Consider the following 72,089-nt stretch of genomic DNA (forward strand, 5'->3'; position numbering starts at 1 on the left):
CTCTCTTGTCGTGGATCCGGCTCTTTTCGGACCGACTGTTAGGGTTTTATTTTGGTGGAGGAGGTCCTTGCACCGCGCTGAGTCCGGGACTCAGGAGCGGGGGCTTGGAGTCCCAGTTTGGACGGGGACCTGGACACCCAGGACAGGAGAGTGATGGGTCAGTCCTGCTTGTGCTTGGGGTACAAGCGGGGCGTGTGTTTTTGGGGTACCCAGCTGGGAGTATTGATTCGCGAATCGCCGGGAAATCCGGTACGGCTTGTCTACGGTTTAGTATCGTAGTAAGAACTGGAAGATGAAAGATGGAAGATGGACAAAGGAAATCTGATTGCTTACCACCTGCTTGAAAGTAGCACAGGTGCTTACATAGAATGGTTAGTTAATGAACCAATGCGGCTATTAATAAAAATCGAACATAAGGACGCACGCTTAGTAATGCTTCCTGCAAATGCAATAAACCCACAAGCCAGATGGCCTTGCATATTCTTGGAGTCTTTTCTTTTCTCCTGCCGGGTAAGTCTTGCTGAGTACAATTGAGTACTCAGGGTTTTATTCCCTCCTGTTGCAGGTGACAGGTGGACGCTTGAGCTGACCTTTGTGTGTGGATTCCTCCTGGTGGGCTCAGAGAGGATTTCCTTTACGCTGCGATCGTAGTTTTTTTTATTTATAACTCTCACCAAATGCTTTTATAAATGGAAGTTTAATAATATGTTGTCGTAGTCTATATGTCAATACTTCCTCATGTCATGTTTAGATATTTATTTCCGCTGTAACTCTAGTCACATATTTCTATTCCGCTGCTCAAGTAAATTGTTTATAACTCTGATAATATGATTTCATTCCGCTGTCATATTAATAAATATTATACTCTGATATTGTATTAAAAGTGATGTAAGAAATGGTTACGAATGATGTAAGCTTTATTCTCTCATTTGTGATCCTGATGGCAAAAATGTGGATTTTCGGGTTCTCCCCTGGGGTGTGCCCGACGGAATCGAGTAATTTAGTGTTCTCCCTCGAGTGCTTAGTGTCTAATGGAAGACAAGCGCTCCTGTGAGGCATTAGATTAGGCGGTTCTGCCACAGGTCTACCTCGATCTACGGGTTACACAGAGAGGTACACACATCATCGATCCTAACAATGGTACCAGAGCAGGTGAAAGGTCCTAATATGGCTAGAGGGAGGGTGAATAGCCTATTTAAAAATCTATAAATCAACTAGAGCAATTTGATTAGTATGACAAATAGCATAATGCAAACTTGCTCTAGCTCTACAAGGGCTGCAAGCCACCTATCCGACAATTCTAGTTGCAATGATTACTTAGGCATCTAAACTTGCTATGTAACTACTCACTAAGAGCTCTCAATCTTGCTACTCTAAAGAGCTCAATTAGATGAATGACAATAATAAAGCAAGCTCTCAATTCTAATTACACTAAAGAGCTTGTATCAACTAGTTTGCAAGAATGTAAATAGGTGAGTAGGGTGATTATACCACCGTGTAGGGGATGAACCAATCACAAGATGAATATATAGCCAATCACCGGGAGAATGCCAAAGACAAGAGACAATCGATTTTTTCCTGAGGTTTACGTGCTTGCCAACACGCTACGTCCCCGTTGTGTCGACCAACACTTGGTGGTTCAGCGGCTAAGAGGTGTTTCACAAACCTTGTCCACACAATAGGACACCGCAAGAACCGACCCACAAGTGAGGTAACTCAATGACACGAGCAATTTACTAGAGTTACCTTTTGGCACTTCGCCGGGGAAGGTACAACTCCCCTTACAATCACCGGAGATGGCCACGAACAATCACCAACTCGTGCCAATCCTCCATCGCTGCACCAAGCCGTCTAGGTGGTGGCAACCACCAAGAGAAACAAGCGAAATCTGTAGCGCAACACGAATACCAAGTGCCTCTAGATGCAATCACTCAAGCAATGCACTTGGATTCTCTCCCAATCTCATAAAGATGATGAATCAATGATGAAGATGAGTGGGAGGGCTTTGGCTAAGCTCACAAGGTTGCTATGTCAATGAAAATATGCAAGAGAGCTCCCTTGAGCTAGCCATGGGGCTATAAATAGAGCCCCAATCAAATAGAGCCGTTATACCCCTTCACTGGGCAAAACGCGCTCTGATCGGACGCTCCGGTCATACTGACCGGACCCTGGACTCAGCGTCCGGTCCACTGATTCATGCCACGTGTCACTAGCTTCAAACGCTGTTCGACAGATTTCAACGGCTACGAAGCTGACCGGATGCTCCGGTAAAACTGACCGAACGCTGAAGCCCCAGCGTCCGGTCGTTTCCAGTAAGCTCCCCGAGGCGTATTTCTTCGACCGGACGCGTCCGGTCCACCTTGACCGGACACAGACCAGCATCCGGTGCAATACCCTCGGTACAATGCAGACCCGTTAGTTTGACCGGACGCACGCTGCCAGGGTCCGGTGCTTTCAGACCCAGCGTCCGATCAATTGACCGACGCCAGTGTCTTCGTGATCAACTCGTTTTCACTTCTAACTTCTTCACCCTTGCTCCAATGTGCCAACCACAAGAATTTGCATCCGGTGCAATAGAAAATAGGCATTCCATTTTCCCGAAAGCGCCGAATCTCAACCCAAACCCATCTCAACCCTACAAACACCACCTCCTTTGTAGATGTGCCAACGCCACCAAGTGTATCACCTTGTGCACAAGTGTTAGCATATTTTCAAAAACATTTTCAAGGGTGTTAGCACTCCACTAGATCCTAAATGCATATGCAATGAGTTAGAGCATCTAGTGGCACTTTGATAACCGCATTTTGATACGAGTTTCACCCCTCTTAATAGTACGGCTATCAATCCTAAATGTGATCACACTCTCTAAGTGTCTTGATCACCAAAACAAAATAGCTCCTATGGTTTATACCTTTGCCTTGAGCTTTTTGTTTTTCTCTTTCTTCTTTCCAAGTCCAAGCACTTGATCATCATCATGGTATCATCATCATCATGCTATGATCTTCATTTGCTTCATCACTTGGAATGTGCTACCTATCTCATGATCACTTGATAAACTAGGTTAGCACTTAGGGTTTCATCAATTCACCAAAACCAAACTAGAGCTTTCAGCAGGTTACCAGTGTGTAACCCTAACCGGGTAAAAGCAAAGAAAAGAGTGACCCAGGTGGTGGACATCACTGTCTACCGGTCATCACCACCACCGTGCGTGGGGGAAAGAAGCCGCACCGTTCGACAGCGCACGGCAAAAGTAAAGAAACGAACAGATCCAGTTCGGATCTAAGGAAAGAAGAAGAGTGGGTTCGGATTTGGTCGAACCCTAAGAACCGAACCCTAACCCTAGATCCCCTTTTTGGGTAAACAAGGGGAAAGAAAAGAAAGGAAATTCAAACGAAAAGAAAAGAACAAAGAAAAGGGGTTGGCACACGAACCCTAACCCCAATCGATCAAACAAAGAAAAGCAAACAAGATCTAGATCCGATTGGGGAAGAAGAGAAAAAGAAGGGTCGGAACCCTAACCCTAACTCTAGTTTCCCATTCTGATGAACTCGAAAAGAAAAGGAAGAACAATACATATCCGAAGGGGGAAGGAGTGGATCTACCTCGCCGTGCGTCAGGATGTCCCTTTGCCGGCGTGGGAGAAGAAGAGCCGAGCGGGGGCAGTTGCTCGCCGGGCTTGGCCAAGGGGGCGCCGTGGCCAGGCCGCTCGACGGTGGCATGCTCACCCGTTGGGGAGCACGCGCGCTGGCGAGGGGGCCGGCGACGACGCCATGGTCGCTCCACCACACGCTCGCTCGCCGTCGTCGCTCTCGCTTCGCTCGCTCTAGGTTGCTGTTGCGCTGAGAAGAGATGAGGTAGAGAGAGGAGAGAGCGGCGAAGAAGAGAGAGAGCAAAGGAAGGAAATGAGCTAGGGTTTTCAGGCACCCGCGCGGCGTCAGGGTTTTTATTTGAGCGAAATGCGCGCTCGACCGTCGGATCTGGACGGATGGCCAAGATCGAACGGGCCAGCGTCGCGGCCTAGGCGGGCGTGCGGGGGCACAGCACTTTGCCGGCCCAGGCCCAGGTTGCGGCCTGGGTGTGGCCTGCGCGTGCGCGGAAAGCTGGGCCGAGCCGGCGAGCCAGTTTTGGGCCGGCCTGAGAGTAAAGTTAGGCCGAACTGTTGCCGGGGTTTTGAGCCCAAAACGAAGGAGTCTTTTTCATTTTTATTTCTCAGAAAAGTTTTTACTTCCTGGCAAATTGAAAATGCAAATTGGCTCAAAAGAAAAATAGAAAAAGGTATTTTACCTATTGGTAAAATTCAAGAAATTGAGTTAGAGTTTTTCCGCTGCTAAAGAAAAAGTATATTCTCCAGTGATTTTGAACCGACGTGATATTTAACTGGAGAAAAGAAAAGTTTTTCCCGTAAATGTTTATTTCCTGGAAATTGATTAATTGATTAAAGAAAATAGAAAAAACAATTTTCCCTGTGGGTAAAATTCAAGGAAAAGAGAATTTTTCCACAGCCAAAGAAATTATTTATTCTCCAGTTAATTTGTACCAATGTAATATTTAATTGGAGCAAAAGAAAGTTTTTCCGCTGCTAAAGAAATTGTTGATTCTCTAGTTATTTTGAATCAATGTGGTATTTAATTGGAGAAAAAGAGTTTAGATATGATTATGATGTTGTTGTTTTCTGACCAACGTTGTTAATAACAATATCGTAATATTAATAATTTATGCATTAATTTTACTTCTGCCCAATGGTGATGTAGAATTAGTGTATAAGAACAGATGTTAATTTTAATGATTTATACATTAATTCTACTTCTGCCCAATGGTGATGTAGAATTAGTGTGTAAGAACAGTTGTAAAAGTTAAAGATTTATGCATTAATTCTATTTCTGCCCAACGGTGATGTAGAATTAATGTATAAGAATAATTGTATGTTTTGATTTTGACCAACGTTGGAATCAAAGCATGCAAATAGTGTTATTTTTATATTAAGAAAAGTTTTGACCTGGTTTTTATCTTGTCTAAGGTGGACTGGGTAGTCACCTTACCGTGTTCCACTGAGATTGTGGCACCAGTGAGGGAGACAAAAAGAGAATAATGCCACTTGGGCAACTAAAGAAAGGGATTTTGAATCCCAAAAGATATCCTATGGATTTTGAGCATAGGAAGTGGGTCACTACAAATAAGAAATGTTTGACTGTGATAAAGAACATGATTGAACCTGCAATTATGGGCTCAATCCCAGAATGTGACACGGTCACCGAGTACCTCGATAGAATAAAGAGTCAGTTCACTGGCTCTTCAAAGACATATGCTACCCAGCTGATAAAGCAGCTGGTGACAGAGTGTTACTCTGGCAATGGTGGCATAAGAGAGCTCACGATGCGTTGTCGAAATTATGGCACTATCGTTCAGGCCATATTTCGAGGGGAAGAATAGAAAGACTAGTTAAGAATGATATTCTTTCTCCATTAGAGCTCTCAGACTTAGAACAATGCAGAGAATGCATAAAATGAAAGTATGTAAAGAAGATTAAGAAAGATGACAAACGAAGCGCAGAAATTTTATGGATTATTCACACATACATCTATGGTCATTTTCCTGTAAAGAGTGTGGATGGTTATGATTCGTTCATAACATTCACAAATGATTACTCCCATTATGGCTATATTTATTCAATCAAAGAAAGAACAGAAGCATTGGATAAATTTAAGATATTAAAGATTAAGATAGTCAAGTCTGACCGTGGGGGAGTACTACGGTCGGCATATCCTAAAAGAATGGCATAGTAGCCTAGTATTCTACACCGGGCGAACCTCAGCAGAATAGAGTAGCTAAAAGAATCAATAGTACCATGATGGATATGGTGGGCAGTATGATAAGTTACTCCACCTTACAGTTGAGCCTATGGATGGAGGTGATAAAACCGCCATTCATATTCTCAATAGAGTATCAAGAAAGTCGGTGCTCAAAACATCGTATGAGTTGTGGACAGAAAGAGTACCCTCACTTAACCACTTGTGTGTGTGTGGGGAGCCCTGCTGAGGCTAAAGTATTTAACCCAAACATTGGGAAGTTATATCCCAAAATAGTAAGTTGCCATTTGTTTGGCTACATAGAAAAGTCAAAAGGTTTTCATTTCTACTGTCTAGAGAGACACACAAAGTTTGTGGAAACGAGACATGTTGTTTTCCTAGAGGATGAAAAGATGAGGGGGAGCAACAACAGCCTCAAATAGAAGATGTGCCAAATGTGAAGGCCCCTAGTAAGTCTCAAAGAGTTAGAAAATCAGCTATTTCTGCTGATTATGAAGTGTATAACACTAAGGAATTTCAAATGGATGATGATCCCACCTCATTTGAAGAAGCCATGAGAAGTGATCATTCATCAAAGTGGCTTGAGGCCATGGAAGATGAAATGAAATCGATGAATGCCAATAAAGTTTAGGATTTGGAAATAATTCCTAAAGGAGCCAAAATAGTAGGCTATAAATGGGTCTACAGAACAAAACTTGACTCTCAAGGGAATATAGAGAGATATAAAGCGAGACTTGTGGCAAAAGGCTTTATGCAAAGAGAAAGAATTGATTACAATGAGACATTTTCTTCAGTCTCATGTATAGTTTCCTTCAGAATCATAATGGCATTAGTGGCACATTACGATTGAGAATTACATCAGATGGATGTAAAGACGACATTTCTCAACAGAGACTTGGAGAAAAATGTTTACATGGCACAACCAAAAGGTTTTGTCATGGAAGGAAAAGAACGAATGGGATGCCGCCTAAAGAAATCCATTTATGGATTAAAGCAAGCTTCAAGACAGTGGTACTTGAAGTTTGATCAGTCAATAAAGAATTTTGGGTTTTAAAAGAGAATGTAGAGGATAATTGTGTCTATGCAAAGTTTAAGAATGAGAAGTTTATCTTCCTTGTCCTGTATGTAGATGATATCTTACTTGCTAGTAGTGATGTCAGTCTACTACAGGAGACAAAGAAGTTTTATCCTCAAAACTTGATATGAAAGATCTTGACGAAGCCTCATTCGTTCTAGGGATCGAGATTCACCGAGATAGAAGAAAAAGGGTATAATGACTGTCACAAAAGGCATACATGGAAAAGATTTTAAAGAAATTCAGTATGCACAAATGTAGTCCCTCACCTGCTCCTATAGTCAAGGGCGACAGATATGGGGATTTTAAATGCCCCAGGAACCAATATGAGCTCAATCGATAAAGTGAAAGTGGTTCCATATGCTTCAGCTGTCGGAAGCTTGCAACATGCTCAAGTATGTATGCGCCCTGACTTGGCATTTGTTACCGGGTTTTACTTGGCAGATTTCAGAGCAATTCTGGAATAGAACACTGAAATTAGTAAAGAAAGTCTTGCATTATTTGCAAGGAACGAAAGGCCTCATGATGACATATAGAAGATCTGATTCACTCCACATGGTGGGATATTCAGATTCTGATTATGCGAGAGTGAATGCATATCTAGACGTGGATTTTCTATCATCTCACAAAGGGGAGCTATTTCATGGAAAAGCTCAAAACAAACTGTCACTACATCGTCCATAATGTATGACAGTTTGTAGCGTGTTATGAGGCAATGGGCAGGTGAACTGACTAAAGAAGTTCATATCCGGTTTGAAGGTGGTTGACGATATCTATAGACCACTAAAGTTATACTGCGATTATAATCTGGCAGTAAAGGATGCTCACAACATAAGTCAAGTGGTGCTGCCAAACACATTGACATAGAGTATTATGTTGTGAAAGATAAAGTCCGGGATCAAGTCATAAGTCTTGAGCATATAAGTACAGAAAAGATGCTCGCGGATCCGCTTACAAAAGGTTTACCACCCAACATGTTCAGAGAACATGGTGTTCAGAGAACATGTAGCTAGCATGGGTTTAAGGGAAAGCCTAAAATTCCTGGACAAAAGAAGTCCTAAAGATAAGTATCTATTTCAGAACAGAGTAGTGAGTTGTAGCTGTTAAGTCTATTGGCAATGGACCGTGACGATGAGACATGCTCTATGAGCTAATATGTAATGGAATGAACAAAAGTAAATGATATAAAAGTGAAAGATGGAATGAGATCAAGGGGGAGAATGTTAGTTAATCTCCACCAATAGGCCCAACGGTCTATTGGGCCCTTGCCTCTGCTCCCTGATCGGGGGAGCCCAACCCTAACTGGTTGGTGGGCCCCTGTCGCACAGCACATACAAATAGAGAAGGTGGGGATCGGGGCTCATTTCACGAGGTTCACTAGAGCCGCCATCCCATATACAGAAAACCCTAATCCGATCAAAGGTCGTGCTGCCAGCGATGGGATGTGCCCCGCCACCGCGTCGCTCCCTCTGCAGGGTCTCCATAGCGCCACTGGTGATTGTCTCCACCGCGCTGCACGCCTTCTACACCGCGGCACCGGCGTCTCCTACGTTGCTGTGGTGCTACTGAGCCAGGGCGAGTAGAGAAGCCCTAAAGGAGAGGTCTACCCCGATCTACGGGTTACACAGAGAGGTACACACATCATCGATCCTAACAGACAGTCCTCCGCCTAGCGACGATGAGTATGCTCTTTGGGGCGATGGCGACGACGGCAAGCCCGACGACGACGACGGTAAAACTGACGACGACGACGACAGCGACGACGGCAAGCCTGCTCGCAAGCGGGCAAAGCGATGTTATCAGCCTCGCATTAATAAATAGTTTATAGTTAGAATAAGTAGTTTAGAAGTAGTTTTAATTGTTTTGGATCGGATGTAAGATGACGAGCAGAATCATAGATGCTGGTCGAAATTATAAATTGTGTTTGTAGCAGTAATATATTAATCATTGATGGTTATTTTCATTGTTTCGGTTCGATCTGAAAATAAAGCATTGTCTTCGCTGTTATTTTTCAAACGTTCATCTGCGCTGTTGTTCGATCGAAAAGTAGTCATGTTCTCCAAATTGTGTCGGTTATTCTGCTCAAGTTTATGATAATAGTAATCTTTCATGTGTGTAAGTATAGTTAATGTGACGGTTCTCCAAATTGTGACAATCATAGAACTAATGTGCGCTATAGTTAGTATAAGTACAATCATGAACTATCTCAAGGTTGAGAGCATTAGAAGATTTTTGTTTTTCAGTTCATTATTTGTTACTGTATATAAAGAAAACTGAAAGAGAAGTGGTAAGCACTGGAATCCTAGCACAGCGGTTTGATCAATGCTATGTTGACCCATAGACCCAGGTTCGAATCCCACGGGCTAAATTTTTCTTATTTCTGTTTTATTTATTTTTTTACATTGCGTTGGTTGCTTATCATCTTCAGTTGTCGAAATCATGAAACTTGAATCCACATTTTTGAAATTCAAAATTTGGATTGCTCAATCTTTGTCAAATGAAAGTATGACAAAATAAAGGCTGTAGATCTTCATTAGTTCTACAACTTTGGTATTTATGGCATTTTTATTTGATGGCCGTAAGTTTGACAACGCCGGCAAATATTTTATTACCATTTTTTTAATTAACTCCGGTCAAGGACCATCCGGCCATGAAAAAAACGCACAGGCCGGACATAATTTACCAGGTACGAGGTAATATTAACAATGAGTCATCTTGATCGATCGCCCACACTGCAACGACACTTTAGTTGGTAGTTTGCAAGTTTAGATTTCCATGTTCCTAACCTCTACTATCAACTCGAAAATATCAAGATTGGTCAACTGTTTATGTTTCCAAAGGGATTTGTTGAATGCACTCTACTTCCAAGGCAGTCAATTCAACTTCCAAGGCCCCAAGATGAAACCATTACTTCTGCCGCCTGGTGGAAGCCAAAGAGAAGTAGCCACTGCCCATATATACCTCATGCCAGGTGCCCTATGAAACCACCCCTCTTCTCCATCGACTCAATTCATCTGTGCCTTGTTCACCAGCAACAATGTCGAACAGCCCCATCAGGTTCCCAACCCCTCCGACGTCCGATGACGAAGACGTGCTCGAGAGGGATGCGTACCACTCGTATATAACACCCCAAAATTTCTATTTTGGGTTGTTATTAGAAAACACAAAGTAAAATAAAGGATTAAAATTTTTTTTACAAAAATATTCCAAGATTTCCTTAATTGTTGTCATTGCAAATGAGAAAAATGTGGGTTTATAATTTTTTTACAAAGTTAACATGAGTGTGTTTGTGTGCTCTTGTGCCTTGACTTTGTCTTTTGTAGTGTGAGAAAATGAATTTCTAAATTTCAATCCAACCGCGAATGGGTCTTTTTCGTTTTTGAAAACAAAGCTCCAAAAGGCTCTATTTGAAAACTAGTTCAAATTTGAGTTTGCAAAAATACTTTAAAATGTGTTTAAAAGAAAAGATGTTTTACATTTCAAAAGTAGTTTAAAAACAGTCCCAAAAATACCCTCAAATTAATGAGTCAAATTTTGGTTGGAAAATGTTTTGGAAATCGGGTTTTATCAAAAATAAAAGCCCTTTTTCTTTTATCCCCTTCCTCTCTATGCTTTTGGCCTACTCCTGCTTGAGGCCCAGCCCGTAGCCGGCTCTCCACCCCTTCTCCCGCGCAGCGGGCCAAGCCCACCCGACTAGCTAGCCCAGCGCTGCGGCCCACAGCGGCCTGCCCTAGCACCCCGCGCTCGCCCCTCCCTCTTGGGCCGAAGCCCAGCTGTGGCCACCGAGGTAGCCCAGCAGCACGCAAAGCCGCAGCCCGCTCCGTGTCCCCGCCCTGTGCCGCTGCCAGCGCGGTCCCACTCATTAGCGAGACAAGGCCGTCGTCCCCAACCTCCTTACGAGCCGGATGCCATCACCGCCGTTCATCTTCCCGAGCCCGCACGTAGTCCGAGGTTCGCCGACCTATAAAGAGGCCATGCCCCGTGCGCCGCGCTCCCCTTCGAGCCCTAGTAGAGCCACCGCCGCTTCGAACCCTAACCCTAGGCTTGCGCTGCAACAGCCGTCGCCGAGCTTGGAGCCACCGTCGTCGATCTCCTCCCTCGCCGCATCTCCGTCAATGAGTCTTTTCGAGAACTAGAAAGGAACCGATGCTCCGAAGTAAGCAAGTAGGAGTAAAGTTTACCTATCCTTAGACCCAACAGCCATAAGAATCCATCTCTACCCTTTCCAACTCTACTCCTTGTGTTGTCCTTGGTCGAACTAGCTAGAAGAAAGTACTTCCGTTCCTTGTGGAAAATACGATACCCTGAATACTTCTGGGTGAAAGCTACAACGGTAATTCCATACGCTTGCGGATTCTTCCGTATTCGTTAAGAAATACCAACACCGATACGGTTGCGCCTTCACTCATAGCGTGTGTACGTGCGTCTATTTAGTTGCGAATGGGTTTAGGGTTGGTGTGAAGCCACTTGGCCGTTGGACCAGCTTCACCTCTATCTTAGGTTTAGGAGCAGCTAATTTGTTTGATTGCTGGCAGAGCTAGCAGATTTATTCAGGTTCGTTGGCGCCCGCCGGCCTTTTAGACCAGGTGCCCTCAGATTTGAGTAGGTTTGTGTAGGCTTGCTGAAGCCACCGGCCTTTTAGACCAGCTTCAGTAGGAATGTGAGCTCTCTCGGTGGTTAATCTAGAACACGCACATATTCTACCATTCGTTCGTATCGACTAAACTCAATCGGCTAATGAACTGTTGCTTTACATGCCTATCTGAATAGCTGTTTTAGTTTACTCTTTACATATTACCTGTGCTCTCATGCTAAGGCGTCGACTCCCTAGTCGAATGCCTTCATCCCCGGCTCCTAGAGCCATACATTGGAACTGTTTGGTTACAAGACCGACACGTTCCGCCTTGTGTTACTGACTCGTTTGTCTCCTTGTCAATTGCAGGGTCAAATTAACTGGCACGCCAGCAACCCCGATCTGCCCAAGGCGACCTGAGGTCTAGGGATCTACCAGCCCCGGTGCTCCCCGCAGATCCCGACGAGGCCTCCGTAGACGTGTTGCATGGTTTTCGTGCCGACATGTCTTTTTGGCACGTCTGGTGGGACCACAATCGTCGACATGGATAATGACGAGATCTTCAACGTCACCAAGGATGAATTGCCTGAAGAGATGAAAGCTGACATGGAGAAGGCGATTCGTGAGTATGAGCTAAAGCTATTGCTGTCATACGGGCGTACTCGTGACAAGAAAATCTACCAGAAGACCAAGTTCCCAAGAACTCTTATGGAAGGACAACGAGATCCAGATGCTGCAGATGCACAATGTCAGATGTCTAAAACGATTGGCAGAGCTATGTCAGAGACTCTTAACGATCATAATATGACTTTCATTAATTCGTTAATGAATGCAATGAAAGAAGTCATACATGGATGGCCGATCGATCAGAGAGGACCATCATATACTAATCAGCTTACGAGGAAGACAACATCAGTCCACGCAGCACCTAATGATCAAGCTAGAAGTGTTGAGCAAGGAGGAGGCAGCAGTGTCCACCCTAAGCTACACCACCTTCAGCGTAGCCCTCCACAGCGCAACAGCTAAACGCCGAAGGAATTATTTTAATGCCTCCATCGGCTGCAAGACCTGCAGGAACCTCAGTGCCATATCAGGGGTATGATCAGGAGCAAAATATTGTTAATGGTTCACCCAATTTTGGATACCAGGATGGCCAAGGAATTCCAAACAGGCCCGATGCATTATATGAAGCTCAGGTGAATCGGTTTTTAGGGCAAATCTCTAATATGATGCAGTGTCAATTCGGCCTTAAGCCAAAGAATGTGGGAACATACTACAAGAAGCCATATCCAGAATCATTTGATCAAGTACCGCTTCCACATCGTTACAAGATTCTAGATTTCACCAAGTTCACTAGGACAGATTCGATCTCAACTAGAGAGCATATTAGCCGATACACTGTTCAGTTGGGAGATGCTGCTTCAGTTCCAGAATTGAAAGTGCGGTTGTTCCCTTTGTCTCTATCCAGATCTGCATTCTCATGGTTTTCATCACTGCCATATGGTTCCATTAGGAGTTGGGAGGAATTGGAAGGAAAGTTTCATCAATACTTTTATTCCAGCTTCATAGAAAAGAACATTGGTGATCTGGTGGACCTGCGACAAAGGAACAGTGAGTCAGGGGTACAATACCTTCAAAGGTTCAGAGAAGTTAGAAATCAATGCTATACCCCGGCTTTGACTGAAGATGAGCTGATTTGCATTGCAATTCATGGCTTACAACCGACACTCAAGGAAAAGGTGACTGGGATAGAGTTCCAAAACCTAGGAATGTTGGCTAATCGGATAGCCAGTATTGAATCCCAGAGCAGATATTCAACCCCACGCAGTAGTAGATTTCAGAAGAGTGAGAATGTTGCAATCTATGATGAATATAGCTCATCTGACGACGAAGAAGAAATAGCTGCAGTTGAATGGACTTGGAAACGTGCAGAGTTCCTACCGTGGTTGAAGGCTAATGGTGATGATGTCAACAATAAATATGCCTTCGATATCACCAAGGCTGACAGGATCTTTGATTTACTACTTGAAAAAGGTCATATCAAATTAACAGCAGGTCATAAGATACCATCGGTCGAAGAGCTTAAAAGAAGAAGGTACTGCAAGTATCATGATACTAGTACCCATCATACTAACGAGTGCAAGGTCTTTTGAGGTTGCATTCAGAGAGCCATCGAGCAGGGAAAGATCGGTCTAGACAAGAACAAGAAGAAGATGGATATTGAAGACCATCCTTTTCCTCAGAATATGATTTCAGCTATGTTGTTAGCACAAAAAGTCAAGGTGCTCACTTCAGAGAAGGCTAAGAAGTCTGGGGCAGTGGATCCAGAATCACAGATGACTGCTGAAGAGTACCGGGAAGTCTAGAGAAGGCGGTATCGGCAAAATAGCCGATTTGATGAAGGTGAAACTTCAAGAGCTGGCGCTATGCGAAGGCGACCGACTTCTCAAATTTTATTGAACAAATGGTAGTGTCAGAAGGAGAAAGATTATCAAAGATGGCTGAAAGATGACAAACTCCAGCGAGATGAAGGGAGAAACAAGAGAAAGCAAGACGAATCATATTGGGGCTATCCTTTCTTCAGATATTGCTGGAATGAAGGGTTGAAATTGCCTACCCAGAATGATTGTCCCGAATGTAGTGTTGGCATTTCTTAGCGTCGCTACTAAGAATAGGCTTAGGACACATCCCTAGCAATGGCGCTAGAAATGCCTTGCTGGCATTCCCTAGCAAAGATACTAAGGAACGCCAGCCGATAGGTCTATACAATTACAGACAATGTCCGCAAGCGCACGGAACTATCGTTGTAGCATTTCACCCAGAAGTATTTAGGGTATCATTATTTATATTCTGCTAAAGAAGGCGGTGATAACAAACGGTCTGACACGTATATGAACAAAGCAATTATGCATGCATAATATCAAGATGATCATAATAGGGGTAAGCATATCATGATTCAAGATAGTGGACACACACAGGTACACCTACACCTAGTCTAGTCAAGTGCTCCCAACTCTCAAGAATAAAAATAAAAGAATGTCCTAATGAGTAGTAGAGGGTTCTAATATAGTTAGTATGCTATGAGCTAAGTTAACATACATGATCACAAGGTAGTGCTAAGTATGTGTGTATTGGATCGGGAGACTACCGAGTACTAATCTGCCAACAACCCCGAATAGCATATTTATGAACTCCTACACCCTAGTCGAACGTGGGGGGATACAAGGGATGGATAGGGCTGTCACCACCTGCCCACCTACCCCTCGACCGTGGACTAGGCATGCGAACACCCGCCACTATATACCCGGGCACCACGCCCGCATATATACTAACCACCCTAGTCCCCCCAGGTCCCCGACCCTACGGATCGATAGGTAAGAGACTAGGGTGTACCCGAAAGCATGATGAACCACCTCCCCACACACAAGTAGCTCTACTCATGACACATATGTGAGTGTAGCACCTAGGTTAGCTTAGCATATGAATGATATGTAAACTATAGACTAATCTACACATCACAAATATACTAAGCAAACCATTCATAACCATATATGAAATATTCATAACACATGGACTATAGACTAGTTCACATGTCATGAACATATCAACATGACTATACTCTAGTTCATAGCAACAATTATATGAATATAAGTGCAAGGCTAGAAGGTAGAACATGATGAACATAAGAGAGAAGAAATCCATCTTATTCTCATCAAATCCTTCCAATGAGCCAAGCCCTCCTTGATAGCTTCTCTACTCTCTTCTACTTTCCTAATCTAACCTAAGCTAAAGAAGAGAGAGGTAGAGGGAGAGAGGGAGCTCCTTGAGCTAGAGGGAGGAAGAGTGAAGAGTGGAGTGAGGTGTGAAATGTGTTGAGTGTGTAGTGTGTGAGGGGGGTGTGCCTCTCCTTTTATAGCAGCAGTGGCCGGCCTCCTGGTGTCCAGATTCAACGAATGCACCCCCGCACCTCTCCTATTTGGGTGACTACATAGCAAAATCTGCTTGATGCCTGGCCTAGAGGCCTTGTTGGTGTATTCTTCCTTAGTTTTGTCAAGCTCAACCTTATGGTATGTAGTCCCTTTAGTATGTACTTCTACGAGAACCGAGGATACCCAGTTCTCGCAAGTTACTATGTACTTGATACTACACGTTGTGGGATGTGTACTTGATACGGCACGTTGTGGGATCACAGAATTTAGGGTTTAGGGTTCATCTAGTCGTTCGATCAAAATAGATCGAAGAAGCTCGCGTCACGCTGCCGACGCACTTGCGATGAGAGTGAAGCGATCGAGGCGGCGACGCTACCGGCAATTCCATAGGTCGCGCCCGTGCGGATGACGTCCTTGAGAGGGAGAATTTAGGGGAAGTGAAGTGGTCGAGGCGGCGACTGAACAACAAATGCTTTCTGAGGAGGCGGGCGGCGGCGTATGAACGCTGGGTCGCGCGAAGAGTGACGATCGGGAGGGAGGCTCGATCTGGAGTATCGTGAGGGAAGTAGATGGACAGTTCAGTGAGATGGAATTTTTTTTGCTAGCTAAAGCCCAATTAATTTGGCTCAACATTGAGAGAGAACAAAAATCAGCTGTAGACCTAAAGCCTAGACGTATGGGGTCCATATATGAAGAGCACTTGATGGATTAAATACTAACGTAAAATCTCCTCATAAAAAAATAGAAGTATCGAAAACCTAACGAAGGAGGATTGCATAGACTACCTAATTAAGAACTGTTCCAAAAAAGACTAACTAATTAAAAACTAAATATTAGAACAAATGAGGTAAGTTATATGTTTTATTGCAACGGGCAAGATAGAGGAGGCATCAACCAAACTGAAATTATAAGGACCTGTTGCTGGGAGGCTAACGGTGGAGCAATCAATTGATCTGCACGTGATCCATCTCCACCAAGTGCAGCCATCACTAGAGCCACATCCACATGGGCGTCGTGCCACCCTATCGCGTTGTTGTGCAGTGCTAGCCATGCGTTCTTGTGGCTAGCGCACCACCGTCTTAGATCGCTTGGTCGTGCCCGGTGACACTAGGCGTGCATGCAGTCATGGACACTGTGCCCAAGCACAGCTTCACCATGTAGCCGCGCTCGTGCCAGCGACACTGCGATAAATCATGCTCCTGTTGCAACGCACGTGCATCATTGCTAGTAATAATAATAACAACAACAACAATAATAATAATAATAAATAATAATAATAGTAGTAATAATAGTAGTAGTAATAATAATAGTAGTAACAATAATAGTAACAGTAATAATAACAAAGAGATTTGGGCTTTGGCTAGATCTGGGCATAGCCCATTTGCATCAGATAGCGCTCAGGGTAGTTCTGGGCCACAATATATCCCTTCCTTCCCTTTCCATTATCTTCTAATCTTCTCTTCTTCCTTGTCCAAGCCGCCGCCGCATCCTCGCTATCCAGATCTAGAGGGCTGTTTCGAGAGGGAGAAATCAGGGCTCGATCGCGGGCGATGGAGGCCGGTGACCATGGCCTCAAGAGTGGGGAGCTGGGCATGTCGGAGGGGGTTGACATCCTGAAGAACCCCACGGCGGAGGAGCCCCAGCCAGCCGGGACCGGGAAGAAGGGGAAGGAGGCGAGCGCGCCGGAGGGAGGTGACCTTGGACTCAAGCTGAAGGAAGCGAGCACGTTGGGCGGTGAGATCCTGAAGAAGAGGAAGGAGGCGATGGCGGCGTTGGATCTCTTGTTGCCGACGGCGAAGAAGGCGCAGCCGGCCGGGGTCGGGAAGAAGAGGAAGAAGGTGGTCAAGAAGGAGGTGCCGCAGGATGTCATCGACTCAATTATAGCAAAGCCGTTTAATATTGTCCAGGAGCTCTCCGACAAAGACCTTGCCGACAAACCCCAGGAATTCCGCGAAGCCTATAACAGAGTAAGGTTACTCAATGACAAGGTCCGCAGCTACGAGCAGGCCCTCATCCAGCAGCACAGAGTCATGGGCTACGCGGAGGATGAAATTGAGGTCACCGATGACGAGGACGAGGGGACGGGAGAAAAGGTGGTGAGCGAACAAGGTCACCGGTGACTAGGAGGAGACGGTGGAGAACAAGACAGGAGGCAAAGGGGTTTGATAACAAGAAGTAGCCTGTGGTTGTCCAAGATCCAGCTTGGTTGGAGTAGTATTGTGTCTGTGATCCAGCTACCCTAAGTTGTAGTAGCGTTTGTGTTCTCCAGATACCCTAAGTTGTAGTAGCGTTTGTGTTCTCCAGATACCCTAAGTTGGAGTAGTACCATGTCTGCGTGATCCTATGAAGTGCTCATTATTATGTTGTCAATCCTTTTGTATCAACTTGTGATTCCTATACCAATGTTAGTTATTATCACATCTTGCTGCTGGTGATTCTATGCTATCAATTAAACTAACAGTGTTGCAATTGTATTCGATTTGATTGGTGCGTTTTATGCTACTGAAGCACCGCTTCACATGTTGCTGATTGGAACTGTAAGTCTTAGTTGAGGTTGCCGATCTAGATGATTTTGCATGTGCCTAACCATAATGAGTACATTTGCCATAAACTGTTATTTTTCTGTATGTTTAGTTTCTCATGCTGCTGTCAACTGTAGTATATTGGAATCTGCCCATTCTCAGTTCAGTCCATGTTAATTGCAGTATATTTGAATCTGTTAATTCTCAATTCAGTCTATGTTAATCAATTTGGTTTTAAAGTCTAACATAGCGGCAGACGGGTGAGTTAGCCATTGTTTCATCACCAAACATGCATTTCTAGTGTTTTGTGCATAAATCTTTTATTAATTTTGCTGACTCTGCTATTAAGGATTAATCTGATATTACCTATGAATTTTGATGAAGTAATGAACAAGTTGAAATTTTATTGTCTTGTCTGACAGACCATCAGAATGTTTGGTTCCATTACTACATATTTTGCTGGAAAAATTTTTATTTGTGCCTTGTTCTCTTGCAAAACCTTTTGTTTGCATGGTGACATCAGGAATTAAAATGCTGGTCTGCAGATACTGATGGAAAGAATGATGGACCTCTTCTCTATACTGAAATTTGCCAATCCAGTCTTACAGGATTTGCATTCATGTCTGTCTCCGCAGTAAGCCAGCAACAATTGCGCTGGTGTCCTGCTCCACCAGGCATATAGCAGTTCCACAGTTTAGCGCCACCGCCCACTGGCTTCATGGTTCTAGTTGCACTTTGTTCAACTGTTGCGACCAAGCTTCTGTATGAATTCCATCTTGCGGGGGTTCGATTGGAGCTTGTGGATTTGTAGCTTCAATTGTTCAGGTAATTAGGTTGGTTATACGTATATAGCTCTTCTACATGGTAATTATTCTCCCCAGCTCCCTTTGAGCCATTGCCTTTTGCTATTGATGCATTTCAGGAACAGCAGTTGAAGAGAACCGTAGATGCAGTTAAAGAGAGAAGAGAAGGGAACTGATAAAAAGAGGTCCTTATCTGTGAGCCCTTTCGGATGATTTCAGAATAAAGACGTGGGTTAATTTCCTCTTAGCTGTCTGGTGAATTTAGCAAGCTCCAAATCATCATTTAGTACTCAAAAGCAAAAACATAGATGACAGCAATTGCATGGAAGCTTTGTAAAACATGTAGATGTTGACCACAACAAAACGTCAAATTATTTAGGCTGCCACACCAATTTAATCTAACATACCTGCTACAGATTCTTGTATATGCTGAAACCTTGTTCCTGTCCTGAGTAGATCTTGTGCAGCCTGTAGAACTTTCACTTTTGAAAGAACTTCTACTAAAAGGAGGTGCTGTGTAGCGGGGGTACAGATATTCAATAAATCTGGGAGGGAAGCTTCTGATCAAAATGAGCTCCATCCCTGTACCAACGTGAAATTGCAATCAAATTCCTACATTTTGAAGCTACAAATAAATAGACAGCAATAGAAAGAAAAGGCACACATAGATGTGCATCATGGTCATTAATCTCTACCCTGCAATCTCCTCATGGTCATTTAGTATCCAATGATTGTTTTATTAACTTATGCATTGTTGTCTCCAGGTTTAGTTCAAGTCTAATTTCTGCACAATAGTAGCATGGTTATTTGTGATGTTTAACTGAAAATTATCTTTTAATTTGCATGAAAATGTGCGAATTTTCTCAGTAGAGACCCCCATGTGAGCGAACTGCAAAGTGGTGCTTACACTAATATCAACACATGTATAGCAATCATGTTAAGTTGCAAGGATACATTTGTAGGACACATACATTTGGAGATTCTAACTACTATAAAAAAGGGCTTTACAACTATGAGAAGTGGTGATGCCAAGATGTATGCATTTTACATACAATCAATGTGTTCCTCAACCTATGAACCTTCAGAGTTCAGATGCACACACTCGATCCAAACTTGCTTGATCATACCAGTTTAGTCAAAACTATTGACTCAGCAACGCCAATCAATGAGAGTTGAGGAAGAAAGGAAGTAGCACATGCAAGTTAACCAATTCTTACCACTGGATGGTTTGGGTTTGTCCCAAACTGCAGACACTGCCATTTAACACTCTAGGTGATATTGTTTGAAATCTATGGTGTTGATGAATGTGCAACTTAAAAAATGACGTTTCAGATCCTGGATTTTATATTCTGACTGTTAATTAAGGCTTTAAAGCATTCTCATTCATTTTACTTTGACGGATGAGATTTAGCACAGTTGCAGTCATGCATGTTCTGAGATTCATTCTTAGAGCAGCTCAAGTGCTGTTAAGCATATTGGAGCAGTCTGGTAGTGGTTTTAGGGCTGAAAACCAAACTTTAAAGTTTAAACTTAGTTCGAATACAATTTGGTAAAAGAATCATTTCTGGTAGCCTTGATTCATTTTGCTGAGAGAGAAGCGCAGATCTCCTGGGCCATTGTGTAAGGTCGCTGGACTCGCTATTTTGGCTTTTCTCCTGTCTTGATGCCATACCATGCAAATCTCCTGCTTGTTCGAAAAAAACAAAGAGAGTAAGAGGATGAGGATAATGGGAGACGAGGTTTTCTATTTTCCCCTGTGGGCCCCGCTAAACAACCAGCTTTGGAGGCATCAAGCCATCAACTTAACTCCATGTTACTACTTTTCTCTCCAAAATTGAATACACATTTGGGGTGCTCTTAGGGAAGTTGTTTATTCTTTCTTTTTGACACCAAGAAGGGTACTATTGAACTTCACACAAGAAGAAATGAAATATCAACATGAGCATATGGCCACTAATTCTGTTTTTTGTATTGTTTCTAACACCGTATATACCACTTACTACTCCTGTGTTGTCTGTGTTGACTTGATATGCTTACAGGTGAAATATTTTTGGATGTTGTTGGAAGTCCTTACTATGTCGCCCCTGAGGTTCTGAAGAAACACTATGGCTGTGAGGTGGATGTGTGGAGTGCGGGTGTAATAATTTATATCTTATTGAGCGGGGTTCCTCCATTTTGGGATGGTGAGGATACATCTACCCCTTTGCTGCACTTTTTGCCTTGCCTTGCTTCTGACAGTGCTGCAATGCTTTTGGACATTGGTCTGCCTTTTGCAGAATCTGAACAAGGGATATTTGAACAAGTTCTGAATGGTGATCTTGATTTTTCATCTGATCCCTGGCCCAGTATTTCAGAGAGTGCAAAGGATTTGGTCAGGAAGATGCTAAACTGTGATCCCAGAAAGAGATTGATTGCACATGAAGATCTATGTAAGTGCATAGGATTTCTGAGGCACAAATACCACTACCACCTATAGAAAACATTCTGTTGATCATCTAACTGGGTGAAGCATCCCGCTTTACTATAGAACATTCTGTTGTCCATCTAGATTCATTGTCATAAGTCCTCTCAAATGACCCGTCTTCATTTTGGCAGGTCATCCCTGGGTTTGTGTAGATGGAGTGGCTCCTGACAAACCTCTGGATTCTGCTGTTTTAACCAGATTGAAACAGTTTTCTGCAATGAATAAACTAAAGAAGATGGCCCTTAGGGTGAGTACTGGAATGTGTTATTGCTTGGTTTTATAGAGAGCATATTTATTGTGTTAAGTATTGATGTTCTCGTGACTGGGTGTCTGTAGGTCATTGCTGAAAATTTGTCTGAAGATGAAATTGCCGGATATTCAGTAGCTAGCTACAAAATACCTTATTTTGTAGCCAGGCCAACTGACCGCACCCTGATGCCCCATCCGATCGAGCCAGCCAGCCCAAAGCGCGTTACTGCTTTCCTCTTCCGGCTGCATGCATGCGGGATCAAGGCTGCAGGTAATTGCCGTAATTAATGACGCTGGATATTTGGAATAATTATGACGGCTTCACACGGGGCCATGCATGCAAGCGTGTACAGATGTGTTACGAGAATACACATGCTGGTGTACTGTACGGCTAGTGCCATGCATGCAAGTATTACGAGAATACTAAAAGCAAATACAAACCTATCGTCTTAAAGTAAATGATTTACTAGAAAATATATGCCATTGATTGTGATTTACTATAATCTATGTCTTGCTATCCTTCTGAATTTGACAACTATGTTTACGAGAATCAACCTTGAATGTGAATTACGAGAACATGCACTAATAATATTTAAGACAATTTTGGCAAAAAATATTTACGACAATTTGAACTCTAAAAATAATATCTACCACAATTCCATATTATGAATTCTCTATTGACATAACTTGCATTGATATTTACGATAAAAATTGGTACTATGAATATAAGTATTTACGAGAATTTTTTATTATGGTTGACGACAAAAACTAACAAGAATGATCGGAAGTTACAACATGTTTACGAGAATTCTGTTTACAACAATACTCACAATATTTACTAGAATTTTCACCAATAATATTTACAAGAATTCTACATTATGACCGCGCCGCTTCACCGCGTTCCTCCCCGTCGCGCTCCCACCGCCGCCGCAGAAGCAGCAGCTCTCCGGCGTGGCCGCCGTGCTCAACGCCGGCGGACGCCTTCTACAGTTCTACTCCGGCGGCAGCGCGCCAAAGCAGCGCCGGCGCAACGCCAGGAAGAAGAATGGTGGTGGCGTTAGCCGCGGTCAGCAAGGACGGGGCCACCGGCGGCGGCGACGACTCCCTCGGCTCCTCCGGGAGGTTCGCACGGGCGCAGGGGAGCATGAACTGGTCGGCGACGTACGACGGCAGAACGAACGACGTGAAGAGCTCGGTGGTGGCCAGAGGCGACAGGTTGACCGCCGATGGATGGAATGGGTTACGAGGGCAGCGGACGGAGCGAGTTCTGCACTGCAGCGGTCGCGTACGGCGGCGGATAGAGCATGGGGTGCTGGCGAATCTCAGCGCTGCCATAGGAAGCAGGAGGCCGCTGCCCCATTCGCCGTGGAAAAGGACGTGGGGCCGTGGGGCGCTGCCGTCGAGGTCCCGAGGTGGCCATGGAGGGCCGGCGCCCCAGAGGCGGTGAGCGTCGCCGCCGGGGAGCCGTGCGTGCGGGTCGAGCCGCGCCGACGCCGGACCACATCCACGCGAGGCGAGGGCGCACGGGGGAGGACGAGCCGCGGCTGCTACCGATGGAAGGAGGAGCCGCCGCCTCCGATGGAAGGAGGCTGCTACCATGGTGCGCTCGGGCTCGGGAGTTTTGGTCCGGCTACAGAATATGGTATTTTGTTGTCGACCGGTCTCCGTCTCCTGTTTTCTTCTAGCATGAGTCCACGTAGGCGGTTAAACGAGACAGATCAGGAGTCCTCACGATATATACCAAATAGACCAAGAAGAAATCAGAGAGTTCGAGACCCAAACGAGAAAAGACAGGATCAATATATACCAAATAGAACAAGATCGAGACAGGACCAAAATCGCCACCGCCTCCACTCCCCCGGGGCTCCACAATAGGCGGCTCCCCGCACCGCGCTGGCGCCCTAATGCTCTCGCCGTCCTCCTCCCGCTAGTCCGCGCCGCGGACGAGCGTCCCCTCCACCTGCTCGCTCTCCCGCCGCGAGAAGACGGCGCCCCGCTGCGGCCTCGGTGCTTGGCCGGCGGCGGCCTTGCGGGGTCCAACATGAGGCGGTCCGTGGCGTCGATGGTGGTGGCGCAGGTGGCGCCGGGGCCCCTGCTGCGGCGCCAAGGCTCGGCGGCGCCCCCATGGCTGTCGTCGTCGTCGTCCTTCGCCTCGCCGCCGCCGGCGAGTTCCGGATGCAGGAGGTAGTTGCCGTGGCACCGAATCGCTCTTATTTCGTGTTTGAGTCATGGGAAAATTGGATGCATAGCATCGAAAGATCTCATCTTTTGCTATGTAACATTAAAAGTCACTCTTGGCTACATATAGCATCAAAAGATCACCTCTTTTGGAAATTTACCACTTTCCGTCAAATTAGCTAACGCCGGCTGCTCACCGTGAAGGACTGTTGTGCTATGGCCAGGCTATCCATCGCTCGCTACTTTGGTTCAGCAGATAGGGATGCCATGGCTGAGCTCCGACGACCCCAGCCAGGCCAGACGCGGTCCTCTCCAACTCTTCCTCCTAGCTCCTTCCTACTCGTTACCCTGCTGCGGAGCGGAGAGACTACCACTTCCACCTCCTCACTTCCGAACCCAATCCCATCCTCTCTTCCAATGACGGGACAGCAGCAGGCGGGCTCCCCATCATCCAGCTCAGCCGGGCTCGCCAGCAGGCAGGACAGGACGATGACGACGAACAGGAAGAGGAGGTGACAGGCGGGGGCGGAGGAGGAGCAGGGTCTTTGTCGTCGTCCGCGCCATGCCAGCAGGATCGACTTCTGGTCCTCTAGCGGCAGCGTCATGGTCTATCCGGTGCTATCCTCGACGAGCCTCCTGTCAAACGACGCTAACGGTCGGGAGCCGCCGCCGCCGCCGCGATGCAACCACGCATAGTCGTTGATGCAGCCAGACCTCGAGGAGCCACAGGCGGGCATCCCTGGGCGGCAGCATGGCAGCATCACGGTGATGGACACATAACGCAGCCCTTCACGGTGAGCAGCCGGTGTTAGCTAACTTGATGGAAAATGGTAAATTTCCAAAAGAAGTGATCTTTTGATGCTACATAGCTAAGAGCCTAAGAATGTATCTTTTGATGGTACATAGCAAAAGATGAGATCTTTCAATGGTATGCACCTAAAGGAATTGGAACAAACACTAAAGTAATTCGTTGTTCGTTGTGGCCTTCGGAGGTCGTTAAAATGCCCCCTTCGGTCTTCGGACTATGTGAAGTGGGCGTTCTCTACGCGGTGCTTAGCTGTGTGCCTGTGTCGGGTCGGGAATGATGCTTGTGCTGTTCTAGGTGGATTTGCGTCTACCGCTGTGGTTTAGACTGTCTCGGGAGCTCTCTTCTTTCATTTGCAACTAATTAACCCCATGTCCTGGCCACTGTAAATAGAGTCTCTGCCAACTAATCACAGGATGTGCCGGTTTCTGTGTTAGGCAAGGGAACACGGTGTCACATCCTAGTGTCCCATGATATTGCTCTGTTCTGACCTATCTGTACGCTGCCAGCTAATAGTGGTACACTTAAGCTTGTCATTGTACCTTGAAATCTATTCACACTCTGAAATGTTCCCCTTTAGGCATTTTTCAGGGACTTAGGAATTTCATGTTACTTGGTGATTTCTAACTCTGGCAATCGTTTTGACTGACAGGCAGGAGCAGGACTATTCTCATAGCTCAGATGTGGCAGTTCGAGGAAGCAGTGGTTTCAAGCTTCAATTCTATCCCAAATTAAACGTGAGGAATATTACACAAGAATGGGTTCAAGAGACCTGGAGGCTGTTCTATCTCAAAACTGCCAACAATGTCACAAATAACATCTATATGGGAAGCACTCTATTGGCTGGAAATGTACAAGATGGTCTCTCTGAAGATCGCAGGGGTTTGAACTACCCTTACTTGCAGAACCTGAGAGATCGTGTATCATCCAAATCAATGAATAGACATGGTGATGATTGAGAACTGGTCAGGCATAGGATGGTAAATCAGCCTGTGCAATCAGTGCCAGCTCCAATAAGTGTTGTTAATGATAGTCCCAAGTGTTTGAGCATGCCTAGAGCCTCTAAGGTGGAGATTCCTTGGCGTGACTATGCACCAGCAGAGGATCCTTTGCTTGATAAACCTAATACAGAGGTAATTTTGGAGCTTGATGATGAAGTTCATGATGGTGATGACAACAAGGAGAAGAAACTTGTGGTAAAAAAGGTGGTTTCACCTTTGCCAACTAAAGCAGCCTTCTCTGAGGAATCTTTGAAAGCACGGAAGGCACTTGCTAGCATCTACGACAAAGTTTTGGTAGTTGACAATATCGAGTCAGCTAGGAGCATTGTTAAACTGCTCACTACAAAGTACAAGAGCTTTATTCATGCATGTCACACAGAGGTAAAAAGGAACCCTGCTTGGTTGCTTGATTTATTTGCTCCTATGGAGTGGTCAGGTTGTCCATCCTTATTCATCTAGGCAAAACCATTTGTTTCACAAAGACACAAAATGTTCCATTTTTTGTAAGTATTAGGTTTAGCTGAGTGATATCTTTTTACTGTGAGTTGTCATCTGTCATGAATTACTTTAGTGTTTGTTCCAATTCCATAGTTGTTACAAGAAACTTCTGATGGTGATAGATTTTAAATCCTGGGGCTCTGTATGCTGAACCATGTGTTTGGTATATGTTCCTCATTAATGTATCAAAACCTGCCAAAGGCAATGCATGAGTTGAAGTCAGATATCATATGTAATGCTGAAGGTTGTAGTCTGTATCAGCTTCCTTAGTTTAGTGAGCTAATATGCTCATTGTCTACTTCTATGATGGCAAGCAATGCTCAAAAGTGAACTCCAGTGTAGTTATTTGAGTATAATGTTTCTGCAGGTAGCAGATATTGATGCCAAAGAAAAGACACCAGTTGGTCATGGAGAAGTAATATGCTTTAGCATCTATTCAGCAAATTCTGATGTACAGGCAGCTGATTTTGGACATGGCAAAACTTGCATTTGGGTTGATGTTCTAGATGGTGGAAGGGGTGTCCTGATGGAGTTTGCTCCTTTCTTTGAAGATCCATCCATCAAGAAGGTGCAATAATTTTTTATTTTTTTTTTCTCTGCGTATCATTATATTAAGAAGAATAAAGGAGTGGGTTTAGAAACCCATAGAGCCACACACACCCTTTTACATCTAATGGTGTCTCTCACTTTTCACACTTGACCCGAGACCACTAGAGAGGAACTCACACATTAGCTGGCTCTAGAGCAAGGAGATTGGATATTCCCCAATCTCCGGCCAAACTCCACAGGAGAAACTCATCTTTTACTGAAACCAGAACACTATTTAGGCTCAGTTGAATCCCATCAAACACACAGCGATTGCAGTAATTCCAAATGGCCAAGCTCCCAGAATGATGATGGAATTGATGCCTTTTTTTAGTCTGGTCATCAACACCAGAATTTGTGCTTGCCCACCATCCATCAAAGGAGTTGTTATCAGGCTGGAGGGAGAGGTCCTGCAGGCCGACCTTATGTAGAATGTTGTACCATACTTGCCGGTAGAAGACACATGAGATCAGTAGATGTTCAATCGTTTCCTCAGCTTGATCACAAAGCGCAGCGTTCAGGATGGGGCAGACCTCCTTTAGCAAGACGGTCTGCAGTCCAACACCTATTGTGTGCCACTAACAACATGAAGAACTTGCATTTGCCTGGTGCCCAGCTCCTCCAGATTCTCTCCCAAGGCCCAAACTGTACAGCCCCAATAAAAAATCCCTCATATGCAGATTTAGCAGAGTACACTCCTGAACTAGAGAATTGTCATATGAGCATGATCTACTTCAGGTTGCAAAGTCAAATCCAAGAGAAGGTCCCAAAACTTCATATTCTGTCAACACGGGTACTGTAATGGCACCCCGTGTGCCCTGCACCCATTTCATCTCGGTAATGGCTTCATACACTGTCTTTTTCCTTGTTTTGTTGTTGACTGATCCAAAAAGAGTATGCACTAATTGATCCAGGCTCTGGCCATGCAGCCACCTGTCGGTCCGGAAAATTGTGTTCTTGCCATTGCCGACCTCTGAGACAATGGCCACTCTAAAGAAAGCTTTGACCGCAAGGTGCACTTGGATTTGGAAAGCCACCCAGGGCCTTATCAAGTTCAGTTTTCTACAGCCACAACCAACGCATCCGGAGAGCCCATCCCAGCTCCTGCAGATGACCAAGTAACCTTAGGCCAGGCCAACAGGCAGTGTCCCCCCTTTGCGTCCCTTCTGCCTCTCCAAAGAAAACCTCTTCTAATTTTTATTGATAGCTTTAAGAGCCCAGGGAGGAAGATCCATTGCCATAGCCAAGTATACCAACATGGAAGTGAGCACAAACTGAACCAAAATCTTTCTCCCAGCCTTTGTGAGCAAATCCGCTTTCCAGCCCGGAAGTCGATCAAAGCGATCCAATCAATGATTGGCTGAACTTGCTGCTTTGTCAGTTTCCGCAAGGAAAGCGGGAGCTCCAAGATATTTGCAAGGGAAATCTGATAGTTGACAGAGGAGATGTTCCTGTATGGTGATTGTATCCTCCGAACACTGGATGGGCAAGCCATTGCTTTTTTGCACATTTGTTCTCAACCCCGAGGCATCTCCAAAAAGTTGAAGAATATCCAGCACAATAATTTTCCTTTGTTATGTGTGCCATGCTTGAGATCGAAAGGAATGCCCGCCTTAAGGAGCTTGGTTGGAGGCTCTTGTTGCAGGTTCGTCTTCTCTTCTTTTTTATAATACAATGCATTCTGGCTGACAACTTTATTACGTCTTAAAAGATGGGCAAGCCAGTATTTGTGTTTCCTTTGATGTAAACAGAAGTGAAGCTGACAGATAACTATTCGATAACATCATTTGGATAACATTGGTTGCAATGTTTGCATGTCAGGTGCATGATGAATTGATACTGGAAGGGCCTTCAGAATCTGCTGAGGTGGCCAAGGCTATAGTGGTGGAGTGTATGTCCAAACCTTTCTACGGAACCAACATTTTGAAAGTCGACCTGGCTGTTGATGCCAAGTGTGCAAAGAGCTGGTGTGCTGCCAAATAGTCTGAGCAGATGCTGTCATCCGAGGAATATCTATTTATATATTTATATATATGCACATGTATCATGTTGTCATGTGGGGCCGCTCCTACACAAGGAAACGTCGCGCCCGCGACGTACGCCGGGCCGCAGAACGCGCAGCAGCCACGCCGTCGCCCGCGGGTCAGGTGGAACTGACTAGTGGTTAGATGGAAATAATAGGTCGGTTCCTTAGATTGAGGAGCAATTAGCTCTGAGTTTGTTAGCCTCAAGGCTTATATATTCTTGTACGCAGACTAGGAAGGAATTAAGCAATATATTATCATCTAATCTCTCTTTCTCTCTTCTCCAAACAAGCTAGGCGAAGAGGGGCAAAACCTCACCCTAAGTCACGGATCGCGACTACGATCTACGTAGTCAAGGTCCTCCTACCCTAGGGCTTGAGGCCCTTGACAATCTGGTATCATGATCCCGGCGTTCCTTGCCTGTTTGTTCCACTTCTCCGCCGTCGCCGCACTCTGCCTCCACGTCGTCCCCCACGCCTCGCTCGGCCACCATGGGCGACAATGCCGACCTCAAGGCCACCTTGGATACCCTGGCCACCGCCGTCAAGACGCTGTAGGCCTCGGTCGAGGCCAACTCCCAGGCGATCCAGCGTTTGGCCGCCGACCCCAAGCCACCGCCGCCGTCCTCCTCCGCCAGCGGATCGGGCACCAGCGAGCATCATCAGGACTGGCCCCCGCGATTCCAAAAGATGGACTTTCCGCGGTATGATGGCAAGACAGATCCCCTGATCTTCATTAACAGATGCGAGTCGTATTTCCATCAACATCGCATCATCGAGGAGGAGAAGGTGTGGATGGCCTCCTACAACCTCAAGGACGGCGCATAGATGTGGTACATCCAAGTTCAACAAGACGAGGGGATCCCATCCTGGCGCCGCTTCAAGGATCTGCTTCACCTCCGCTACGGGCCACCGCTGCGCTTCAACCCTCTCTACGAGCTGGCCGAGTGCAAGCGCACCAGCACCATGGCGGAATACCAGGATCGCTTTCAAGCGCTCCTCCCCCGGGCGGGACCGCTCGAACAAGCTCAACGCGTGCAACTCTTCACCGGAGGACTTCAGCCGCCGCTCAGCCTCGACGTCGAGGTTCACAATCCGCAAACCCTCGTTGGGGCCATGAGCCTGGCGTGCAAGCTTGAACTCCAGGAGCAGTATGCGGTGGCTCCGCCGCGAGCGGCGCCCCGAGGTCTTCTTCCTCCGCTAGCGCCTCGCCTCGCGCTGCCGGCGCCGCCAGCGCCCAAAGCGGTCGCCCAGCCCACGGTCACGGTGGAGGGCCGGACGATCAAGCGTCTCACTCAGGCGGAGCAGGAGGAGCGGCGCTGCCTCGGTCTCTGCTACAACTGCGACGAGAAATTCACCCGGGGCCACAACCGCGTCTGCAAGCACCTCTTCCTCCTTGATGGCGTGGTGGAAGATGACAACGCGGAGGCCTCCGAGACCGTCGGGGACGACACCACCGAGGAGACGCCCCACTACTCCCTGCATGCCATCGCCGGCGTGGCGTTCAGCGACACGATGCATGTCCCGGTCGCTCCGGGCGACACGACCCTCACCGCCCTCCTCGACTCGGGATCCAACCACAACTTCATCTCCGAGGCCGCCGCACACCGCTCCGGGCTGCCCCTCCAACGCCGACCCCGACTCACGGCTACGGTGGCCAACGGCGAACGAGTCGCGTGCCTTGGCGTCATCCGCCAGGCCACGCTCTCCATCGGCGGCGACATGTTCTTCGCCGACCTCTTCGTCATGCCGCTCGCGGGCTACGACGTGGTCCTTGGCACCTAGTGGCTCGCCACATTGGGCCCGATCGTGTGGGATTTCAGCGCGCGCACGCTGACCTTCAGGCGCCACGCACGCGAGGTGTGCTGGCACGGCCTGGCAGGCCGGCAGCCCCTGGCATCAGCGCGACCACAGTGGGCTCTTCGCCGAGACCCACGGACTGCCCCCACCTCGAGGCCGCGACCACAGCATCACCCTGGTGCCGGGGGCACAGCCCGTGGCCGTCCGGCCCTATTGCTATCCGACGCTGCACAAGGATGAATTGGAGCGCCAATGTGCGGCCATGCTGGACCAAGGGCTCATTCGCCGAAGCTCTTCAACGTTCTCCTCCCCGATCCTCCTCGTCAAGAAGGCTGACAGGTCATGGCGCTTCTGCGTCGACTACCGTGCCCTGAACGCCATCACCGTCAAGGACGCCTTCCCCATCCCGGTCGTTGACGAGCTGCTCGATGAGCTCCACGGCGCCAAATTCTTCACCAAGCTCGACCTGCATTCGGGCTACCACTAGGTCCGCATGAGGCCGGACGACATCGCCAAGACGGCGTTCCGCACCCACGATGGCCTCTACGAGTTCGTGGTGATGCTGTTCGGGCTGTGCAACGCCCTAGCCATGTTCCAGGCGCTCATGCACGACGTTATGTGACCCTTCCTCCGACGGTTTGTGCTCGTATTTTTTTATGGCATTCTCATCTACAACACTTCCTGGGCGGATCACCTCCGGCACCTCCGCGCGGTCCTCACCATGCTACGCCAACACCGCCTCTTCATCAAGCGCTCGAAGTGCGCTTTCGGCGTCGACTCCATCTCCTACCTCGGCCATGTCAATTCCGAGGCAGGCGTCGCCATGGATCCTGCCAAGGTGCAGGCGGTCCTCGACTGGCCCCAACCCCGCTCGGCGCGCGCGGTGCGGGGGTTCTTGGGCCTCGTAGGGTACTACCACAAATTCGTCCACGACTACGGCGCCATTGCAGCTCCCCTCACGGCTCTTCTGAAGAAGGAGGGGTTCACGTGGACCGACGAGGCCACCGCGGCATTCACGGCCCTCAAAGCCGCGGTCACCTCGGCGCTGGTGTTGGCTCTCCCGGACTTCGGCCGATCGTTCGTCGTCGAGTGCGACGCGTCGACACATGGCTTTGGGGCGGTCCTCCTCCAAGACAAGCACCCCATCGCCTACTTTAGCCGCCCGGTCGCGCTGCGCCACCACTCACTCGCCGCCTACGAACGGGAACTCATCGGCCTCATCCACGCCATCCGCCACTGGCGCCCGTACCTGTGGGGCCATCGATTCATGATGCGAACGGACCACTATAGCTTGAAGTTTCTCCTCGCCCAGTGCCTCTCACGATCCCCCAGCATCACTGCGTGGGCAAGCTTCTGGGCTTCGACTTCGTCGTCGAGTACAAACCGGGCGTCCTGAACATGATGGCCGACGCTCTCTCTTGCCATGACACCAAGGACTGGGCCATCCTTGCCGTCTCCGGCCCGCGCTTTGACTTCATCGACCGCCTACGCCAGGTCCACGCCTCCGACCCCGCCCTCGTCGCCATCAAGGACGAGATCACCGCGGGCACCCGCGCTGCGCCGTGGACCGTCCTCGACGGCTGCCTCTACATCCCACCGACATCGCCGCTGCTCTAGGAAATCCTCGCCGCGGTGCACGAGGACGGCCACGAAGGCGTACAACGCACTCTACATCGTCTTCGCCGGGATTTCCACTTCCCCGAGACATGCGCCGCATCATCCAGGACAGCGTCCAGTCAATGAAACATGCCTCATTTCATTCTGGATCGCGACGCTTCTTGAACGAAGTTTCTTCCAAATGATCTTTGGGCTTCACCTGAGCTACCTAGTACTAAGTTTGATAAGTGTGCACCACACCAAAGCCATTTGTCTCACCTAGGTCAAGCTACCCATTCATGCCCCCCTTAATAGTACGGCCAAAGAAAAAACAAAGTCCTAAACTACTCTAAGTGCCTCTCCAACATCAAACCGCACTTAGAACTAGTCCGTTCTTAATCTTGTCGCCAATCCTTTGAAAACCAAAACGATTTCCATCGATATGGGCATGAAAACCATAGTGCCCAAACAATCACCATTACTATGACCTAACTCAAACTAGTCATAGTAATTTATGTCGTCATCAATCATCGAAACCCAACTAGGGGCTTAGATGCTTTCAGCTGCGTTCCTCTTCCTACTCTTTACTTTAAGCATTTATTTTGAGCATTTTAATTCTTGTAATTACATTCCTAGAATTGTCATGCTAGTGTAGGATTGAAACCTAAGGTGCAAAACTTTTGTGTGTGTAGAATCATAGACACACTTTTAGGCACAAGGGAGTGAACATAGGCTAAGTGTAGGGTTTAAATTTCCGCAAGAATTTTAGAGAAGCCCAATTCACCCTCTCTCTTAGGCATCTTGATCCTTTCATATTGCTCACACACATGTACCTTGGACTAATAACCTGTGTACTCTCACATAAACAATATTAGTCCACCTAAATTGTCACTCAATTACCAAAACTAAACAAGAACCTACCACTGCTCAGGCGTGCTTTTGGTGGCGTGATGGGCCTCTCCCGATGGAGCGTGGCGGCATTGGCGTCCGCGTGATCAGGTGTGTGCCGCGGCAGAGGCGGCTAAACTACACATAAACAGGGCATCAAGAATTTCACTGCTCTCATTGAGCTTGATCTGTCAGACAGCAATATAACAGCACTCCTAGCAGAGCTGGTATGTTATGCTAAAAAAAAGCAGAGCTGGTATGTTTTTTTTTCCTCATTTTTAGTCTTTTATTTCATGTATCTAGTATCTATTTCCGCACGCTGTTCTATAATATAGATGTTCTGGACAACTCTTCCTGCTTATGAGTTGTATTGTATATATGTTTCTCAATGTAGCTGGATCTTGTATTTATGGATGCTTGTTTCTGCAGGGATTACTTGAAGCTAACTAAACTAACTTGCAAGTGTTGAAACTGGATGGAAATCCACTAAGAAGGTAAGAATGTAACCTCGAGCTGTGATTTGATGATACCTGTGTTAATAAAGGAACCCGGGATGTAGCAGCGTGGTTCCACCAAAAATTACAGAAACACACATGATAGCCATCATATGATTGTTGGTGCTATGGGATAAATCCTTGGAACAAAACAAAAAACCCGAAATAAAAAGGAAAGATATAGTTGACAGACACATTGATCAACGTTACAATATGCTTAGCCTCCTGTTGCTTTCTTGTGCAGCGTAAGACGAACTCTGTTGGAGCGAGGAACGAAAGCAATTCTCAAGTACCTCAAAGAAAAATTGCCTGCTGAATAATATTTATAGAAGAAATTATTGTTGGAGTCATGCATTAATTTTTTTTTTGGCCACTGTATCTTGTATTATTCCTTTTCAATTTTATGGACTGAATTTTGTGGAATAAGGAAATCTGGATCTTGTGTGAGACGGGAGTTTTGTGATCGTTTGTGTTTGCATCCTCCGTTCGATATACTGGATATTATCCACATGTTTTTATTGGAACAACAATATATGAACAATAAGATGCAACAGAAGTGCCTTTTTTTAAACCAAACGGAGGGGAGAGATTCCCCGCCACAATATATTAACTATCATTCCACATAAGAGGAATGGGCAGTATCGTTACAAGAGAGGAGGTAATTGCGCCAGCCATTGAGACTGGTTACAAGATTGCCCTTTAGGCGCTTGCGCCATATTACAAAATCATCACAAACTCTCGAGATCACCGAGCGGCTGCTAGACCGTGTTAGTTGATCTCCACCGGCCTATTGGGCCCTTATCTCTGCTCCCTGATCGGGGGAGCCTAACCCTAATTCGGTTGGTGAGTTCCTGTCGCACAGCACACATAAAAGAAAGGGGGGGGGGGGGGGGTAAGGGCTCGGACAACGAGGTTCATCGGAGCCATCACCCACTCAATAGAGAAACCCTAAAACCGATCTAAAGTAGTGCTGGAAGCGCTGGGATGTGCCCCACCACCGCCGTCGCCCCTGCAGGTTCTCCGCCGGCGCCACTGGACTTCTCTCCACCGCGCTGGACGACTCCTACTACACCGACGGCATTGGCGTCTACCCACTTAGGTGGGTCAACAGAAAAGATGAGGATGCTTACCCGATCCTACGGTCACAGAAAGGTACACACCACAGCATCCTAACAGACCGCTCATTCCTAAAGATCTCCCCGTTCCTTGCATCCCAAAATCGCCATAGTACCGTCATAAGCACGAAGGGCAACATGTTTGCATCAAGGCCAGCACGCACATTATAGCTCCAGATTTCAGTATCCGAATAGGAGGCAGCAGCAGCAGTCAGTCCGATTCTCTCCCAGAGATCTGCACTGGCCGTGCAGGTAAAGAACACATGATGGCGATCTTCGAGCAAAGCTGAACAGCGCTGACATTATTGTCCGTTATCCACAACATGCTTGGAGTGAAGATTAGCTCTTGTGCTCAACCTATCTTTGAAGTACAACCAGGGTGAAGACTTTTAGTTTGTTCAGCACTCGCGCCCTCCAGATGTGTGGCTTCCGTGTATATCAGGCGAGCCAAGAGAGTTGTCTAAAGAAGCGTAGGCATCCCGTGCTGTATATATAGGGTTTCCAGTTAGCTTCAGAACCCGCTTATCAGTATCATCGTTGAGAGTGAGTTCCTGTAAACAAGAGACAAGGCTGTCCAGCTGAGCGCTAGCAGCATTGGTGAGCCTAGGATGTAAGCACAATTCAAACCCATTCTGGAAAACATTTTGCACGGACACGTTAGGCCTGGTAGTGTGGGAAAAGTGTGCATCATGGGAGGAGCAAAGAGGACCAGCATGAAGCCAGGGGTCGAACCAGAAGGAGATGGAGGCGCTCTGGTCTGAAACTTGGCTGAAACTGGCTGAAAAACACTGTTCCGGTTGAATTGTTGTGAGAGAAAACACTGTTCTGGCTGAAAAAAGAAGCCGAACAAGCCATTTTTAAGACAAGCGAACGGGCCATAGTGGTAATGGAACAGTAGGTATTCAGCTCATCATTAATGATCTTCCAGAGATAGCTATGGGACCCAGAGGAAGGGGTATCAAAGGAAGCAGCATCGCGGAGCAACCAATCCTTCCAAGCAACAGATTCGCCCGAGAACAGCTTATTGATGAACTTCATGAGTAGGCAACGGTTTTGAAGCTCAAGGTCTTTGACCCCAAGCCCACCATCCATTTTACTGGCGCGGACGTTGTCCCAGGCAACTAGGCACTTAGACCCGTGGCGGACATCCTCGCCGGCCGGTCCAGAAGAAAGCACGACGACGGCGGTCGATGGTTTGATAACAGTTTTGGGTATGCTCACAGCCAGCATATAGTGCTTCAAACACATCCCGGAGAGAGATTATCCACCGTTGGATCTGACACGGCCAGATCATCATTGTTATAGATTGTCACCGACTACACCAGCCAGCGGAATTTGGAAAAGGTTTCACATCAGAATGATCTTCTGACAGATTTCACTCAAAAATTGAGCACATTTCACGTGAAACGCAAACTTTTTGTGGAGCCAAAATAGGTACACCCGGTTTTCTGATTCATAGCATGATCGAGTCATGCAGAAACACCAACTCCATAGGGACGCTGTTCGGCGATTAACAAAACTCACGCAGCAATTGCGTCGAACAAAACGGCAATACGGATGTGGATTGAAGTATCCAAACAAGTTCCTATTGGGTTGAGGATTGTGGGCGGTGGAGAACGCCAAGACGGCGCCGCCGGCACGCGCATGCGGAGGAGAGATTCCATGCCCCAGATCCTACCGCCCAGCCTACTCGTACAACCGGTGGTACTTGATCTTGGACCTCGACACCGACGCATCTTCATCTTCCTCGCTCTCCGAGATCCCCGGTATCCGCGTCGAGTACTCTGATCGATTGCTACAGGACCGGCGGCAAGGGGGTCGTCATCATGACACGCGCCTTCGTCCTCGCTGAGCTGCTCTTCGACTTCCACCGCCGCGGGCTTCCTGCGGCCATGCTCTGCCTCTGGCAGTCGTCGTTATGCACGTGGGTCTACAAGCACGGCCCGCTCCCCGCCGAGGTGCCCCGCACGTGGAGGACTCGATCACATGTCCTTCGCTGTCCAAAGCAGGAACAGGAACCTCTTCTGCTGGGCCCATCTTCTCCACGGATTGCTACTCTGGGATCTGGGACGACATTGTGAGGTCTACTCGTCGGAGGACTCGGGCTTGGACTTGTCTTTTGTTCCGCTAGCTGCCCCATGGCTGCTCCATCAGTGATCAACACCCCCGGCCGGTTTTCGTCGAACCCACAAGAATACCGCGCGTTGACGGCACCATCAATGCAAGTTTCTCAACATGGATGGCTTCGTGGAGGGTGGCCCAATCTCGCTCGTTACCTATGCCCTGGACCTGGATAAGCCATCCCCTAGCTGGATGGTAGACACGAAGCTGCATGCTTCTAAAAGATCTCTGGAAGGATAAGACATTTATCTCCAAGGATGTGCCTATATCTGGGCACAAAGCCCGAGCCCGTGAGCCCGGCACGGAGCCCGCTATTTAGGCCCGGCCCTAGCCTGGCCCGGCCCGAAGGTCAATGGGCCCTGGCTGGCACGGCACGGGGTGCAGGCCGTGCTTGGGCCGAACCCTAGGCCCACAGGCCGGCACGGCACGGCCCGCAAGCAGGCAAGCAGGCCGGCGGCCCAAGAACGGCCCCCTCCCCTCCTGGCCTCCTCGGCTCCTCCCCGGCTCCCCATATAACCGAGACCCCCCCTCCCCCGGCCGGCCCCTAACCCTAACCCCATTCGCCTCGCCTCCCAACCACAGGCCGCAGCCGCACACGACACCCTAACCCTAATCCCATTCGCCTCCCAACCGCAGCCGCACTCGACACCCGCTCGGTCCATCTTCGCCTCCTCTCGTCGATCCATCTTCGTCGCCGGTGCGACCGTCGTCCTTGGATCCGGTGATATCGCCGCCGCTCCATCACCCTAACCCTAACCCCATTCGCCTCGCCTCCCAACCGCAGGCCGCAGCCGCACTCGACACCCTAACCCTAATCCCATTCGCCTCCCAACCGCAGCCGCACTCGACACCCGCTCGGTCCATCTTCGCCTCCTCTCGTCGATCCATCTTCGTCGCCGGTGCGACCGTCGTCCTTGGATCCGGTGATATCGCCGCCGCTCCATCACCTCTCCGGCTCTCCCTGAGTTCCCTGCTCCCTCAGTCCCTCTCCGTCTTCCTTTTTACTCCTTCTCCTCTGTTTGTCGATGAACATGTGAGTCCGCCTCCCCGTCTCTCTTCCACCGTCGCTCGCCGTCCTTCTTAATCCCGTCTTGCCCTTGTGTGGCCCTCGTCTTCTCCGGCGCCGGGCTCCGGTTGCTCAGGCAAGTCCATCCCCATTCGTAACCCTAACCCTAGCCCCTAGATCTATACGTTTCTCAGTGTTTTAATTCTGTTTTTGGGATCATTTTCTCATCCGGCTCTGGTTGCGCAGGCAAGTCCATCCCCATTCGTAACCCTAACCCTAGCCCCTAGATCTATACGTTTCTCAGTGTTTTGATTCTGTTTTTGGGATGATTTTCTCATCCTTTTCTTCTTTGCGTGTTCTTTTTCTTTGCAGGTCTGCTGCCGATGCCTCGTCGTCAACTAGCCTTGGCGTAGACGGACGACGGGCAATGGCACCGCGGCCAAGCCGTAGCCGCGCACCGTTGAGGAACGGTGCTGGAGTTCAGCCGTCCGCGGCCGAGGGCCCCATGGTGTGTGACTCGCAGGGCGACGGTGCCATGTTCCCTGTGACTGGCGACGATGACTTGGTCGCGGCTGGGCTGTCCCCGGAGCACGACGACGACGGCCGTGACCCCTTTGCGGTGTTTGATGACGCCACCCGCGGGACACAGCCGGCGATCGACGTCGATGCCGTCGATGCAGGGGCAACGGGGACAGGGACGGTGGACTCCAACACCCACTCCAACTACACTGGTGTTAATGGTAATGCTGATGGTAATGGTACTCGTACTCCTTCCTCTGGTGCTGTTTCTGGACTTGGTAAGCGCAAGTCTCAGTGCTGGGGTGACTTTGAGGAGGTTTATGAGAAGATTAATGGTGTCGATGTGCGTGTTAGAGCTATATGTAAGATGTGTAGAACTGTGTTGAGTGCTAGATCTACTGCTGGTACTGGTCACATTCTTAGGCACCAAAAATCTTGCAAACAGAAACTTGATAATGCTTCTAGGGTTCAGTCTTGACTAGCTTTTAATGCTGATGGGTCTTTGCATAATTGGAACTATGATCCTGCTGTTGCTAGAACTGAACTGTGTAGATTGATTGCTAGGCTTGATCTTCCTCTTGGTTTTGGTGACACTGATGCATTTGAGGAATATATTAAAAATTCTCATAATCCAAGATTTGTTAGATCATCTAGAAGAACCACCACTAGAGATCTGGATAAGTTATTTGCTGAACGTCGTGCTATGATTAGGAACTGTGTGCATGCTTCTGCATCTGTTGCTTTGACTTCTGACATATGGTCTGGTAATGCTAAAGAGGATTACATATCTGTTGTTGCTCACTATGTGAATGCTGATTGGGAATTGCAAAAGAAGATTGTTGGTCTTAGGTTGATTCAAGTTAAGCATTCTGGTGAAAACATTTCTGCTTCCATTGCATCTGTTGTTGAGGAGTATGGCTTGGTTGATAAAATCTTTTCTATCACTTTAGATAATGCATCTTCTAATGCTAAGGCTATGGAAACTTTGACACCCATGTTTGCTGGTTATCTTGGTTGTGATCCTGCACCTGATGATCCTGCACCTGGTTATAGTCTTGTGCATCAACGCTGTGCTTGTCACATTATTAATCTGATAGTCAAATCTGGACTAAAAGAATCAAACCTTATATAGAGGATTTTAGAACTGCAATTAATTTCTTGAACTCCTCTAATCAAAGAATTGCTATGTTTAGAAACTACTGTGAAGCTAAAGGTATGAGACCTAGAAAATTTGGTTTAGACATGGATGTTAGATGGAATGCTACTTATCTCATGCTAAAACACTTGGTTCCTTACAGTGAAGTATTTTCTGTGTTCATAAATTCAAATTATGGTTCTGCACTGTTGTTTCCAGCCCATTGGCACGTGGCTGGGAAAATATTGGAGTTCCTGGAAGTATTTTATGACTCTACTGTTACACTGTCTGGTGTTTATTATCCTACCAGTCCTCTTGTGCTGCACCATGTTCTGGAGATTGCAACTCATTTGCATGCATGTGAAAGAGATGTTAATCTTAGACCCTTTGTGTACCCTATGCAGCATAAATTTCTCAAGTATTGGAAGGACATTCCTCTCTTATACTCATTTGCATTCATTCTTGACCCTAGAGCTAAGCTGAGAGGTATGCAAAGGGTCCTCCATTTACTTACTGAATATACTGGTACTGATTACACTACTTACTATGCTGATTTGAAAACTAAGTTGCATAAAATGTTTGAGAAATATTTGAGAAAGTTTGGTGCAACCAGGTCACAAAGGGTTGCTGGTCCTACCCCACCCACTGGTAAGAGAAAACAGGCTTGGGGGGTAATTTTTGGAGGATCAGGTCTGCCTGGTCCTTCCAGTGGCACTGTCTGTTCTTCTTCTCACTCTACTGCTTCTGAACTTTCAAGCTATTTGGACAGCGACTGCATAACTGCTTATGAGGATGGTTTTGACATTCTTCTGTGGTGGAAGGACCACAAACTAACCTATCCTATCCTGGCTATTATGGCCAGAGATATCATGTCAGTTCCTGTTTCCACTTGTTCTTCAGAGTCTTGTTTCAGCTTAGCAGGGAGGATCCTAGAAGAACGGCGCCGGAGCTTGAAACCAGAACATGTTGAGATGCTGACCTTGTTGAAGGACTGGGAGCTAGGAGAGAAGAGGGAACAACATGAAGCTGCTGATACCAAGGAAATTGAAGATGTATTCGAGAATCTGTTCCTGGATGAACCAGAAGGTGAAGATGATGGATCTGGTGGCTGACAGTGGCATTGGTTGGCTGGGAGTGTTGGAGTACTTTTGTGTGAGTTGAGAGTGGATGTGTCCCTCACTCACTTGCTTAGTTTTCATTTGAACTTTTGAACAATGGTCTGTAATAACTATGTAAGATTAAGACATTTGGAGCTGGCTGCACTCTTTTTTCCTGCCTAGGGTTTCTCACAAGGGTGAGTTTTACCTAGGTAGGTTTTTAATGAGGTAGCATTGCACAAAACAGCTCTTTTTGATATTTGAATGGATTGAGATGTTTATTTGGAGGTGTTTTAGATTTAACGGGCTATGGGCTGGCACGGCCTGTTATTTTTGCCGTGCCTCACGGGCCAGCACGGCACGAAAAATAGCCCACAGGCCCGTGCCTGGGCCGAAGGCCAGGCCCACAGGCCGATGAGGCACGGCCCGCAGGGCACGGCGTGCCTCCTTGGCCCGATAGCCATCGTGCCGTGCCGGGCCGGGCCGGCCCGATGCCCAGGACTAGATGTGCCACAGATCCCGCCATTGTTCCCTATCCTAAGCACGCTAGAACATGACGTCGTCTACCTTGTCACTCCGGGTGATGTGGAACGAGTGGAAGGCTACCGGTTTAGGGGAGTGAAGTTCCTGCTTTCTGTTGACACGCGCAAAGCTAGCCAGGCTCATCTCTGCCACCCAGCAAAAACACCCAAGAGCATTGCTGAGATGGCGCTACCTCCTTGCCGCCAGTGTTTCCCTCTCCCAATGGGGCTCAAAGTATCACCAAGTACGTACATGCAACCTATCGTTATTTTGTGAGAACACCCTTGAAGTAGGTAGAGAGCTGTTTATTTATATTTTGACAAATATCTGTTTCTGCTAGGGAGCGGTGGAAGCAATTGGGATGGGGGCAAGCGGAAAAAGGATGAAATTTGAATGACCTCCGCAAGAAGTTGAAGCCTTTGGATGATCTATCTATTCCTTGATGTCATATGCAATTAGCATCATTACATGGTCTTTCTTAGCAGTATGGTTGAACGTGTTCTGTTTTTAATAACTATATGACCTGGTCAATATTATCGCTACCTATATTGGATATTAGTAGCTGTGTTGAATGGCTAGTGGTATGTAATATGTACCGGTTTGTTGTGTGGCACTTTGGATTCTTGTGCTTGTGGGGATTATCTATGAATCATGTACCAACACCGGTGGCCCTTTTTTATATCATCCTGTTTCCTGTTTTTGGGGTGTTTAGTTTTCCCAAACTCCTGAATTTGACACTATGCAAAAAGAAGATTATCCGTCACATCAAATTTGCGGTATATGCATGAAGGACTAAATGTAGACGAAATCAAAAACTAATTGTACAGTTTGATTGTACTTTGCGAGACGAACGTTTTGAGCCTAATTAGTCAATGGTCGGACAATTATTACCAAATACAAACGAAATGCTACAGTGTGCTACGGTAACTTCGACGGCGTCTATTCCGGCCAACTAAACAAGGGCTTTATTATTTTTATTACTGCTCATTCATCCTCCCGAAGTTTGATGCATATTCTGTTTTTTGTGTTATCCTTCCGTTCTATTTTGCTCATATATTGATTAAAGGTGATCCTGTATGTTTATTTATAATCTAATGGTAGATTGATTATGAATGTAAATAGTACTTCCTCAGTACCACAAAGAATGTCATTCTCATGTGAAGTCAAATATTTTCAACTTTGAGCAAATATATATATATAAGAAAATATTGATATAGTGCAGATTGGTATTATTGGCATAACAAACTTATTTGGAGATATATAAATGTAGCTAATATTTTCTATAAATCTTGTAAAATTTAAGAAAATTTTATCAATATGAACTTAAGAGCGACATTCTTTTTAGGACAGAGGGAGTAGGTTGTCACGTCTCTATATATCTGGCCACACCATCCCTATGCTGTGGAAGTGTCAGCAGAGTTACAATTGTATGATCTGGAACTGGAATTCCGGAATCTTCGGGTTGTCTATTGACAACTCGGGTACCCTACCCTACATCCATAGTGGATGTCCATGCCTCTAGCCCTCTACACTTTTGAATGGTTGTATGCTGGTCGGGGCTGTCAGATGAAGCTCCAACAACAGCTGACGTTATCTGTGGCCTAGCCTCTTCGCCAGTGATTTCAGTGCGTAGCATTATTTGTGGCCTAACCTCTTCGCCAGTGATATCGTGCGTACCCACAGTGAGTTCTTTGCAGAAATGAAATATAACGTTTTGCGTTTCCTTGTACAGTTGCAACGTATGATTCACTACTGAGCAGCGCACAAAGCAGATGGAAAAACCCAATCTAAAGCAAGCTCTCTCACAAAAGTCGAAAGCAAGCCATATGTGTACACCGGGGCGTAATGTCTTTGAGGATCTGAGCAGTGGCAAGGACGTTGAGAAGAACACCGAAGGAAATCAATTGAACACCGAAGGAAATCAGCCAGTAGGAAATTATAAAACTCGGCTGAGTGTAAATGAGATTTGCTCATCCAAACACATCATGGAAAATTATTGGGCAATTCAAATTCACGGAATTGTTTTTATGACAACACCGTCATTCATAGATCGTCACCGACTACAGCAGCTTGCGGAACTTGGAGAAGGTTTCACCTCAGAATCATCTTTTGACAAAGTTTACTTGAAATTTTTTAGCAGACTTCATGTGGAACACAAACTTTTCGTGTCACCAAAATAGATATACACAATTTTCTGATCCATAGCACAAGTCATGCAGAAGCACCAACTCCTTAAGCACGCTCTTCGGCGATCAACAAACTCACAACAATTGCGTGGGACAAAACGGCAATGCCTGTCCTTTATTTTACAGGTGCACATCTGTCTGCCATAAGCCAATCTCATTACCTCATACATGCTAGATATCAAACTCACCCAAAAAATAAGGCATTCCCAGTTAAGACATTTGTACAGAAACAATTTCTTTGGCCTGTGCCCACAAAAATGTAAACAAAAAGATGAGTAAGACGTGAAGGAAGAAGAGAACAAAGTGGATAGTTTCGTATTCAAGCCTGGTTGTATACAGAGTACGATCTAGGCAAGCTCCCACGCAGCCACGCTGGATGACCTTGTCATCCTGGGGCTACTCCAGATGCTGATGTGCTGCTGGAATGCAAGACGATTCCTGCTGGTCCAGGAAGTTCTGAGTGTATGCTTTTCTTTTCTTTTCTCGAACAGCGTAGGAGAACTGCGCGTCATTTCATTAAGGTAGAAGAGTGTATGCTTTTCTTGCTTTAGGAGCCTGGGGCTGGTAGCAGTTAAAGGTGCGCCATAAATCCATGCTCCAATCTCTCTAATCATCCAGATCCATCTCTTCGTCTTGCTCCGAAGATTTATTCGAGTCACTTCTGTCAGATTCCTGCATGTCTGAGCTAGAGCCATCTTCAGGCAACTCATCCTCATAGTCCTCATTTTGAGGTTCATTACCTGGCAGACACCGTTGCAAGGCTGCGTGCCATCCAATCAGGACACTCTTCCTCACCTCCAAATAGGAATCTGCCATTGCTGTCTTTCACCGGTTGAACAGCAGGTGACTTAGGTGTTCTGCAAGAACACTCTGGCAAAGGGTGGGCGAGAAATGATACAGGTCTTGACAACATAGCTGATGACACAACGCCTTCCACACTTGCACTCCTGTTGAGGTGTTCACGTGCAGCAATTGTCCAATTCCGCGGTGGATGATACCGATGATCATTAACATCTTCAAACAGCACAGCAATAATCTTTCTGTTGATTGAAAAGGAAAGGAAATTATCATCATGCAAAACTACATAGCAAGTGGATAGCTGTCAAAAGGTTATTATACTTGACCCACAATATACTACTGGACAATCCAGTAACTTTGATGATCTTACAATTAGCATAGCTATTGTGTTTGTTCCAAGTTTAACAGTTATCCACTTGCACCCCGAAGGCTACTTTACTACCACTAATGTCAGTTACAATTTTTTCCTTTGCAATTTAGCAAATATAAAATGCATTTTAATGGCTGAAGATAAGAAAAACTGTTCTAAGCTGTACAAAAAAGTATGCAACCATAAAAATATAATAGCTCTGTACCTGTCAGGCCTGTAGGTTATACCGGAAGGTGTTTGGTATAACCGGTGCCCCATGACCAAACTTGAGTAGTCTGGCCAACCACTCCCGTCATTGTGAAACCCGGGGAAGAAGGCATCAGCTTCAACAGAAACAAAATAATCAAGTGCATCCCAGAGCAACCGGTGTGCTTGCCTCCTGAACTCAATCAGTGAAGCATCCGGTTCTGTGTCATTTTCACCAATCCAACCATACCAGCCTTCCTTCTCATGCACATAGAATGGCCTTGCAGGAGGTGGAGGCAGCGGTCTTGGACGAGGCCCTGCTCTCTTCCATTCTTCAATGAGTTGTTTTTCACTTTTGGGAGGTGGAGGCTGTGGCAAATCTGGGGTTAGAGGATCTTCTGGCCCAACTAAATCAAACAGCTCCCTGTATAATGAAGTGCGATCAACTAGGTTAGCAAACATAGCTCGTAGAGGAATAAGCATTCTTTGTCCACCAAAAGTCTCGGAACCAGCCAAGAATATTATTGTAGTTGGTGGGTAACCTAATGCTTGAAGTAGAAGTCCAACCTGGAAACACAGGATTGTTTACATCACAGCATTAGCAATCAAAATGAATCAGTAAGCTGGTATGGTAAATCAGGCATAGTATTAAATTATATCATGCAGCTCAATGTGTGCCACGGGACCAAGGAATAGAAAGAAGAGACGAAGTCTTTCTAGTTAACTTTTCTTTCTTTAAACTTCTTTTCCTTGAGCTTGATTTTCATAATGATTGGATTAGCAAAGAATGATGCTTAAAAGCAAAACATGAAATTTATATTCCGAAGGTAAAGGTCCACATGGTAAAGGAAAATTGTCATCTAGTTTTCTTTTGTTTGGTTGCTTATATTTTGTCAGCCTCAGATTTCTTCTATGTGAATTCTCTTGGCGCAGAGCGTAACATAACACCAGCTTACCTGGTATTAATAAACATGAAAAAGTTGCATCCAGATTTAGTGAGCAAACATACAAGACTGTTATAATCAAGCTTACCTCTTCTGGCATGAGTGGACACAAACCAGCCATCTTCCTGGACACCGAATCAACTGTTAGCTGCTCCTTTACTGTTCCTCGTTTAATCATCCGATTCCTTCTATACTGAATAAGCTCTGTATGAATATCCTAGAGATGATAGAATTAACCAATCAAACGAAAGTCGTATTGGAACACAATAATTGTAAGCATACAAACCCGGAACAGTCCAGCGCAACCATGAAAAGCTAGAGTATCTCTAAGCAGTCCTGGGTGATAGGCCACATAAGGACAGCCAGATGCTCGCAACCTATACAAATCATTCTGGAGTTATGACTTATGAGAGCAGAAAGCCACACTATAGGAAAAAATAATCAATAATGAGTAAAGAAACCCTTCAGCTCCTATAACTAGCATACCCTGAAAGGGTAAGATTTCAACTTTACATAGTTTAAAACAACATCCTCAATCCAGAAAAAGCAACCCAAAACTTTCCAGTACATACAAGGAAACATTACAAATAACATTACAAATGATTAAAGTGCTATCTTTCTTCTTAGTGTGTACATGTTGTGGGCGCTAGGCGTATCGGGTAGGAAATTCAGAGAGAGAGAGAGAGAGGCTGGTGAGCAAGAGGTGGTGCGGCGGCGAGGCAGCGACACCGTGCTCGGCGTCGCCCACGAACGGGGAGCGGGAGAGATTGAACTCAATCTCCAGCTAGCCTCTCATTAACCAACGTGTTTAAGCTTTATAGCCTGAAGCCTAACAACCCGAGACTACGCCTAACAAACTGAGCTAACAAACTGACTAACCAAAGATCCTAAAGAATAGGAACGTCACCGCCGTGGGTGCGGTGACCACGCACATCCCGCGCGTCTCGCGCATGCTACTCCTTAGCCACTGCTATGCTTCGTCCGTAGGTAATCGTTGCCGTACATAACACTTCTCCCCCCATCGACAAACAGCTCGTCCTCGAGCTGAAAGCAAGGGTGCGCCACGCGGAATGTCTCGACGGGCTCCCATGGTGTGTCGGCCTCGGACATACCAGCCCGCGGGGCTAGCACTTGAAACGGCGAAGGTGCTCGGAACGGCTGCAGAACGCCCACTAGGACGTCATCGTTGATGCGGGCACCTGCAAGGGGCTGGAGGTGGTAGGCCACTGCGTCCATGCATGTGAAGTTGTGGTCTTGCCTTGCATACCCAGGACCCAGCTGACCACGGGAGCTTGCCACCCAGTACCGGACGGAGCGATAGAACAGGAGAGGCCATACCCAGGCACCCTGAGAGAACTGTAGCTCACGGTGGTGCGCGTCGTAGTGGTGCGAGACGTAGGCCTGGTCATGGAGAAGACGCGCACACACCACCGCGAGGGGTTTGTCCCGGCCGTGGTCGGTGTTGAGGGCCTTGTGGATGGCACAGGTGTAGGGGGGCCCGCCAGCTCTTGGCGCAGCTCGGCGGACCACGGAAAGGGGGACCTCGAGAGAGCGACCGCTAACAGCTCGTGGCTGCCATGGCGGAACAAACCATCCGCCGCCGTGTTGAGGTGGCCGGCCCGGAATTGCACCCGTTGTGCCGGAGTCGGATTTGTCGGGGAAACGAGATGGAAGCTTGATCAACTGAAAAAGGCCGCCACTGTGGAGGGCCTCCGTCTAGTTCCGCTCGCTCGTAGCACAGGAGCGGATGAACGCACGGACGAGCCGCTTGTCGACGTCAACGAAGAAATCTGAGCGGAGGCTCTGCAGTGTCATCTGTGTCGTCTGTGGGCCGTCGTGACCGGTCGTGTGGGTGAGCTACAGGATCGTGGCCGACGTCGCTGAAGAGGCAGGGACCAACACAAGGGCGTCGCGGAGGAAGAGGCCATCAACGACGCACGGCGGCTCACCACTGGCAGTGACGAACAGGTCGCGGAGGGTCCGGAGGTTGGCGATGTCCTGACTGTCACGACGGAGGTCCCCGAAGAGGTTGAAGGAGGGCGTCGAAGGTGCGCTACGGCGCGAGCCATCTGCTGCGTTGCGAGACCGCGCACCCGCAACCGTGGTGGGGCGATCAAGTCGTGCTGGTGCGGCGTCGCGCCCTGCGTTGAGACGGCCAGTCGATGGAATGCCGGGGTGCGGCGAGCCCAAGCCCCGCCATAGGACACGGCGGCCCTCCCGCCAAAAGGCTATGCAAGAGTCGTCGAAGTCCCATAGAATCGGCCCCAGCGTGCGGAGGAAAGTGGCGCCGAGGACCATGTCGTAGCAGTCGAGCGGAACGGAGTAACAGTCGATGGAGAACAGCTCCGCTCCGAGGCGGATGGCGACGCCATGCGCGAAGCCCTGGCAGGCCACTCGGCCGCCATTGGCCACAGTGACATGGGCGCCTGCACTGGAGTGGAATGCGAGGCCAGCCTGCTGAGCGATAACAGGATGGATGAAGTTGTGCGACGAGCCGGCGTCGAGCAGCGCGACAAACTGCTGGGTGGTGATGGAGAAGTGCAGCCGCATAGTCTCCTCCGTGCGGATCGCGGCCATGGCCTGGAGGGAGAGCACCGAGGTGTTCACGACCAGCTTGAGCTCCTCTGTGTCGGCCGTCCTGGCGTCATCTGGATCAGTGACCTCGAGATAGAAGAGGTGTTGGCACTTGTGGTCAGGGGAATACTGCTCGTCACAGCTATAGCACAGGCCCTGGCGGCGGCGTTCCGCGAGCTCCGCAGAGGACAGACAGCGGAACGGGCGCGGTGGTGGTGGCAATGCCGGCGAGATCGCCATGGGCGGCTGCGCCGAGCTGGGAGGCGTGACGGTTGGTGGCAGAGAACGAACCGCCGGCTTGTTGGTGCGAACACCTTGCTCTGATGGTGGTCGCACAGCCTGGCCGTGTCGCTCCAGGCCGCGCGCCAAGCTCATGGCGCGCTGAGGATCCTCTAGTTCGGGTAGCTCGACGTCGACGCGGACATGATCAGAGAGCCCGCTGGTGGGAAGGTGCGCTTGCTGGTGTGGCGAGTGCTGGCTAGCAGACGCCAGCCGAGCCGGAACGACCTCCTGGACCTCATGGACGGTGGCGTGACATGGCCGGCGCTCCAACTCGTCCGGGCGATGGGGACTGAAGGCCGGCGCGAAGCGCTGAAGGCACAACGCCTTGAAGATGTCCCAGGTGAAGGCGCCCACATCCCCGGCATCCTGGTCCACCCGGTAGTACCACTGCTGGGCGACCCCCGTCAGATGGAAGGAAGCCAGCCAGACCCTGTCGCGGTCCATGGTCCGCTGCAGGTGGAAAAATTGGTCGCACCGGTTCAGCCAGCCTGAGGGATCTTCGGCGCCGTCAAATGTGGGGAAGGAGAGCTTGAGGATCCCTGGGACCGGTGGTGCTTGGCAAAGCGCCGGCGGTGGCGTCCGGTTCTCCACTTGGGCGAGCCAAGTAGCCAGATCGGCCATCTGGCGCTGGAGGTCGTAGACAGCGATCATGAGATTGTCGATCGCAGCCACTGGGATTGTCGTGGCGGGGAACATGTCCGGCGCAGATCGCGCAGGTGCGCCAGGCGGCGTGGAGATGGGCACGGCGGCGATGGTGGTTGACGCGGCTGCGGCAGAAACGGAAGTAGGCTCGAGTCCTGGCATATCCGATACCAGATGTTGTGGGCGCTAGGCGTATCGGGTAGGAAATTCAGAGAGAGAGAGAGAGAGGCTGGTGAGCGAGAGGTGGTGCGGCGGCGAGGCAGCGACACCGTGCTCGGCGTCGCCCACGAACGGGGAGCGGGAGAGATTGAACTCAATCTCCAGCTAGCCTCTCATTAACCAACGTGTTTAGGCTTTATAGCCTGAAGCCTAACAACCTGAGACTACGCCTAACAAACTGAGCTAACAAACTGACTAACCAAAGATCCTAAAGAATAGGAACGTCGCCGCCGTGGGTGCAGTGACCACGCACATCCCGCGCGTCTCGCGCATGCTACTCCTTAGCCACTGCTATGCTTCGTCCGTAGGTAATCGTTGCCGTACATAACAGTACAAGGGAAGTCAACTTGAATTATGGATTAAGGCTTTGTTCTGGCTTTTCTAGATACATAGCTTTCACGCTATGAATCTAGACATAATAGATATTTAGGTGCATAACAGAAACCAGTGTATCTAGAAAAGCTAGAACGACTTAAAATTTGAAATGGAGGGAGTACTAGTTTCTTTGCATAAATTGATGAAGCATACGGCATGGAGCATAATTGATAAATCTACAATTGATTAATGAACAAAAAAGAAAGGGTAAGTGGATCAATGGCAAAGGTGGGAAGCCTCACCTTCCTACTATTTGGCTCCCAAGAGCCTGAATTTGAGGGCGCAACCTTAGAGCATAGAAGGCTACTCTGCATCTAAGCTTCTGAAATTCCTCCAAGCTTGCAGGGAGAATTGACTGCAGAAAACCGTATGGAAAGGCTCTAACTTCACACTGACCAAAGAATGAAAAAACAAAACAGAGTAAGCATGGGCATGGAGGATACCTGAAGACAATTACCTCCATTAACAATTATCCCATGAACTTTTGATTTTATAAGTCTGGGTAATACTTCTTTGATGTAGTATTCTGGAGTAGCAGAATTCCTAGGAGATACTGTGGGAAATTTTATCTTTTTCCTAGCCTCTCTGAGATCTTTTGGCAAGCCATGCACAATAACCACATCACTGGAAAGTGCATGTATGAAATGATCTTCATCGTATAGATAAGAAAAGCTTTTGAACTTCGGACTGCAAAGTTGGAACAGAGGAAAGGCTATATTTTAGAGGTCGAGCAGAAAAAAAAAAGGATAAGGAATAGACAACCACCATAATGAATTTCAGAATGAGGAAGGGCACAGCAACCTGATGCCTTTTGCACGAGTTGTTGCTTGTATCTCAGGAATAACAAGAGTGGCATTTAATAGCCTGGCAACGGCAATAAGATCACAGATCTAATAAAGGAAACAATGTCATGATCCTATTACAATGATATAACAAGTACAAGGATCCTTTACACATTACACAAGAAAACTTACTGAAGACTGTATCTTCTCAAAGCCACCATATATCTTTGCATAAATAAAACCATTATGCTTACTGGGAGCTGCAGTAAGGTAACCAGACAGATTTATCAAGGTTTAGTTATATTATTATCGTAAAATGGTTTGATGCTGAGTATACAAATCATAGCATTTCAGGTAATCTAACACTTTACAAATGGGATAAGCATGTAGTAATTATATAGTGAAGTGTCGCAATAGATTTATCCACATTATTGTGCAGAAATCACATCAAGAAACATTCTAAGGTCAACAACCTAACACTAATGGTTCCAATGTTGGGAAAATATAGAATATTTAATTATCATTCTGAATGAATCTCAACATAAGACAAAATGTGGAAACTAATGAAGAATGCTAGCATATTCAGTGTCTGGAAAATATAAGTTATACAATGCCAAGTAAGAGAACTAATGAAGAATGCTAGCATATTCAGTGTCTGGAAAATATAAGTTATACAATGCCAAGAGTGCACCTGGGTGCGTTTGTGCCCATTTTAGTCTGAGCGCTGATATTTATACATGTCAAAAACATGTCGGAAAAAAATCAAAGACCGATGGCATGATAGAATATGCAAACTTGAAGAAAAATGATCATCGTGCATACCAAAACAATGCATATCACTACTATATGCATGTATCTTTTGAGACATTTCTTATACACAAATGGTTTGTTCAAAAAGAAATACAAATGCACCTACATTTTTTTAACTCAGTGTCTAAAGTAACCAAACGACTAGTTGAACAAAAGATGTCACAATGAAAATACTAATAAAGTAGGTGCAAGTTTAAGATCAATTTACCAGCATATGATTTGCTAGGTTTCGCAAAAGGATGCAAATGATCAAGTGGGACCAATGGACCCCACAGTCTCCGTGGTCGAGGCCTCTGCCAAAAAACCAAGAAGCATAGAAAAAGATGTTAGACATAATCGATGATTGCAGTGAAAATAGGTGTCCAACATAACCTCAGTAAACACAAATTCCTTCATCATACAACTAAGGAAATTTGAGAATTGATACTGATACTGTGACATGGTCAGGGCATGTGAATTACCGGTCCAAATGGAAGGGCATCGTCCATGTGCATGTTGTACTTTGTAATGCCCCCAGCTGAATAATTAGCAAGAAAAAGGTGCACCAGCAGCGATAGCATCGACAGCACGATGCCAATGGCTGTGGCCAACTTAAACTTGCTTTTGAGCAGCATTTTATTTCATTAGTCTAACCTCCAAATCCTGGTGAAAAGGTAACTGTAAGACATCTCCACGGAGTTATATCAGGGGCCAGCAAATCACAAGTGAAAAAAGGGCACAGTTGCACACATTTTATTTAGCAAAGAAAAGAGCTAGTACAATAAGGCTATATGCTAAACCAACACCCAATTTTATCCAGAACCTATGGGTGTGCAAAATAATAACCACTACAAAGTAGCAGCAAAGGGCTAACCAGAAAGAAAAAGAAAAAAACATAGCAGCAAGACCTACCTCAACCAACCCAATGAGGCAAGCACGGATAAAAATTAGGTGCAGGATGTTTCTAAGTTTTGACCATCCATTCAAAAGGATATCATAAGTTGAGGAAGTATGTAAAACTCCTCTCCTTTCATCTCACTGAACAACTCTTTATGCATGATGGCATATCTGGCCTAGCTGGAAGACACTCCAACGGTTAGAACCCCTTCTTGCAACTGTAAAGTTTCTGGAAGAATCATCTCATTCGACCATCCTATAGGCAGATAATATATTGACACTTCATTTTTTCCCCTAAACCTTGAAAAGGGTCTTAAGTAAACGTCGAGCTTCCCCAGTCATGCCCGGCCTTGAAAATGCTCTGGACATAGAACTGATAGTGCCTTTAGATGGTTTAAATCCTAGCTCTTTCATATCTTTGAGAAGTATTCTTACCTCAGTTCCATTTCTAAGCTTTGACCATCCATTCAAAAGGATATCATAAGTTGATGACGTAAGTAAAACTCCTCTCCTTTTCATCTCACTGAACAACTCTTTAGATTGATTCATCATTCCAGCTTTAGCAAAGTCACTCATGAGTGAATTATACGTGCTTGCTTTGGGAATAAAGCCTTTACTCACCATCTCACAATACAGCCTCAGTGCTTCAACTTTGTTGCTTTTCTTTGCATATCCTGTCACCAGTATATCATAGGTGAGATTATTGGGCTCAAGGCCCATCTTCTTCATCTCACTGAGAACAGTATCCGCTTCTCCAATTCTTCCAGCGGACTCAAGGCCACCCAGAAGTGTGTTGAATGTAGCTATATTAGGAGAGAGGCTTTGATGAAGCATCTGAGCATACATTGCAAATGCATTATCTAGATGGCTGCTCTTACAATGGCCAAGAATGAGAGCATTGAATGTGATAGTGTCTGGTGCAATTCCTCTCCCCAACATTTCATCCAAAACAACTGTAGCTTTCATTGTCATTCCGTGGCAACACAAAACATGCACGAGTGTATTGTAGACAGTGATGTCAGCATGAAGACCAGCACTCATCATCAATTCATGAATTTCCAAAATCACATCCGGCTTCCTGCCTCCAGAACATGCTTGCAGCACCCTTTGATGAGTCAGAGAGGTTGGAGTGAATCCAGCAGAAGCTATCTCATTTAGCAAAATTTTTGCCTTGGCCACAACCCCGGCCTCAAGAAGGCCCACAACAAGTGTAGTATATGTGATGAGATTAGGCTTTATTGAATTCCACTTCATTTCCTTCAGTAGCTTTAGAGCTTTGGAGGTCTTCCCTTCCCTGCACCGTGCAGCAATCATAGTGTTATATGTTGCTTGATCAGGTTCTAAGCCTGTATTTCTCATCTCTTTCAAAAAGGATTTTGCTTCACTGAACTTGCCTAGCGTGCAAAGGCAATTGATAAACACATTATAGACAGCAGCATCAGGTGACAGGTTTTTCTCCATCAACTCCTGACCAACCTTAAAAGCAGCTGGCATGTTTCCTGTTTTAAAAAGCCCATCCATTAAGGTGGTATAGTTGACATGGTCTAGCAACAGACCACGTTCACCCATATCTTTAAATAATGCTTCAGCTCCCTCTATATTCCCATTCTTTCTCAAACCATTCACCAGTGAGTCAATGACAAAGTTGTTTGCCTCAACACCCTCATGCAACATATCACGGTACACATCAAGAGCTGCTTCTTGCCCCTGGAACTTGAAGAAGCCATCGATAAGTGTTCCATACGTCACAACATTAGGAGCAATGCCACTGTCCTTCATCTTCCTCATATAATCAGCTGCTTTGCCGAGACATCCCCTTTTAACAAGACCATTGATGATCGATGAGAATGTGACAACATTCGGGCGAAGAGATTTCTCCTCCATTTGCAACAACACCTGCTCTGCGCCATCGATATTGCCAGCTCTGCAGTGTGCATCGACCAGTACAGTGTAAGTTACACAGTTGGGAGTAATATTATCCGACTGAGCATGCCAAAGCACATCCTTAGCTTCCTCAATCTTCCCTTCCTTACCTAAACGGTCCATCAGAGCTGTATACATGACCAGATCCATGACCACGCCCCTTGAAACCATCTCTCCCAATAGACCAAGTGACTCATTGCCCCTCCGCGCTTTCGCTAATGAATCAATAAGCGTACAATAGGTCACATGGTTCGGCGCAACTCCGATCTTGTCCATCTCCCTGAAAAGCGCATATGCCTCTGAGAACCGGCCATCCCTGCAGAGGCCATCGACAAGAGCACTGAGCGTGACCACATCAGGCAGCACACCCGACCTGACCATCCCCTCGTACAAACTGAACGCCTCCTCAATCCCCTTCCTCTTACAATACTCCCCAATGAGCGCCGTGTACGTCACCACATTCGGCTCCACCCCATCGGCCTTCATCCTCTCCACTACCTCCAGTGCAGCATCAGCATCGCCGGAGTGGCAGAACCCAGCAACCAGGGTATTATACCCCACCACGTCAAGTGTCACCCCTTGTGTTCTCATCCTCTCCACCACCGCCAATGCTGCGGCCATGTCCTGGACTTTATAGTACCCGTCAATGAGAGCATTCCATCCCACCACATCCAAGCCATCAATTCCTCGGCCTCGGACCAACATCTCCGCCAATGCCTCCGCCTCGCTGACCAGGCCGGTCCTGCAGAGCCCCACGAGCGCCGTGCTCACGGTGACCGCGTCCCAGGGCACGCCGCGCTTGCACATCTCGGAGAGCACGGCCGGCGCGAGCCTCCCGTGGCCCTGCTCGGAGAGGCCAGCGAGGAAGATGTTGTAGCTGACGGTGTCAGCCGCGACCTGCGCCTGGGGCCCCGAGGAGGAACGGAGCAGGCTCAGCGCGGGGCGGAGCGAGGGGAGGCTGCAGTAGGAGAGGATGATGGAGTTGAGGGTGAGGGTATCACCTGGGACGGGGCGGAAGCGGACGGCGGCGGCGGCGAGGCCCGAGGAGGCGAGGGCGGGGATGAGGCGACGGAGGAGGCGGGCGGGAGGCGAGGCGGGGAGTGAGGAGACGACGTGGGAGGCGACGGAGAGGCGGCCGGCCCGGAGGAAGGCGAGCGCGAGGGAGCAGAGGAAGGAGGCCTGGAGGGCCGGGGTTAAGGCCTGAGGCGGAGAGGCCGCCATGGTGGTGGTGGTCGGCGACGAGGGGAATGGAGTGGAGGAGCGGGGAGGCGGGCGAGGTGCGGAGGAAGACGAGGACAAAGCCCGTTGGGCCTGGGGTGGGAGAAGCTGGTGGGCTTTGTGGATGACCGCTATGATGTGGGGAAGACTTTTGGCCCAGAGAGTTGTGCCAGAGTCACTGTCTGCAAAGGGTACTTGATGATGCGGTAAAAGTTCAGCTTTCCAGCTTGTGATCCCTTCAAATCCTTCGTGCACACCATTGAAGCTAGCCTAGGTGTAACTTCCGAAACTATCGATTGATTATGCTGTTGATTTCAATCCCTTTTCATCCCAGGAGCGTCAAGTCTATGTTGCTGCTTTGTGTGATTTCAATCCCATTTCATCCGGATGAGTGTACTAGCACTCTTGTGAAGTAATAATAATAATAATAAAAAAAAATTGGAACTTTAAAGCCCCTGCCAGTTTTACACAAGGCAATGGGGTGCTTTAACATAGCCTGATATGGTGTACAACGGTGTTGTCATAAAAACAATTCCATGAATTTGAATTGCCCAATAATTTCCTACAGACTGATTTCCTCAGTGATTAACCGTCGGTGTTCTTCTCAACGTCCTTGTCACTGCTCAGGTCCCCAAGGATTTTACGCCCTGCTGTACACGTAGCTTGCTTCCGACTTTTGTGGAGAGAGAGAGAGAGAGAGAGAGAGAGAGCTGGATTTTCCATCTGCTTCATGCGCTACTCAATAGTGAATCATACCTTGCAACTGTACAAGGAAACGCAAAACGATATATTTCATTTCTGCAAAGAACAAATAGCTGGAACAATTTAACTTACAACCAACCTCAGTGTGGATACGCACATCACTGGCGAAGAGGTTAGGCCACAAATAACGTCAGCTGTCGTTGGAGCTTCATCTAACGACCCCTACGGATTCTGTTGCCGAGGTCATTCAAACTTCATCATTTTTCCACTTGGCCCCATCCCAATTGCTTCCGTCGCTCCCTAGCAGAAACAGATACTTGTCAAAACATAAACCGCTCTTTACACATTCAAGGGTGTTCTCACAAATATAGGTTGCAGCACAAGATATAAATGGCTCCAGCTACTAATATCCGATCATAGGTTAGCAATAATATTGACCAGGTCCTAGTTAAAACAGAACACATCCAACCATGCTCTCCCAAGCTGCTAAGAAAGACCATGTAATGATGCTAATTGCACATGACATAAGGAAGAGATAGATCATCCAAAGCTTCAACTTCACATGATTCTGTTGCGGAGGTCATTCAAACTTCATCCTTTTTCGAGTTGCCCTTGCCCCCATCCCAATTGCTTCCGTCGCTCCCTAGCAGAAACAGATATTTGTTGTCAAAATATAAACAGCTCTTTACCTACTTCAAGGGTGTTCTCACATCGACCAACACTTGGTGGTTGGGCGGCTAAGAGGTGTTGCACGAACCTCGTCCACACAATTGGACACCGCAAGAACCTACCCACAAGTGAGGTAGCTCAATGACATGAGCAATGTACTAGAGTTGCCTTTGGCACTCCGCCGGAGAAGACACAAGGCCCCTTACAAGCAACTGATCGAGGTCGGAGACAATCACCAACTCCGCTCAACGATCCTCCAATCACCGGGTCGTCTAGGTGTTGGCAAACAATAAGAGTAACAAGCTCACAACAAGCCCAAATCACCCAACTAGTGCCACAAGATGATGCAACTCAATGCAATGCACTAGAGGCTCTCCAATCTCACTCAAGATGATAAAATCAAGTGAACAAGTGAGTGGGGTGTGTTGCTCAGCTTCCAAAGGGTGTGCACAAGTGTATGAGGTGCCAAGAGGGTGGTCAAGGCCGGCCACGCCCTCTATTTATAGCCACACAAGCAAATAGAGTCGTTACCCCTTTGGAGCTGTTTCTGCGAGGGCACCGGACAGGGCGGTGCGGTCACCGAACAGAGGGTGACGGTGCCCCAACGATCGAATTTCAATGGTCGACCAACGGCTAGTTGGTCACCGAACAGGGTGACGATGGCACCGGACAGGGTGTGGTGGTGCCACCCTGGCCGAACCCCCGCCCTGCTCTTTGGATAATTAGGGCAGTGCACCGTCATCCCACGACGGTGACAAAGGCGGTGCACCGCCACCTAGCCCTGGGCAAATTTAACCAAGAACCAAAAACCGAACCGAAAGAACCGAAACCGAAACCGAAAGAATCAGAACCGAAAAATTTGGTTCCTTATTCGGTTCCTGATATTGAGAAACCGAAATAACCGAAAAAACTTCGGTTCCTACTCTCGATTAACCGAATTAACCGAAAGAACCGAATTACATGAATTATACTTCACTTACTTGTATTTTGTAGGATTATGTTTGGTTTATGTGTAGTGTTTTATATTTGAACTGCTATATATTTGTGTTACTATATTGCTATTGTTTTCTGATATATTATTATTAAAAATGAATATAGTGTTGCATAAATTTGCCTTAGAACAAGTATATTTATTATTGTCTTAAGGTCTTCTGAAAAAATTCGGTTAGTTCGGTTAGAACCGGAACCGAACCAAAATAACCGGAACCGAAATGCTTGGTTCCTAAAAATTTTTGGAACCGATCGGTTCCTGTTTTCTAGGAACCGAATTTCATCAATAACCGAGGGAACCGAACCGAAACCGAACCGAGAACCGAACGCCCACCCTGACTGCCACCCCACGACAGTGACCAGGGCGGTGCACCGCCACCCCACAGCAGTGACCAGGGCGGTGCCCTTTCGGCCCTAACTCCAGCAAGTCCCAGCCTCGGTTAAAAAGCGGCGGTGGCACCGGACAACCATCGACGGTGCACCATCACGCACATGGCGGTGCACACCGCCGTGTTTGGTGACCACCTCAAAGCTGCTTCTCTCAGCCATGTCTAGGAGGTTACCGGATAGGCTTGGGTGGTGCACCGCCTCACCCATGGCGGTGACCACCCCGAGGCAAAAACCTCCGTTAGCTACGTTTTTGATTCTCGATTCGATCCACAAGCAGTCTAACACTACTTTGTAAGCGATGCTAACTCTCAAAGTGTTTTATCAAAACATGTTTGAGCCAAGTTTGCATTACTCAAAACATTTTTGATAAATATTTTCACTTGCTCTCCGATGTGCACTAGGCCTAAATGCAATGCATGAAGTCCAACACCTAGTGGCACTAGATGACCAAATTATCTAGTTAAGAACCCCTCTTAATAGTACGGCCATCTACTCTAAATGTGATCACACTCTCTATAGTGTCTTGATCACCGAAACAAAACCACTATTTATACCTTTGCCTTGATCTCCATAGGGTTTTGTTTTTTCTCTTTCTTCTTTTCCAAGTTGAGCACTTGATCATCATCACATGTGGCCATCTCATCATTTCATGTGATCAACATCACCATTTGAGTGCCACCATATTCCTCACTTGGATTGCACCAACCTAGCTCATATCACAACTCATGACCAATGTTAATGTTAGGTTTCATCAATTATCCAAAACCAAACTAGGGCTTTCAAATGGTAGCTAACCTTCTACAATCTTTGATAAACAAGGCTAAAGATCTAAACTTGCTACAGCTACCCTTGCCTCTCAGATGTTCAAATGATTTCCCAATAATCCAATATGTTGATGACACATTAATTGTCATGGAAGCTTGCAGCAGACAACTCCTAACATTAAAAGCTTTACTGCATTCCTTTGGGGAATCAACATGATTGAAGGTTAACTACAGCAAATCAGTTATGGTGCCATCAACTTAACTAAATCCAGACATGCCCACCTAGCAAGAACATTCAACTGTGAAAAGGGCACTCTACCATTCACCTACCTTGGGCTGCCTCTGGGGCTGACAAAACGAAGAGTCATAGACTTCTCTCCTTTGGTTACTAGGTGTGAAAGAGGACTGGCTACCACATCATCCTTCTTAACCAAGCAGGAAGGCTGGAATTAACAAACTTAGTCTTCTTAGCTTTCCCTACTTCTGCATGAGCACTTTTGCAATTCATGGCACAGTGATATCACAAATTGATAAGTTCAGAAAACTATGCTTATGGAGAGGAGCAGACCTCAATGCAAGCCAAAGACCAAAGGTTGCTTGGACTAAAGTTTACAAGTCCAAGGATGAAGGAGGGCTTGGAGTGATAGATCTCAGAACCTAGAATGAAGCATTGCTATGAAGCATCTAATGAAGTTCTTTAATAGAGAAGACATACCATGGGTTGCACTTGTGTGGGAAAGTTATTATGCTGTTGCCAGCTTGCCATCAATGTCCAAGAAGGGCTCCTTTTGGTGGAAGGACATCCTAAAGCTCTTGGACAAGTTCAAAGGCTTAGCAATAGTAAACATCAATGATGCAAAATCTTATTATCTCTGGTCAGATCTATGGAATGGTAAAGTGCCACTGATTGCATACCCAGAGCTCTATTCTTATGCAAAATAAAAAAATACTACATTAGCTGATGCAAAGGCTAGAGACAACATCCTTGAGCTGTTCCACCTTCCCTTCTCACAACAGGCTTTTGAACAACTAAATCAACTACAGTATGAGCTACAACAATTGAACATGAATGGTGTTGCGGATTCATGGACTTGTATGTGGAATTCAGGAAGGTTTTCAATGGCAAAAGCATACAAACACCTAAGAGGTCACGGAGAAATACATCCAAGCCATAGATGGATATGGAAATGTTCTTGTCAGAATACGCACAAGGTTTTTGCTTGGCTGATTCTGAAAGATAGACTAAGCACCAGAGAAATTCTGAGAAGAAAAAATATGGAACTTCAAGACTATACATGTGTTCTTTGTAGCCAATCAACTGAAGAATCTCTCTTCCATCTTCTGATAGATTGTCCTTTTGCCCATGCCTACTGGAACTAGATTGTCCTGCAGATTAATCAACAAGGGGACCTATACCATTATCTAGAAAGTTTCAGAAGCCAATTGCAAGTCTCATTCTTCATGGAGATTATCATCCTTATGAGCTGGTCAATTTGGCAAGTAAGAAATGGTCTCATTTTCAACAATCGACCACCATCTCTGCAGGAGGCAAAGAGAATTTTCAAGACTAAATTTGCACTGCTTCTGCACCGTGCAAAAAGAAGCTACTTTCCAACAATTGATCAATGGTTAAACAATCTTGTTTAATCTTCTTAGTGGAGATGATATTTTTTACGTCTTTTTTGTATCTTAAATCCTCCCTCCCTGCTTTCCCCTCTACCTATTATGTACTATTTGTGTTGCTTCTTTATTTCAATAAATACCAGTAGGGGTATGCCCCTCCTATTTATCGTAAAAAAAATATGGGTCCTCAGGTAAAAAAATCCAACTCCAGTAGGGCCCCTACTACGAACCCCAAATTTGTTGGGGCACCAAAATCCTCTGTCCAGACCCCATTCTGGTTGGCCCAACACCTCGGCCCCCATCCGTTGGTATCATTTTTGCGCATACGGACCGCCACTCCTCCGCTGCTCTGCCAGCGTACGGATCATGACCCTACTCCCTTCCCCACGAGTGCAGCCGTTTCCTAACGACGAGCGAGGCTGTCCTTCGGTGAGCACGCCTCCCACCTACCTCCACCACAAGCGTGGCCGCACGAGAGTGGCCCCGGTGGCACGAGCGAACATGAGTGGCCCCGGTGGTGCGAGCGCATGGGAGCACCCCCTCCGGCGAGCGCACGGGAGAGGCCTCTTTGGCGAGCACGAGCACACCTCTCTCTCCTCCGAGCTCACTGGCTGGCGCGTCTTCGGCAAGCACGAGCGCGCCTCTCTCTCCTTCGAGCACACCTCTATAACAGAACCGACCAATTATACGAGATTAAGTAAGGAAATCTTCCGCCAAAGCAGATAATTTAGCAAACTTAAGCCCGTATAACCCGGTAGTCCGTGAAACCACGAAGGATTTCAAACCAATCGACATACAAACCAAGATCGTACAAGTTTAGCAATTACCGTCACATGTTATATAAAGTTCGCAATGACAGTTGGATACATCAGAGTTTAGAACATAAAGTTATTACAACCCAAGTTCAAACTAAAATAGCGGAAGCAAATAGTTTTAAAGCCACACACACACTTTTAGTTCAGATACAGTGCCAGTAGGTAGTCATCTCCAACAAAAGCATCAGATGAGAGATACGGAGTGACCATTGCCCTTGGTCCTAGTTGTCACCCATCGCCGGGTACAGCCAGTTAATGCAATAACCGTACTACATTTGACCATCTGCAACAACAATGTGAACAACGCCCTGAGTACGAGAAGGTACTCAGCTAGACTTACCCGTCTCAAACCAAAATAGAGCGACACCAAGGATTATGCAAGGCTTTCTTTAGTGGGCTAGCTAACTCGTTTGCGAAAAGCATAAGCTATCATGAAGAAACCATTTTAAGTACTTTGCATCATCTTTATTATGACCTATCCATCTAGGTAAGCACCTATACTATAGCAATCACTTGATTAACCAATAACATCCAGTTACCAACTCAGATTTAGCATATCCCATACCATCCAGATAACTATTAGTGTTCCATCATAATTACTACGATGCTGTAGCTCAAGTCAAGTGCTCACTATCTAGGAGCGATGGTGATTCGAATCGATTCCTAACCAGCTGGTGATTTATTCCTCACACAAACCACACTCACCGATCAAGTGAGCTATAGATCACCAATGACACTTTCCAAATAGCCGCGGGATAACAGTCATGGACCGCACTACCCAGGGACCGCCCGACAGCCAGGATGCACCTTGGGCTCACTCTTCGCGTCCCCATCATACCCCCTTCAGCACCAGTCTGCCAATCCGAGTTTATCCCGGCTCGAATAGTGTCACTAGCTTCGCGGTCGAAAGGTACTTTATTCGGCCAGCTAAATGTGAGGCATGCATTCAATATGACAAGAGGGACAAGCAACGATCGGTCCTTAATCGACATAGACGGAAAACTAACAGCACCCCAGAACCCTGTCGGGTTGCCTCCAACTTTTTCTGTCCGGTCTCCAATTATCCATCACACATGGTTAATTCCAGGATAGCATTCTTTCCATAGCTAAATTCTTCCAGTAACCCTCTATAAATGTAGGTGACCGGAAATCACCGATCGCTACCGGTCTAAGCAAGGCTAAGCAGTTATTCGATCCCGACCTAACAGGGTAAAAAGGTAATAAGGTAGGCAAGGATAGTAATAAATGCATCAATGGTTTCAATCAACTCCTACAACTTAATGCAACAAATAATTGCTTTTATAAAGTAGGAGACTTAGAATGATCCGGGGCTTGCCTCGTTCGAACGAACTAGGTTGATGATCCACGCACTCGGGCAAGTCCTCACCCTGCTTCTCTTCCTCTGGCACCTCATGTGCCTAGATTTTTTGTGGATCTGTCCCAGTCTGCTCTTTCTGAACTACTACTAGCAACTCCTCCTACGATCCTGTATGATGCAGATGCATAAGTGCTCATGCATAGGTGCATCGGAGAGATAACATGTAATGATCATGATGCATAAAATGTAGATGAACATGTTTAACTTTATTGGACATAGTAGAAGTAAAGCTCTTCTATAAGGTAGCCAACATCATCCAAGAACATGTACTACTATACTACTACTACAACCACTGTACTAACATGCCAAGTCACCACAGCAAGCTAAGATGCTTCAAAGATACACCAAAGCAAACATCATTAACTAAACATGTATTAAAGAAGATTATTTTATTTCATTTTAAACTAGGGCTACAACAGTAACATATATTTTTGGTGCTCATAAAAATCTGAGAAAATTACAGTAGTATAGTACTACTCTAAGTAGACTACCATAAAATTTTCATTGCATGTGGATAAGTATAACAACCTACACAAAAATGACAAGCTAGGGTTGATAATTAAGCATGAAAATACTTTGTACTATGAAAAGTGTCAAACAACAGATTTGGTATTTTTCCTATATTCTACACAGTAAACAATCACTGCACAAAAATTATCATACACATATTTTATACAATTTTTACTCTCTATTAAAATAACAAAAATCATCAATTAAAGGCACTTGAACTACACACCAATATTTCTCTACAGAACATGCATGACATATATTTTTCCTACAAAGTACATCTCAAGAATAGATCAACCAAATTAGAATCATATTTTTCTGATGTATATTCTATTTATTAAGCATTTTTCCAGAAAACAGCAAATACAAGAATTAAATAAAACCATATACAAAAGTATCACAAAACTGACATGCAACATTTTTATATTGTAGATCTACTTCTAAGAAATACAACAAAATTGGTCTCACTTGATTTGGAGCTCAAATGAGCAAACTATGGATTTTTGAAGCCTTTAAAAGCATTTTCCAGAAATCTTTTTCTTTTAAAACGAAAATCCAGCCGATGAAAACGCTGGGTGCACCCGGTGCAGTGCACCCAGGTCTATGCCTGAGGCACTGACGAGCAGGCCCCCACGGGTCAACGGCCCCACCTGTCGGTCTGACCGAAACAGGGGGCGGCGTTGACCGGCGCATTCTCGCCGACTGTGAGCTAGCCGGCGGTGTGGTCACCACCAGCAGTTCACCCGTGACGAGGCGAATGTGATGCACCAAGAGAGGGCGCCGGAGGAGCTCCGAAATGAGCTCAACGGCGTGCATGGCGGCGCGGTGGCGCGGCTCGTCGGCGGTATGCCGACTCCGGCCACGGCAAGGCCCGGTGAGGCGCACGTGAGCATGGCGAGGTCATAGCGGACTCGTAGCGCGAGAAATGAAGGAGGGAGAGGAAGCGGGCCGAGGTCGACTGCGCGGACCGCGAGCTCACCGGAGCTTCGGCCATGGCGCGGAGAAGAAAACCGGCCAACACAGCCTCTCACCTCGACGACGGTAGCCGCGAGTGAGCGCAAGCGAGGTAGGGGTCCAAGGCGGAGCTACTGGCGGCGGGAATCGGGAAAAGGGGGTGGCAGTGAGGGAGCTTGACGCCGGCGGAGCGCGTCGGCGAGCTCGGCAGCTCAGGCGCCCGCCTGGGATTTCGAAAAGGAGAACGAGAGGTAGGGGGACAAGAGGGTTGGAGTGCGGCGCCAGGGTGTGGCTGCCCGGGCCTTGAAGGCAGCGCGGCCGGTCGGGACGGGGTAGACCAGTGGTGCCGCGCGGCGAGCTCGCCGACGCATGGCCGCCACGTGGCTCGCTTGCCCTGGCGCGGTCGGAGCGCGGGTGCGGGCGAGCGGACGGCGGGCGCGGAGGCAGGCCGGGCCGGCTTCGGCCGTGGGCCGAGAAGCGAGGGCGCGGCCCATTAAGGTGAAAATGTGATTTTCCTTTTTATTTTTCTTCCCCAAATTCATTCAAATGAATTTTTAAACCTTTTCAAAGTAATTTCAAAAGTTGGACCCAAAATAAAAGTTGCTCAGAAAAATGTACTCTACAACTTTGCCAAAAAGAGTAAGGCCAAAATCCAATTAGATTTTGAACTATAGATTTAAAGTTAATTTAAATTAAAAACCCTATTTTAGAAGATTATTTTTAAAAGCAAAATTTGGGAAAATTTGAATACCAACCTTTCTCCAAAATGCATGTGAAACATTTCTAAGTCATTTGTACTCCCAAACAATCATGTTAAACATTATTACTAGCACAAACACGACCCAGGTTCATTTAAACCGTAATGCAACATACATGTTTCACGAGCATGTTTCAGATGTTTCAAAGCATTGTTTCAGTTATTATTATTTAACATGATTATGCATGTATGATTATGATGCTTGATGATGTATTATGTTCATGATTTGCAGTGCCTAAATGCTTGCGTAACACCGGGGTGTTACAACCTCTCTCCTCTAGCGAGTGTGGCTGGCACCGGCGAGCGCGAGCACACTAGCTGCCATGGCCATCACGTCCTCTGCTGGTTGCGTCTCCCTCCGGCCACGTCTCCCTCCGTCGCAGGATCTGTGTGTGAAGAGGATGGGGAAGAAAGGTTGACTCAATGACGCGTGGATCCCTCATGTCATAGTGTCAGCCCCTCATTTCTGAGAGTCCTAAGTGCATCTGTACTTGCGCTAGGGTCACGCATAAGTACGCACAAAATTAACAGAATTGGTACACAGCTAAAAAGAAAGGTTCTGAGCTTTATTAATATCTAACAAGAGTCTTACAACCGTAGCCTGAATGGTGTAGTTGTAGGCTTATAGAGCTAGCAGAAAACTATTGCCGCGGGGCGACACTTATTCATGGTTATTTGTAATACGATGGTATTCTACAGCGTAGCGAAACCTATTCCATAGGCAAGCTCGAGCGCAGCCAAAACCCTAGCGTTGATGTCATCTCCTACATTTGGACTCTTCGCGTAACCTTGGCTTCATGATGCGCTTCCTCATCGTAACCTTGGCCTTCTTCGGTGCTGAAGTCTCTGTGTGTGTCAACAACGGGTGAGTACTTACGTACTCAGCAAACCCTAACCATAGGGTGGAAATAAAGGTGTGGTGGTGGTTATAAATAAGGGTTGGGTCCTAGTGGGGCATTACCATCCCAGCTAGTTCTTGGGTTAGTGTTATCTCCTGTTAGCTACCAGTTTCATTACACATAAAAGTAAAGCTAATCATAGTATCCCGACCTAGCATTGCCCATTCCAAGGACATGGCTATTCGAATAGATTCAAGTGACTCTGCAGAGGTGTACACATTTCTCCACATGATAGGCACTATCCCTTCCATGACCAGTGGTTGAAGTAGACCTAACGAGACCTCGTGCCCGCTTGGGTGCTACCCTAGACTTCCATATAACCCTACCACGGCTTCTCAGGGGTTGGAAAACACAAAACTAGGATGATACCTAATCATCCCAACATGATGATACCAAATCACCACAAAATCAATAATAGTCATGGGCTCGAACGCGGCCAAAATCAAGGGGCTTAATATGGAAGATCACCTAGCATCCACACCAACCGGACCATGGAAGATCACATAGCATCCATATCTACTCTTGATACTCCATTACTGACACCGGCCTCCTAATAGGAATTATACTTCTGCCCAACGGGGTGTGAGATCCAGTCTATCCATATAGACATGTGGCTGTACGTAACATCTCACTAGGCGAGAGGGACTATGAACCGGTCCTTATGTGACCAAGACGAGCATCTCCCCGGGAACCCTATCCAGGCATTCCCACCAAGATAACTTATCCCGCATAAGCTATCCCCGCTCGCCCCATATCGGTGTTTAGTTTTTAGGTTTACCAAGTTTTAAGTTCTAGTCATTTTTATCCTTAAGCTCTTCAGTGTAATGAAGCTCATAAAATAACTTGATAAACATTTATCTTATTCCAACATTTCTCACTACTCGAGCTTATATTTCATGATAGCAAGTTATTTATCAATTAATGGTTAAGCAAGATGGTAGAGGGAGAGGGGAGCTAGGACATGTCTTCGCTGTTGACTTCTTTCGGCATGATCTCGTAGTCGGGGTCTTCGCTTTCCCGGTAGTCACCGTCGTCTATCGACGTAGCTATCGCATAAGACTACCGCCAACGCAAAAGAAAAGGGGAAAAGCAAACATAGAACAATATGGTGGCACTAGGGTGGATGCATAGAGCTAGATTTTAGGTGGATTTTAGAAGTGGTTTCACCTAAAATGGAGTTAGGATGCAAAAGATATGCATTTTATAAGTTTGTTTCATACCTCATTATCTAGATGGAATTTTATATGTATTTTATGGTGAATGAAAATGTGTGCAAACTATATGGTTAAATTTCTTAATGCATTTCTAGGATTTTTTCTAAGCTTGGAAAGTGGTTTTATAGCTTTCTGTGTGCACTAACCGGGTGTACCCAGTGTTTTCCTAATTGTACCCCGACAGTGTGTGCAACGTGCGTGTGTATGATAGGTGGGCCAGGTCGCCACGTCAGCGATGACAGCGCCAGCGGCGTTATAGCTGTGGGCCCCATGTGACAGAGGGACAAAGAGAGAGCGAGAGGACGAGACGGGACGGTGGCGGCAATGTCGTTGCTGTCCGATCCCACGATACTGAGAGAGAGGGATGGGGTGAGGGGAGATGGTGATGACCGGGACGGCCACGCCAGTGATGGAACAGGGAAGGGAGGCGCCGAGCTCGCCGGAGTTGGTTATGCCGGCGATGTTGGGCCTCGGTGGTGATGGGTGATGGGTGGACGGGGCTCGGCTGACCATGCCATGGCCGGTGGTGGCCCTGCCGGCGACAGCGGGTGCCCGAGATGGCGGTGGCGGCTTGCCGGAGGTTTCATGGCGGCGCCGCTCCACGGAAACGGCCCTAGTGGCCTTAACTAACCTAGCTAACTACGTGTGCGTGATCGGGGGTGAAAGGTGAGTGCGACAGGGTACTCTAGGGCTTGGCTAAGCCTTGCCGTCGGCAAGCTGGTGGGCATGGCGGCACAGCAGAGCGCAGTGCACGGCGGTAGCGCTACATATGGGCCTAGACTACTAACTAGCTAAAGAAAAAGGAGGAGGAGCTCGGGGACTCACCCGCTAACCCAATCGAACAACGGAGCAGCAAAGAGGGAGAAGGAGGAAGGCGGCGTCAATGGCGCCGGCGGCTCCTGATTCGGGGAAAACCGAAACAGAGGAAGAAGGAGGAGAGAAAAGGGGAGGGGAGGGGGAGATGAGGTGTTCCAACTCAAGGCAAAGCTGGTAGGGAGGAGCGCGAGGTCGGATTGGCAATGGCAATGGCCGTTGCCATGGGCCAGGGGCGAGGAAATGAGCCCAGTGCTCATTTTCGAATTTCCTTTCCTTTTTCTTTTTCCCAGCTTTCTATACTATGTTTAAATGCAATTTGAATTCAAATTTGAACATGCATGAATGCAAGGTATGCCACCATATGCTCAAGCAAACAAGCAAACACTCAAGCACACATTTCTACACTATAGTTTTATTTCTAGGTTGGCCTATTCATTACTAATTACTAGGTTATCTATTTAGGTGGTTTGGTTATTATGCAAAATTTTAAAAGGTTAAAATTGTCAGTGGTTTTTAAATTAAGTCAAAATTTTAGGGTGTCACACATAGTCTACTAATATGTATTTGGAGGCCTTTATTTGGGTGGAGGCCTTTATTTGGGTGGTACTGCTGGAGCAGAATGAATTTGTTGGGCCAACAAAAGTAGGAGAGAGCACCCAAACCCAAATATAAAGTAGGAGCTCTGGTTTCGGTGCCCCTGCTGGAGTTGCTCTTAGGATAGGAAACAATGGCGTGATCCATGGCACGTCATTGGAGATAAATGTCTTATCTGCCCAGAGATCTTCTAGAAGCAGCTTGGTGTCTGCCATCCAGCTAGTGTGGGATGGGTTATCCTGGTCTAGGGTATAGGTAACGAGCGAGATTGGGGCACCCTCCATGAAGCCATCCATGGTGAGAAACTTGATGGTGCCAACATCAGTGCAGGCGGCGTTGCGGAATTCTAGCGGGTTCGACCACCGGGGGTTTTCTTCATTGACGGAGCAGCCATGGGGCAGCTGAACAAAAGACATGTCCAACAAGTCCGACGAGTCGACCTCACATTGTCGTCCCAGATCGCAGAGTAGCAATCCGTGGAGAAGATCAACCCAGCAGAAGAGGTTCCTGTTCCTGCTTTGGACAGGGAAGGACATGTGAATCCTCCACGTGTGGAGGACCTCGGCGGGGAGCTAGCCACGCTTGTAGACCCACGAGCATAATGACGACTGCCAGAGGCAGAGCATGCCCAGCGCAGGAAGCCCACGGCGGGGGAGGAAGAGAAGCTCGGTGAGGACGAAGGCGCCACCTTCGCGTGTCATGATGACGGTCCCGTATTCGGCGCTGTTGTAAGAGTCAAGGTACTCGTAGTGGATAGCGGGGATCGTGGAGAGCGAGGAAGATGAAGATGCGTCGGTGTCGAGGTCCAAGAGCAAGTACCATCGGTTGTACGAGTAGGCTGGGCGGTAGGAGCCGGCGGAGAGGACGACCAAGTTCTTGTCTGCGGCGGCGGCGACAGCACCGTCGCGCAGGTACCATCCGTAATTTGGGTTCGGATCGGATGAGAGTGGTCGCAGCATGGTGAGGCAGCTTACCTCCGGGGGTTCGACAACCTCCAGATCTGGCGTCATGCACAGCAGGTACTTGGCAATTGATGTTTCGGTGGCTTCACGGCTTGGAAGCGCCGACCAAGTCCTTTGCTCTTTCCGCACCAACCACGCCCTTGCTATTTTTTCTCCTAAATCGAAGGGTTTTGTCTCTTGCGGATGGCTGCGGAAGGTAACGGTGCGGTCGAGCAGGATGCAAGCAGGGACCATGGCGCAAAGAATTGATGGTCGGTTCGAGGAAGAATTGCAGGGGTAGGGTAGGCTAGCCTTTGTTGGATCAAAGCGAAGAGACGGTGGCGGAGAAGTAACCCTAGGAAATAAGTAAAATGTGCAACTCGTGCTTTGGCACCCGATCCATGCATCGCGTATCCGCCGTCGGTGGATGGCCGAATAATAATCCCACCAGCAGCAGCAGATTGATGGACCACAACACGGCAAACTAACATTTACTTCATCCGTTCCAAACAACAATATAAGTCATTTCAAAGTTTCTAGGCATATATTTTTTGTCATTGCTATTGCTAAATAAATCTATTTACTTAGAAAAGCTATATAATAATTTAATTTGAAACAGAGGAAGTACGTACATCCACGCGTAATTTGATAAGCATAGTGAAAACTTGTGAAATGCAAGCACAAAGAAACCGGTAGGTACTAGTAGCGAGCCGCCGATTATTTAACATAGTACTCCCTCTATCTCAAGTCGTTCTCGTTTTCCTATAAATCATTTTTTTTTACTTTGATCAATTATATATAAATAAATATTAATATTTATAATATATAATTAATACCATTAGATAGATCGTTGAATATACTTTTATAATAAACTTATTTAGAGATATAAATGTTGCACGTGTTTTCTACAAACCTAGTCAAAGTTAAGAAAGTTTAACCTACACGACTTTCTTCTTGGGACGGAGGGAGTAGATGATATAGTTGCAACACAGTACACTATTCATTTCATGTTGATTTCTCTTCTTTTTTTGTGTGTGCAAAAGAATAGTTCAAGCCCACAGACACTCGCATGCATGTTCTGTCCTTCATTCCGTATATATATTTTTGTTAGAATTTTAACGTGATTAATATAATCTTGGGGTAGTACGAATACGACACCACGTACTGCAGCCTTTTCATTTATCCTTTTCTTCTATTCTACAGAAAAATAGCCAATAGAGTTAATTCTCTTTATTCGTGTCAAAGTCGGTAGCAGCTAGCTATCCAAAACGACGACGAGCTCGATTGAGCTTAGGCTCTATCCAATAGCAAACGAAAGCCGGCCATCCAGTAGTCTCTGCCCGCCGTCTCCACATGTTGACAATTACCAAAGGCAAGCAAGAAGCATGCATTGCATGCCAGCACAGCACACGCCGACCATGTTGCATTCTACTCCAATTAACCCTCTCGATATCTCCATTACAATGTGTTTATCCCCCATATGTTTGACACATGCATGAAGTATTAAATATAGAATAATTATGAAACTAAATGCATAGATTGAGACTAATTTACGAAATGATTTTTTAATCCTAATTAGTCCATGATTTGACAATATGGTGCTACAGTAAACGTGTGCTAATGATGGATTAATTAGGCTTAATAAATTCGTGAGGACTTGTGTAATTTGTTTTATTATTACTATCCAAACACCCGATGTGACACCCCTAAATTTTAGCCCCTGGATTTAAACACCCCCTTAAGTTGATGAAATAAGCAACATCTGAATTCAGGTTTGCTGCTTTCCTAAAAACCGGCTAGCCTGATTTTGAAACTTCCTAAAAATACAAATTATTTTGCCACTGAGTTCCTCTTATCATGAGGATCAAATCAAGATACACATATAGAAACGCCAAATTTTAAGTCCGGATAAGAGTTTTACATCTGCGAGAAGATCCACACCAATGAAACCGGCCAAACCGGTTTTATCAGCCTAGAACCAAATAAGAGTTGTATTTTGCGATGGATTTGTAAGGGGGGTTTTTTAGCCCTGATAGGAAAAGTCCAAGCTTATGGCATTCTACAATTATTTTTTTATTACATTTTTGTGTGTAACCTATATGTTTTCTAACTAATAAAAACTTTAAAAGTTATTGTTTTTTGTTTTTACTGATCAACTAAATCTTATCATAAATGCCATGTTTATAAATTGAGATAGTAGCTCGGAAATTAAAACGAATTAACTAGTGTGTTGGTTGCATGGCCGTGTATTAAATGGTCAACAGATCCTTACCCCCCCTCCAGTTTTTTTCCCTGCGACTACCCCCTTGGGCGCGTTCACTGGTTGGGCGCGTTCACTGCCAGACTAGCCGGCTGATTCTCTTCAGCGAACACTGTTCATCAACCAGCCGCTACAGTGTTTCTCTCTCACAAAACCAGCCAGTTTCAGACCAGCGAACGGGGCCGTTATGGTTTGTCTGGCTACACTTGTACCTACTTCAATCCACGATCTGTTGGAGTAAAAATTAGTATGACTTCTATCTAGGTCCTTTTAAGGCATGTCTAAAGACTTGCACAATATATTTATTATTTTATATATACGTAGCATACGGGTTTTTAGAAAACTGGGTGCGCACGGCACATGCATTGAATTAATAAATACAGTAGAATGGATGATTCTGAAAGCGATGAATTAGTTTGATTTCTATCTAGGTCGTTTTAACGCATGTCTAAAGACTTGCGCAATATATTTATTATTTTAGCACACGGGTTTTTAGAAAATTAGATGCGCACGGCGCATGCATTGAATTAATAAATACAGTAGAATGGATGGTTCTGAAAGCGATGAATTAGTTTGATTTCTATCTAGGTCGTTTTAACGCATGTCTAAAGACTTGCACAATATATTTATTATTTTATATATACGTAGCATACGGGTTTTTAGAAAACTGGGTGCACGCGCAGGCATTGAATTAATAAATACAGTAGAATGGATGATTCTGAAAGCGGTGAATGAATTTATATAGAGAGAGAAGGGCAGCGTAAAATCATGAGTGCAGGGTCGCTCCGTCCAATCCAGAAACGGAAAGAGCGGCGGAAACTAGAAA

At 46.7% G+C, this 72,089-nt stretch overlaps 1 protein-coding gene and 4 pseudogenes across 1 annotated transcript; 2 read left to right on the plus strand and 3 right to left on the minus strand.

The window, feature by feature from the left end:
• Positions 1-22,743: 22,743 nt before the first annotated feature.
• Positions 22,744-33,804, plus strand: LOC136468045 (DNA polymerase I B, mitochondrial-like; annotated as a pseudogene).
• Positions 33,805-33,921: 117 nt separating this feature from the next.
• Positions 33,922-36,845, plus strand: LOC136466322 (uncharacterized; annotated as a pseudogene).
• A 6,223-nt stretch (positions 36,846-43,068) lies between these two features.
• Positions 43,069-52,002, minus strand: LOC136468049 (protein EMBRYO SAC DEVELOPMENT ARREST 30-like; annotated as a pseudogene).
• Positions 52,003-52,135: 133 nt separating this feature from the next.
• LOC136468048 (pentatricopeptide repeat-containing protein At5g14770, mitochondrial-like) lies at positions 52,136-55,099 on the minus strand. Its single transcript, XM_066466905.1, has one exon. It carries the CDS (start codon positions 54,991-54,993, stop codon positions 52,144-52,146), a length of 2,850 nt encoding a protein of 949 aa, XP_066323002.1. The 5' UTR covers positions 54,994-55,099; the 3' UTR covers positions 52,136-52,143.
• A 12,908-nt stretch (positions 55,100-68,007) lies between these two features.
• LOC136466324 (uncharacterized) lies at positions 68,008-69,258 on the minus strand (annotated as a pseudogene).
• Positions 69,259-72,089: the final 2,831 nt, after the last annotated feature.

The sequence above is a fragment of the Miscanthus floridulus genome, chromosome 7, assembly GCF_019320115.1.
Source record: "Miscanthus floridulus cultivar M001 chromosome 7, ASM1932011v1, whole genome shotgun sequence".
Lineage (NCBI taxonomy): Eukaryota > Viridiplantae > Streptophyta > Magnoliopsida > Poales > Poaceae > Miscanthus > Miscanthus floridulus.

What these genes read in the sequence shown, in the direction of transcription:
- LOC136468048 (XM_066466905.1), bottom strand. Translation starts at nt 54,993, where the DNA reads ATGGCGGCCTCTCCGCCTCAGGCCTTAACCCCGGCCCTCCAGGCCTCC.